The sequence below is a fragment of the Dromiciops gliroides genome, chromosome 1 (genome assembly GCF_019393635.1).
Source record: "Dromiciops gliroides isolate mDroGli1 chromosome 1, mDroGli1.pri, whole genome shotgun sequence".
Lineage (NCBI taxonomy): Eukaryota > Metazoa > Chordata > Mammalia > Microbiotheria > Microbiotheriidae > Dromiciops > Dromiciops gliroides.
Window position 1 is genome coordinate 158,352,691 of NC_057861.1, and position 72,089 is coordinate 158,424,779.

Below are 72,089 nucleotides of genomic sequence, written 5' to 3' on the forward strand. Positions count from 1 at the left end.
GAGGAAGTAAGGATATATAGTTAATAAAATTTGGCATCAATATTCAAAAGAAGATTTTCTCAGTGAAGGACAAACACTCTTCTGCTTTTTCTTTTTTTGTGGGGCAAGGAGGTCTAAGTGACTTGCCCAGGGTCATATAGCTAGTAAGTATCAAGTATTTGAGATCAAATTTGAACTCAGGTCCCCCTGAATCCAGGGTCAGTGTTTTATCCACTGTGCCACCTAGCTGCCCCCCAATTTTTTTCTCTTACACGAGGGGTAATCCCAGCATAAGTTTTTGAAGAACTCAGACAAAATGAAATGATCCCAAACTAATCTCATGTCCCTTGTTGACAGAGGTACTACACTGCTCCACTGCAGGTAATGTTGACATTGATAATTAAAGCAGGAAGATATGGAGGAATTTGCAGTATGGTAGACTAGGCATTTCACCTTTACCTTTAGCTTTCTCCTTCAAAAGCCCATGGTGGAAGTGGAGGGGAGAAACCAAGGGACCACCCAGGATTTGCTGCATCATTACAAAGCTCCAAACTCTTCAGTGCTGAGCCACAACATATATGGCTCATAAGAAGTGACCTAGGGTCCTACATATCAGGTGAGGTTTATGAGTTTACCCCAATTATATAATTATCCTATGATTTGAGGTCAGTGACAGCCAATGATCTAGTTGTGCCAACAAGGGCAGAAAGTTGCTTCCAGGGATAGAACTTTGGGCCAGCTATCAGTACTTCTAATACTACTTAAAGTCTTGAATTTTCTCTATTTGAATGGACCACTGAGTTAAAGAATGATTTCTCTTTTTTATTACTATTGCGGAGAGCTGAGTTTTTTAGGGTTTTTTTAGTTTAGTTTTTTTTACCTTATTTTCTCATTTTCTACTAGGTCAAAGAACAGGGCCTCTGATTACCATAATAGCTTGTGAAGAATAGGGCTCATGATGAGATTGGATTTGACATTTTCCTCAATCTTGTTCAGACCCTACCCAACTGGGGAAGCTTAGTTCTGATTAAAGAGTGAAAAGAATCCAATCTAGGTGAATTCTGCTTATTGTGTTCTACTCAGGCTTTGGATAGATTGCATGAAGCTAGGGGTGGTCTGGAAGTAAGAGTGACATAATCAAAGTCACATCTACATCCCCCAGCTCCTCATTAGAATAGCTGCACCTCTCATTATAACACTCATTCTTTCATTGATTGTTAACTGATCAGAGTTGATTGCCACCTGTTGGGAACACCCACTCTACCAGTAGTCTATAGCATCAAGAAGCCTCCAGGAGAGGTCTTTGGTGTACAAAAAAAGGCCAAATGATCATCCTTTTATTAATTATTTCCTAGCCATATTTTTTTGGGGGGAGGGCAATGAGGCTTAAGTGACTTGCCCAAGGTGGAGAATGACTTCGTGCAAGTACCTGGCTTCTGTCTGGGAACCCCAGGTTTGGGGTATGACTATAGACCAGATATACTACAAGCACATAGTCTGTATGATAGTTGCTTTAAATTTAAGAGATCCTAATTTTATTCCTTTTTTTGTGTCATGGCAATGAGTAATGCAACTGTACATAGATGAATCGTGCTTAGGTGGTCATCTCCACTCTGCTATGATTTCCACTAGAAGGGTCCTTGAAAGGAAATGAATACAGAAGGGAGAATGGTAGAGGTACATGAGCAGAAAGTCAAACTGGATCCATCCACACAAAGCCATCCTGCTTGACTAAGATAAACACTGCCACCAACAATAAGGGTGGATGGGGGTGATAGAGATAGCAGCTCTAGTATGCCTATAAATATGATAAATAATCTAAACCCTTTGCAGCCCTTAACATGCTCTATATTAACTAAGGGAATCTTATAAATCACATAGGCTAGCAGTATATTTCAATTCTTGGTGTTTCAAGTAGTGTTTAAAAGTGGCAATCTGGGGCAGCTAGGTGGCACAGAGGATAAAGCACTGGCCCTGGATTCAGGAGGGCCTGAGTTCAAATCCAACCTCAGACACTTGACACTTACTAGCTATGTGACCCTGGCAAGTCATTTAACCCTCATTGCCCTGCAAAACAATTAAATTAAAATTTTAAAAGTGGCAATCTAAGGTTTAAACTGATTATAGTTTGTCCTATAAGGGGGCAGCCAAGTTCAACTCTTCCATTTCAATTTAAAGAGAAAGGAAGTGAGGTGATTAGGGTATTATTTCAAACAAAGAAAGGAGGAGGTGAGGGTCACTAGCAGAGTAATTTAATGTTAACATTTTTCAAGTATCTATTTTAAGGCCTGGTATTAGGAATTGGGGGTACAGAGATGAAAAGTGACACTGCTCCTCTCTTCAAGAAGTTTACGGGGCAGCTAGGTGGCGCAGTGGATAGAGCACCGGCCCTGGATTCAGGAGTACCTGAGTTCAAATCCAGCCTCAGACACTTGACACTTACTAGCTGTGTGACCCTGGGCAAGTCACTTGACCCCAATTGCCTCACTAAAAAGAAAAAAAAAAGAAACAAAAAAAGAAATGTCAAGTCTGTTCCCAGTCTGGGGAAAGATGTGTACAAAAATATGTGGAGACAAGATGAGTAGTTTTGTTTGACTAGAGTACAAGAGGAAGGGAAGTATCATGGAATGAGGCTGAAAAGGCAGGTTGCAGCCAGATTGTGGAGGCCTTTGATGTTTGTATTTTATTTGTTGGATAATGGTAAACCACTAAAATCCTTTGGGCAAATCTGTAAAAACAGAGTGAGATGTTTCTGCCTTATGCCCCTAAATTCATCTATTGAGAGCAGGAAAAATCTTTTATTTATTTCTAGATGATGGAAATTTTGTTTACTCTTATGGAATCATAGCATATTAGAGCTGGAAGGGGTATTGCAGGTTATCTAGTCCAAAACTTCCAACCCCTTTATAAACATTTTATAGGTGCTCTTTTCTTTATTTTAATACCACCTTCAAGGTAATTTTCCAAAGGCTCTCCATCCCCAGTGTGACTCTCCTGAGTAATAAGCACAAGCAAACAAAACAAATCAACATATTGTTCATGGCTGGAAATGGCTGTCTTAAAGTGCACTACATTAATAAAGAGAATCTTATAGACACAGACCACATAGACTAGCAGTATATTTCACTTCTTGGTGTTTCAGGTAGATTTTTTTCCATATAAATATTTTATTATTTTCCAGTTACATTTAAAGATAGTTTTCAACATTTGTTTTTACAAGATTTCTAGTTTCAAATTTTTCTCCCTCCTTCCCCTCCCTCCCCCATTCCCAAGACAGCAAGTAATTTGATATAGGTTATATATGTACAATCACATTAAACATATTTCTGCATTAGTCGTGTTATAAGAGAAGAATCAGAGCAAAAAGGAAAAACCTCAAAAAAGAAAAACAACAACAAAAAAACAATAGAAATAGTATGGTTCGATCTGCATCTAGATTCCACAGTTCTTTTTTTTTTCCTGAATTTGGAGAACATTTTCCATCATGAGTTCAGGTAGATTTTTAAGAATTGTAATCTAAGGCTTAAACAGTTATAGTTTGTCCTACAAGGGGGCAGCCAAGTTAAACTCTCTCATTTCAATTTAAAGAGAAAGGAAGTGAAGTGATTGGGGTGTTTTTTCGATTAGATAAAGGAGCTCTCCCCCTCAGCCATCTCTTTGCTGATAGGTGGGAGGTAGGATCTGTCATTGGGTGCCCTGAAGTCACAAATGGTCATCTCATTTATCAGAACTGCACAATCTTTGTTTTCATTTTGTGGATTGTTCTGGCTCTGCTGCTTTCTGTTTGTATCATCTCACCATGTTTCCCCTTTAAAATAATTACAATAATTATATTCTCTACATTTTGCAGAGGAGGAAGCAAATCGGAGAAAAGTAAAGTAGCTTGTCTAACATCATACACTAGTACTAGAACCCAGCTGATCTGACTTTGAGTCCAGGGCTATTTTATGAAACCATTAGATCACAGGGACGTCAGAAGTGCTGATTTTGCTGCTTAAGCTGATAGTATCAAAGATCTGAATCAGAACTTGTGGTGGATAGGGCAATGGGACTTGAGTAAGGAAGACCTGAGTTCAAATTCTGCTATGTGACACTGGACAACTCACTTAAACTTTCTCTGCCTCAGATTATTCATTTATAAAATGATAGGTTTGGACTTTATGGTCTCTAAGGTACCTTCCAGCTTTAAATCTATGATTCTATGAACTGCCCTAAAGTAATTTTTTCTCAAGTGTTGGTTAATTATAAATATTTCCCTGCTTTGCTTGTATAACAAAGAGAATGTTTAAAAGTTAAAATGCACCATAAGGTTCTTTAATTTACCTTATAGAAGGTAAGCATAGCTATTTCTCTCCCCCCTCCCCTTTTTTTGGTAGGGCAGTGAGGGTTAAGTGACTTGCCCAGGGTCACACAGCTAGTAAGTGTTAAATTCTGAGGTCGGATTTGAACTCAGGTCCTCCTGAATCCAGGACCAGTACTTTATCCACTGCACCACCTAGCTGCCTCCCCTCCCCTTTTTTGAACAATTTGGGGTTAAGTGAGTTGCCCAGGGTCACACAGCTCCTAAGTGTCTGAGGCTGGATTTGAACTCAGGTCCTCCTGACTCTCAGGTCCTTCTGACTCTCTATTCGCTACACTATCCAGATGCCCCGTTTTTATATTTTTGAGGCAATCAGAGTTAAGTGACTTGCCCAGGGTCACACAATTAGTAAGCATAGCTATTTTATAAATATGTTAGACCCAAACAAACTAATTTTCCATTAGCTCTGAAAAGCCATTCAAGATTTTTTTCTTGAGCCACTGCAACTGCTTGTCCTCAATCAGAGATTGCAGTCTGGATCGAAATAGTCCTTTCTATGGGCTAGTGATGAAAAGGACAAAGTATTCAGCATTTTCCTTTCACATAGAGATGCCCTATTTCAAGCTTCATCATTATTTGTTTACAGGGGGAAAGCACAGGGAAGCTCTTTGGTCTCCTCTGTCAACACGTCCTGTGGCTTGTGAGATGAGTTTAAAGGAAGAAGCCCCATGCCACTTGTCATTGCAAACCCTCCGTCTGCACCTTGGGGAGAGGGAAGCTGATAAGATGAACACCTTCAAACTAATGTTTCAGTGGTAGGATTGCTTTAAAGAAAATTAATCTCAGCAGGAGGCTTTTCAAACTAAAGAAGATGTGACAGAAAAAGCAAACTCCCAGCTGCTCCAAGGGGAAATCAGCCTAAATGGAGCTAATGCCTCATTTTATCTACAACAAACCCTCCCTTTTGGTCTGCTTTCTTTGTTTATTGTGAAAATGTAGTCATGATTCAGAAGCAGAGGGGTGTCAGAAATGGAGTTTCCTATAGATTCTACAATCACCACAGGTCTTTTTCTTCACTCCTACTGCCAGATATGTCTAAACCCTACAACAGACAAGGTTGAAAGTAAAACCAAATACTTTTAAAACATATATTCCTCAAATATAGTGTTGTGTGTCACTCTATAAAAGTTTGCAAATTCCTTCTCATGCACTATTGTTTTGATTCTTGTAACAATTCTGTGGGGAAGGCCTTCCTGGTACTATTATTCCCATTTTACAGATGGGAAAACAGGATCAGAAAGGTAGAGTGATTTATCTTTATTCCACATCCAGCACTCTAGCCATTAGGTCATGTTACCTCTCATTCCTTATCATCCTTTCCATTGTAATGATTGGAATGACGCCACCTGCTGGAGATTTACTGTAGGAAAGCTCCAACATGAGGAGAGGGCCTCTGAGGGCAGGACCATTCGGTTTTTCTTGGGCGTCAGGAAGTGACGTTGGCTTGTGGGAGGAAGAAGGGGGAGGCTGGCGCGCTGGCTTGCTCTCTTTCCTGAGGACTCTGGTGGAGAAGGGAGCTAGAAATGTGCTCTCCCTTTAATAGATAGATGAATCTAGGCCTTTCTCTCTCTCTTTACCAAATTCTTATTCTCCTTAATAAATGCTTAAAAGTCTAACTCTTGGTAAAGCTTATAATTTATTGGCGACCACTCATTAGATATTTTAGACAGTATAGCTAGAATTTTAGCCCTTGTACCATTAATGTTTACATCAAGAGCAACTGTTTTTTCCCCCCTTTCAGTCTTTAGCCAATGTTCGATCTGGGATGATTTCAGTGAACCAATCAATTAACAAGTACTTATTAAGCCTCTACTGTGTAAGATGCAAGGTAACAAAGTGAGTTGTCAGGTGGCCCTAGAGTTAAGAGAATGGTCCAACTTCTCCCTCTGTACATACCATCATAATCACTTAGTTTCTCAGTTCCTCGGGCAACTCATTACGAGGATAAATTGCTGAAAAGCTGCTGATCAATCAGTCAACAGGCATTATTTGAGTGCCTACAATGTGCTAGGTTCTGTGCTAGTCAGCTGGGGACACAAGTACATTATTTACAGCATAAAAAATAAAGTGAATAAATATAAATGGTAACTCCATTTTCCATCAGGAGCTCTTCTGGGTTTAGTATCCAAGGAACATCACTTATGTTCCTGATCACTCACCTGAACTCCTCGGAAAGTCTTCCTTTACTGAGGACTCATGGCAGAACTTTCCAGGTAACTCCATTTTCCAATCAGCAGCTCTGCTTGGGTTTCAACTCAATTGTTACAAGGAAGAGCAGGTGGGGGATCAGAAAAGGCTTTATGCTAAAGATGGTACATGAGTAACATGTAGAAAGAGAGGGACTCCATGGGCAGAAGTGAGAAGGATGTGCCTTCCAGACTTGTGGGATGGTGAGTCCAAAGGCATGGAGACAGGAGAGGCTGGTTGAGGCATATGGTCAGATCTGCGCTTAAGGAAAATTCCTTTGCCTGTTGCTAAATTACAGTGTTGTATGTATTTTAGAGTAAGGAGAGCCTTGAGTCAAGAAGATCAATTAGAAAGCTGCTGTAATCATCTAGGTGAGGTGATGAGGGATAGTTCTGACTTGAACTAAGGTGGTAGATATATGAATGGAGAGATGAGTTGGAGGAAAGGGACGTGGAGGGAGGAATGATGAGATTTGGCAACTGACTTGATTTGTGGGATGAAAGAGAAAAAGAAGTCAAAGATAATGCCAAGATTGTAAACCTAGGAGACTACAAAAGTAGTGGGAAGCTCCTCCTCAGGCATTCCCTATGCCAGTGAAATCTCAGGTCTGGTAAGGAAAAAAAATGGGCAAGATGCTAGTTATTGGGAATTCAAAGTTAAAAATGAAACAGGAGGGTCAGCTAGGTGGCGGAGTACATAAAACACTGGATCTGAGTTCAAAACTGGCCTCAGACATTTGACACTTACTATCTGTGTGATCCTGGGCAAGTCATTTAACCCTCATTGCCCCGCAAAAAAGCAAGAAAGAAAGAAACAGGAGCTGCCCTCAAGGAGCTTACTTTTTATTAAAAAGAACGATATGTATACATATGGATAAAGTAATGGGGGCACAATCAACTGGAGGAATCATGAAAGACTTCCTGTAGAAGGTGGCTCTGGAACCAAGCTTTGAAGGAAACTAGGGATTTGGGGAAGTGAAAATAAGAAGGGATAGCATTGTAGGTATAGGAGGCCAGAATGAGAGGAGATAGAATGTCTTATGTGAACAGCAAGAAGGCTAGTTTTTTTTTGGGGGGGGGGAAGGAGGCAATCAAGGTTAAGTTACTTGTCCAGGGTCACACAGCTAGTAAATGTCTGAGGTCAAATTTGAACCCAGGTCCTCCTGACTGTAGGGTCAGTACTATATACACTACAACACCTATTTACCTGTAAGAAGACTATTAAAAAGAACCCCAAAACTATTTATATAAGGTTACCCTTTAGAAGTTTGAGTTATCTTTTATGAAGGGAGCCTCTTACTTAAAAAACCTTGGGGACTTGGCCTGGAGAAGCTCTGGGATCAGTCTTTGTGTTTCCAGAACATTTATTCTAGGATTTGCTCAGCTGTGTTGATTCCCTGCTCTGGTGCCAGAGTGAATTGGGGAGGTTATGTAGGGAGAAGCATTGCATCTGCATTGAATAATTCAATAGAAAGCTAAATTGCATGTTGTTATAAATGGTAACATGCTAATAGCAAGGAACTCTCAGCAAAGTCTTTGATAGTTTTGGGAAATGAGTAGGCATTGAGCATGGGGGAGATTTTTTTGTTTAGGGGTGGCAAGTTGACTTCAATTTATTCAATTAATATTTACCAAGCACCACTGAGGGGGCAGGGCGGGTAGGACACTATACAAAGGGCTAGGCACAGCTTCCATTTATTCAGCTGGCTCAAATCTACTTGTAGCATATGTGCTAAATGCATTGATTCAGGGTGACAAGGTGAGTGAAAAATTGGTTGTAATTCTATAGTTAATTTACCATTTGGGTTAAAACATACTATATACATAAAGAAATTTGACAAATCTCTTTATTAGTAGAAAGTGTGTGAATGATATACAGACATGCATGCATAATTCAGAGAAGTACATGCATGATATCATCAGACCATTTATTGTCTTTATTTTTAATTCCAAATCCTAGAAACTGTATTATAATGTTTATACATATTATAGTTTCACTATCTCAGGACATAGGAGGGACTTTTAGAAAGTGTATTTCTTCAGTGTTTTCAGTAGGATTTGACAATAGGAATGTAACATTCAAGGTGAGTATAGTTTTATTCATTAAGAGGGTAGATGAATTCCATTTTTAGCTTTGAAAAAAATGGAACTGATATAGATGATTGTGTATAATTTCCTTTGGAGAAAAAAGGAAGTGGAATGGTTTGTCAATAGTTCAATTCAATTCCACAGACATTTGTTACATACTTCCCTAGGTACTGGGATTCAAATGTGTAAAACATATAAGAGGAAGGGGATATTGGGAACAGTTCCTGGTTACATTTAGTTGTCAGGACTTTGGACTTGTTACTGCTACTGAAAATGGTGGTTATCTGCCAAGCTTCCTGTGCCTCTCTCAGCCTCTTGGAATAACTAGCTGCAAGCCATCCTCTCCGTTCCACATCTCTGTGGGTATTGTATGTCTTTTTTTTTTTTTTTGGTGAGGCAATTGGGGTTAAGTGACTTGCCCAGGGTCACATAGCTAGTAAGTGTTAAGTGTCTGAGGCCGGATTTGAACTCAGGTCCTCCTGAATCCAGGGCCGTTACTCTATCCACTGTACGACCTAGCTGCCCCCCCTTTTTTTGGGGGGGGTATTGTATGTCCATGTGCACATGCCAGGGATGATATTTGGATTTTCCAATCAATCAATAAACATCTTAAGCACCAACTATCTGACAGAAACTGTACTAAATTTGACTCCCATTATTCTGCTTAGAAAAAACCCTCAGGGAAGGAGGGAGAGAATTTGGAACTCAAAAATTAAAAAAAAAACCCACAAAAATGTTAAACACTTTGTTTACATGTAGTTGAGAAAAAATTTTAAAAATTAAATGTCAAAAAAAAGAAAAAAACTCCCCACTTGATCTTTACCCATTGCTTCATTAAAGGTTGCTTAGAAGGACATAACAGTGTAAACATAATTCAAAATGATAGTGTAGGCCCATCTCAGCCTGGGAAAAATAGTTGTCATGTGGCAATATGGGTAGACAGTACCAATAAATCAAAGTAGCATGCACCTTTCCAGCCTGTAAACCATTTAGTTCCTACGTGAACATCCCTTTCCTTTCCCTTCACCCTTCTTCCGCGGCTGGACAGGTCAAAATTCTGGAAGTTCAGACCCTGTAATTCCCATCTAGGAGCAGCCAAGGACCCTGACCCATGACTTTTCACTTACAGCCCCTCCCCTACCATGTTATCCTCCCTCTTCCATTGTTTCTTCAGACTGGCTATCCATTCAACTGCATCTCTGTACTTTTATTAGGCAAATTAGTCCAACACATATTTCTCCTTGTCAGAAGATGGAAGCTGCCTGGATATTTCAATCGTGCCAAGTCAGCCAGACAGAGAAAAGACAGAGAATTCTTCAAGCAAGACACTTCCTTCCCCCTTCTCCTTCCTCCTTCCTCTTTTCCTTTTCCCCTCCCCCTCCTTTCCAAAAAGCTCTACCTAGATATAGCATGGAAAGATGCTAAGCAAGGTAAAGCGCTGGCTCAGCTGAATGCATCTTCCTTGCTTCTGTATTGGTCATGGTGATAAACTAGTCTGAGGGCAAGCAACTACTGCATCCTCCTGGGCTGGCATTTGTAACAAGGCCCCCTGGAAGCTGAATTAGCAGCCTGAGGTAGGCCGCTATTTCCCAGATTCAATGTATCCGGAACATATCCTTGATTTTCTTTTTGACATAAATTGGTTTTTTTTTTTTTTTTTTTAGTGAGGCAATTGGGGTTAAGTGACTTGCCCAGGGTCACACAGCTGGTAAGTGTTAAGTGTCTGAGGCTGGATTTGAACTCAGGTACTCCTGACTCCAGGGCCGGTGCTCTATTCACTGCGCCACCTAGCTGCCCCGGAACCTCTATTTCTTAATCTGTAAAAGGATTACAGGATAATTATATTTTTTTCACCTGCCTCAGTGTTATTTATTTTATTTTTTAATTAAAAAAAATTTTTATTTTTATTTATTTATTTTGCGGGGCATTGAGGGTTAAGTAACTTGTCCAGGGCCACACAGCTAGTAAGTGTGTCAAGTGTCTGAGGCCGGATTCAAACTCAGGTCCTCCTGAATCTAAGGCCAGTGCTTTATCCACTATGCCACCTAGCTGCCCCCTGCCTCAGTGTTATGAAGAAAACACTTTGCAAACCTTATCACATTCATTTTTATTACCTGCCTCGGTGTTTGAAGAACATTCTTTGCAAACTTTATGGTACTACCATTTTTATTATGCTCAGACTCAGAGCAATATAGAACTCATAACAGCTGAATTAGTTATCAGAGGTGTGATGCTCTTAACCCCTGTTCTTTGAGATCATCAAATGCCAGAATTGGAAGAAACCTTAGGCCACACCCCTCTTTTTTCCCCCCAAACAGATGAAGAACTATTGAGTTGCTAGTTCTAGTAACAGATTTCAATTCAAGTCTTCTGATTCCTCATTACTCTAGTTGTGCTGCCAACTTGCAATAATAGGGTAATATTTCTGTGGGCATTTACAAATGAGAAAGATTGTGGACTATGTTTTTGGAACAAAACCTTGCCCTGGTAGGTGCCAAAGTTGTCCCTGTCCTTGCCCTTAGCCAGAAAGTGAAGTCGCAGAGGGGGATGTGTGTGAGTGTGTGTGTGTATGTGTGTGTGTGTGTGTGTTTGTGTGTGAAAGAGAGAGAGAGAGAGAGAGAGAGAGAGAGAGAGAGAGAGAGAGAGAGAGAGAGAGAGAGAGACCAAGTGGGTCAATGCCTTGGCCTCTGCTCCAGGCCTAACTCAATGGGAGTGGGGGAGGGAGAGAAAAGGGGGAGGAGAGCAGGGGCTAACAACCAGTGACAGAACTCATCCTCTTGTGCCCTCCCCCTCTCCCACTTGTATAAGGGGAGAGAAAGTTCCCCTGGATGGATAACACTCAAAAGTGTTAGCCCGTTTTCTCTCCTATTCAGTTGCTGCTCCTGGAGGGGCTCTGCCCCTGCAGGTGGACTATGGGCTGTGGGACCAGTAGCAAAGTGGTCAGAGAGCTGCCGGGGTCTTCCTTTCCCCTGAGCTGGGGAAAGGGATTGGGAAGAGGAAGCTGTGGTCCACTGCAGACAGGGGAAGGGAAGGCTGAGCAAAGGGGGCATTGGGGAACCCACGAAGCAGTGGCAGAGGCGGCTCAGAAAATACAGGTGGCCAGATATCGGGCCAAGTTCGACCCCCGAGTCACAGCCAGGTAAAGTGCCTTAGGGCTCCCCTGAGCACGGGTGACATGGTGTGGTGGGCAGAGGGCTGACTTTTTTCTCTGCAGGGATGGAGGGGATGACTGGCAGATGTTAAAGGCCCCTCTGAAAAAGAAGGTATGGAACATCACAGTACTTAAGAGATGTAAAATAATGAGTTTAGAACTAGACATGGATCTTAGAGATTGTCTTGCACAATCTTTTAATTTTATTAATGAAGAAACTAAGGTCAGCACCAGAGTGGACCTGATGTCTCTTGAGGTTTTGACTGGCTGCAAATCATTTCTAGTGCTAAAAAGACTGGGAGATTAGGTACAATGTATTCTGCATCTCTTTATTTATCATCAGCTTCCTGTATTTAAGCTAACTCAAGCCCTCCTGTTCTACCTTGAGTAGATCAGAGAATAGAATGTTGAACCTTAGAATCAAAAGTGATTCTACAGGGCATAGAGTCAGAGATTATTAGAGTTGGAAGGTTAAATTAGAAGATCATTAAATCCAAGGCCCACAACATCTAGTCCAATCTTTTCATTTTACATGTGAGGAAACAGAGTAATTAAGTGATTTTCCAGAGTAAGTCTAATTTTTGGTCCAGACATTCTTCCATTATGTCACAGACAATCTGAATTCCTCCTCCTCCTCTTCCTCCTCCTCAATGAACATTTAAATATCACTTTAAGGTTTAGGGGCAGCTAGTAGCATGGATAAAGTGCTGGACATGGAGTCAGAAAGACCTCAGTTCAAATTCTGTGACAGATATTAGTTGTGGGACCCTGGGCAAATAACTTGACTTTAACCTCTGTCTCAGTTTCCTCAGCTTTAAAATACGGACAGTAAAATAGCACCTACCTCACTGAGTTATTGTGAGGATCAAATGATATTTGTAAAAAGGGCCTAGTACAGTGCCTGGCACATAGTAGCTGCTGTAGAAATGCTTCTTTCCTTCCCTTTCCCTCCAACACTTTAATGTATTATCTCCTTTGAGTCTCTTTTGGGTTCTTACACTTCCAGTATGTTCTAAAGTCCTAACTGGCTATATTAGTTTCTTTGTGATGTTTCTATTATAATATTACTTACTCTACAATTTGTATTAATTTTTTTCTCCTGTCTCACCTTTGACTTTAGGTTCAGAAAACCCAAATTTGTAGCATGCAGCTAACTTGAATTGTGTGTAAAATTTACTACATTTTGAATTTGGAAAATTGCAGTTGGTTACTTTTGCTATAGAGGAGCTGTGGCCTTTTTTTTTAGTTCTGGCTAAAGGTGGGAGAAGAACAGAGACCACTGAGAAATTCTCACTTGGTCAATCCAATTTAAATTTTTAAAAAATTATTCTGGCTTTGTATTTCTACTAAAATGCAACCCCCCTCCCCCTTTCTCTCCTCCCCCCATAGACCTCATCTTGGGGAAATGACCCTGGGCTCTCTGAAGTCACAGCAGCTAAGTATGTGGCAGATTCTACCAGGTTCAGAACTTTGGACCCAGTGACAGAATGTTATTCAAAGAGCAGAACAGCACAGTTAGGAGAAGCTCATCACCAGAAGCTGGGCCACCAACTAGTGAATTGTTTTGGTCACATCTGGAGTCAGAGAGCCTGGGTTCAAATCCTATCTCTTCACCTTCCTGAGACTCAGTTTCCTCATCTGTTAAAAAAAAGGGAGGTTGGATAATAATCATACCTACCTGACAGAATTGTTTTGAGGATCAAATGGGATAACATATATACTCTGCAAAATTTAAAGTTCTAAATAAAGGCTGGTTATTATTATTAGCTAGCCTCTGAGGTCCCAGCCCCTAAATCTATGATTCTATCATCTATTCAGGCATGAAGGAATTAGAATTCAGGGAAAGAGTGAAGTCAAGTTTTATAATGTAGTAGTAAGACCTGGCATACTGTGACTGAACATTTTTCATTCCTCTTGAGCCAATTTCATTTCAACCACTTGAAAGCTTGACTCAAAACCTTGCCCTTTCCTTGAATGCCAATGACAGAGCCTTCTCTAAAATACTTGCTGAATAAATGCAGTTTATCTTTATTGACTAAAGCATTCTTTATCTTAGCAAATGAAGTTGGACCCTCAGAAATGGTATTGTCTGATAACTGATGATTAATTTAGTGAGCAAATGGGTCTGTCTTTCAATTCAAGGGGAAAAGCAATAAATTAGTGTTTGCAAAATGCTTTCATCTATTTTAGAGCAAAGTAAAACATGCATTTGAGATGTCTTCTTAGTCCACCAAGTGTTAGAAATGAAAATGACTGTGACTCTGTTCAAGGAACACAATGAATATTTGTGTGAAAATAACCAGAAGAAAGGGAAGAGGAGAAAGAATCTTTTGAAGATGGCCAAATTACTACCTATTTTGATAAACTAATTGACCAGAAAATTAAAAAGCATTTCCTAGAACAAAGATGTTTTCAGTAAGTCAGTAGAAATGTCATTTTTGTTACTCAGTAAGCCGTACAAAATATGGAACAAATAAATTGGAAGAGAGATAATAAAAATGCAAAATTTGAGGGAATCCCCCATATTTAAAGCACAAAGTTGAATTTAAAATAGGAATCTTCAGCATGATTTAAAATATGCCATGTTTTTTATTTACTGGTTTGTATGTTTCCTCTCAATTCTTTCTCTTTTTCTTTTTTCCCCTCTCTCTCTTCCTTTCTTTCCTCCTTTCTTTCTTCCTCCCTTCTTCCCTATTTCTTCATTCCTTCCCTCCTTCCCTCCTTCCTTCCTTCCTTCCTTTTAATATGACACCTTTAAATGGAAGACAGTTTACTGTGGTGGAAAAGAGCAGTGAAGTGGGTTTTTAAATTCTGAGCCTAGCATTGCCTGTCTCCATGTTCTAAATGTTTAATTTCCCAAGGTCACACAATAAATCCAGGTCGGGAGGGGAGCTCTTGAACTATTTTCAGTTGCTGTTGTTCTACCTGACTAGGTTGCTTTCTTTGTGAGAGAGTAGTCCATATATTATTGATAATGATTTTACATTATCCCAAAACTCATGTTTACTGCTTAGAAACAGCAAGTGTCAGCAACATTTTTCCTTCAGAGAGTTTTCTCAAACAGGGGGTTGGGGACTGTCTTTTCCTCACCAAGGGAGTTTGTCAGGAGCTTGTGAAAAGCTACTCCTTTCAATCTTTACTCTTTGATAGTAAGGCAGTTTCTGAGTCCTGAAGAATCCACATGAGGTTTGTTGCCACAGCTCAATTTTCTTCCTTCCTTGAGTCATTCAACAAATATTTATTGATTAACTGGTTCTCTCCTATATAGCTCACTGCATATAGCAAAGATGAATCATATGCAATTCTTGTCCTCAAGAGAAATCAATTAAACAACATGTGTCTGGCACTGTGCTAATTGGTGGGGCTATAAAGATAAAAGTGAGACAGTCCCTGTCCTCATGGAGCTTACTTTGAGAGCAAAGCTAGTTATTAATAACAAGAAGCTGTTTACAGCCAGCCCTCTGGACTGATACCCTCTTCCCCTTCTACTGAAGGCAAATAATCATACTACTTCTGGGCCTTTTCCTTTCCTTTCCCTTTCCCTTTCCCTTTCCCTTTCCCTTTCCCTTTCCCTTTCCCTTTTTCCTTTCCTTTCCTTTCCTTTCCTTTCCTTTCCTTTCCTTTCCTTTCCTTTCCTTTCCTTTCCTTTCCTTTCCTTTCCTTTCCTTTCCTTTCCTTTCCTTTCCTTTCCTTTCCTTTCCTTTCCTTTCCTTTCCTTTCCTTTCCTTTCCTTTCCTTTCCTTTCCTTTCCTTTCCTTTCCTTTCCTTTCCTTTCCTTTCCTTTCCTTTCCTTTCCTTTCCTTTCCTGGGGCAGTGAGGGTTAAGTGACTTGCCCAAGGTCACACAGCTAGTGTCTAGTAGCTGAGGTCAAATTTGAACTCAGGTCCTCCTGAATCCAAGGCCAGTGCTTTAAGACTGTGCCACCTAGTTTCCTCCTGGGCACATTCTTTTCATTTAATTATGTTTCGAACTCAAAATAAAAATGAGAATTTCCTTATACTGAATAGAACAGAAAAAGATGTACAACCTGTCCCCTTCCTACCTTTCCAGTCTTTTTGCACTTCCCTTCACATACTGTACTATCCAGCAGCACTAATGTCTTGCTTTTACCTAGCACAAGACACTCCATCTCCCCATTCCATATCTCTTTACTGGTATCTCCATTCCTGAAGTGCTTTCCCTCCTCACCTCTGATTCCTGGCTTCCTTTCTTTTTTGTTTTGTTTTGTTTGGTTTGGTGAGGCAATTGGGGTTAAGTGACTTGCCCAGGGTCACACAGCTAGTGATTGTTAATTGTCTAACTGCCCCCCTTGGCTTTCTTTCAAGGCTCAGATCAAATCCCACCTCTTGCAGGAGACCTCTCCTAGTTCCTTCCCTCCCTCTCCTTTTGCTAGTGCCTTCCTTCTGAAATAACCTTTCATTTATACTGTATACATCTTATATGTACATAGTTGTTTGTATCTCTCTCTCTTTCTCCACCCTTCTATTGAGAATATGACCTCCTTAAGGATGGGGATCGTGTTTTTGCTTTAATTCCTGCCTCATCACTTAGCACAGTGACCGGCACATAATAAGTGCTTAATAAATGACTAAATGCTTATTAAATTCAAGATGTCATTTTCAAAGCTATCCTGATTGTTTCCTTCTTACCTTGTGTTCTCTTCTGTGCATTTTAAAAATTAAAAGATTAGAGACAGGGCAGCTAGGTGGTGCAGTGGCTCTGGATTCAGGAGAACCTGGGTTCAAAGCTGGTCTCAGACACTTGACATTTACTAGCTGTGTGACCCTGGACAAGTCAGTTAACCCTCATTGCCCAGAAAAAAAAAGATTAGAGATGATTTTTAAAGTGGGGGAGGGGAAGCAGTTCAGCAAAACCAACCAGCACATCAACTGAGTCTCATAGTATGGCTAATATCAGGTTTGGGTTTTAGCAATAGTCCAGAAACCTTGGGTTAAAGGCCTGGCTATCACATACCAGACATGTGACCCTTGCAAATCAATTTGTTTCTCTGAGTCTCAATTTCCTTATCTGTTAAATGGGCACAACAAAAACAACAATACCTATTTCACAGGGTTGAATGGAAAATATTTTATAACTCTCGAATTACCATAGAAAATGAACTATTTAAAAAAATTTAATTTCCTTTTTGTAGAGGTATATGTTACAGGATGAAAGCTAGGGTGAAAGTCCCTCCAGGGATCCTGGGTATGTTTGAGAACAATTATTTTAGATGGATAACAGGTCTATTTGTTTTTCATTAGATATGACATCCAGGCTCTTATTGGAAGAGGCAGTTTCAGCAAGGTTGTGAGAGTGGAGCAGAGAGTCACAAAGAAGCCCTTTGCAATAAAAATGGTGGAAACCAGAGTGAAGGAAGGCAGAGAAGCATGTGAATCAGAGCTAAGTGTCCTCCGGCGAGTCAGTCACTGCAATATTATCCAGCTCATAGAGATCTTTGAAACCAAGGATCGAGTTTACATAGTGATGGAACTGGCTACAGGAGGAGAACTCTTTGATCGAATTATTTCCCAGGGAACATTCACAGAGAGGGATGCCATAATAATCCTCAAGATGGTTGTTGATGGAGTAAGGTATCTGCACAGTTTGCAAATAACTCACAGGGACCTGAAGCCAGAAAATCTCTTATACTATCACCCAGGGGCAGAGTCAAAGATCTTAATCACAGATTTTGGGTTGGCAAACTCTGGTAACAAAAATGGTGACTGGTCCATGAATACTATCTGTGGGACACCAGAGTACATAGCACCTGAGATCCTGTCCCGCAAACCGTACACAAACGCAGTGGATATGTGGGCCCTTGGAGTAATAACGTACATTTTACTGAGTGGCTTCCTGCCATTTCAAGATGAAAACCACATGAGACTTTATAGGAAGATCCTAAAGGGCAAATACAGCTACAAGGGAGAAGTGAGTAAAATGTTTTATGTGTGTATTAACTTAGCCTATTGGATACTATTTGATTGGATTACTGAGTTGTTACTAAATTGCTTAACACCTTCATTCTTTTTCCCTAGTCAGTATCTAGAGCCACAGCCCTGAATAGCTGGGTGTGCTGCTGACACGTACTCTCAGTATGATCTTTTTAAGTGTTTGCTGAGAATGTGTATACATTCTGGAAGGACCTTAGTTACACAGAGCAGCTTCAGGGCCCCATTGTGTGAAACTTTTCATCTTTTATGGGGACTTTTCATTTTAATGGATGTATAACTAACGAAGTCATTGTGGCATAAAAGAAACAACAATGGATTTAGAATCAGAGGTCCTGGCTCTACTACTTACTATACACATATTTCTTATACATTTGCCTCACTGTTATTATGGTTGAAGTTTAAGCTTCCTCCTCCCATGGATGCTGTGTGTATTTGTGGGAAGGAATAAACCAGGTTTTAGGAGAACTTTTTGTATTAACTGTCCTTAACATGTTATCTGAGTATAGTAGTAGCTGTCTTTTGGGGATCCAACCTGACATTTCAAGTGGTAGGTTGTGTCCCTTCTCCTCTTCTTCCTCCTTCTTTTCTTTTCCCCCTCACCAAATGTGAAGGTCTTCCTTATGTGTTGGTGTTCTGTCCATAGGAATATAATTTTTGGTTGCTTATATTTTGTAAGGCATTTTGGAATTTAGAGCCTAGATTTTAAAAAATTCTTTTATTATTATTATTTTCTTTAAAAAATCTGGGACAATTTGCTTTTTGTCCTGTGCAGTTTTCATTTATGATTTATTCAACTATAGCTCTGAAAAAACAGACTTTTAAAAAGCCCATTGTGTTCCAAATGGAACTACTGGACTAGTCTTTATACCCAAATCACCCTGGCTCTCATTGAATGGTCAATAATAGCCTCCAACGCAAACCTTTGTGGTTTTGATGGCTTAGAATGAGGGTAAATAGCATTTTTTTTTCCTGTTCTGGCCAGAAATTCTAAGGGTCTTTCCCTTTCAGACTGATATTTTTGCGATGGTAAATTGGGTCATCTTTTGTCTCATTTTTACCGAGCCCTTAGTCGTTGAATAGGCATCGACTTAGACAAACTGAGACCTGAGGAAGACCTTAATATAGAAAGGCCAGTCACCCACTGCATCCTGGGCCACTGCCAGTCATCTTGATTTTTTTCTTGCCAATGGACTTTGATGACTCCTGAGGAGAGAGTGAGGCTAGTGACTTTTTTTTTTTTTTTAGTTTTCAACATTTGTTTTTATAAGATTTCTAGTTCCAAATTTTTCTCCTTTCTTCTCTTCCCTCCTTTCTCTCCAAGACAGAAAGTAATTTGATATAGGTTATATATGTACAATCACATTAAATATATTTCTGCATTGGTCATGTTGTGAAAGAAGAATCAGATCAAAAGGGGAAAACCTCAAAAAAGAAAAAAAAATCCAAAAAAGTAGAAACAGTATGGTTCAATCTGCATTCTGATTCCACAATTCTTTTTTTCTGGATATGGAGATCATTTTCCATCATGAGTCCTTTGGAATTGTCTTGGATCCTTGTATTGCTGAGAAGAGCTAAGTCAATTACAGTTGATCATCACACAATGTTATTGATACTGTGTACAATGTTCTCCTGGTTCTGCTCATTTCACTTAGTATCAATTCATGTAAGTCTTTCCAGGTTTTTCTGAAATCCACCTGTTTCTTACAGCACAATAATATTCCATTACATTCACATACCACAACTTGTTTAGCCATTCCCCAGTTGATGGGCATCCCCTCAATTTCCAATTCTTTGCCACCACAAAAAGAGCATGTGGGTCCTTTTCCCTTTTTAATGATCTCCTTGGGATATAGACCTAATATTGGTATTGCTGGGTCAAAGGGTATGCACAGCTTTATAGGCCTTTGGGCATAGTTCCAAATTGTTCTCCAGAATGTTAGATCAGTTCACAACTCCATCAACAATGCAATAGTGTTCCATTTTTTCCACAGCTTCTCCAACATTTATTATTTTCCTTTTTTGTCATATTAGAGGCTGATAACTTTTTTTTTGGTGAGGCAATTGGGGTTAAGTGACTTGCCCAGGGTCACACAGCTAGTAAGTGTCAAATGTCTGAGGTCGGATTTGAACTCAGGTACTCCTGACTCTGGAGCTGGTGTTCTATCCACTGCGCGCCACCTAGATGCCCCCAGGCTGATAACTTTTTTTTTTTTTTTAGTGAGGCAATTGGGGTTAAGTGACTTGCCCATGGTCACACAGCTAGTAAGTGTCAAGTGTCTGAGGCCGGATTTGAACTCAGGTACTCCTGAATCCAGGGCCGGTGCTTTATCCCCTGCGCCACCTAGCTGCCCCCAGGCTGATAACTTTTTGAAGCTCTGCCTCACTTAAATCCAATTCATGCTCATGTCAAGAAATCACCCTCATGATGTCACTGGTCCTCTTCAAGAATGAAGGATGAATAACAATTTACTACCTGTTTGATATTGGACAAGTCACTTAAACTACTTGGGTTTCTTCCTCATGTAAAAGGAAAGGGGACAGCTATGTGGTAGAGGAGATAGAGAATTGACTTGGAGTCAGGAAGACTTGAGTTCAAATGCAGCTTCATTTACTTACTAGCTGTTTGTCTCAGGACAAGTCAGTCAATGTGTTTGCCTTCAGTTTCCTCTTCTCAGGGCTGTTAGGAAGATAACATGAAATATTTGTAAAGTGCTTTGTAAATCTTAAAGTGCCATATAAGTGGTACCTATTATTAAAAACAACAAGGTTGGACTTGATAATTCCATAATCTCTTTCATTTTTAAATCCTTGAAATTTTTATGTTAATGAGCCCCTCTCCAAATAGAAGGTAGACAAAGATCTATGGTGTATGTGTATCAGATAAAAACATCTTTTTGACCATATATGAATCCAAAACTCAAGTGCATTTTTGGGTGCATGCTTTTGTTTGCCCTTCTCTGTGGAACTTGAGTATATAAGATATCCACACATAGGGATAAATTTTAATTTCCTACTGTTAGTTGAGACTGTATCGGGATTATTTACATGGGAAAAGGAATGAGAATAATATGTGCGCTGTTTTTTACAACAAAGTGAGGAGAAATATTTGTTATGAATATTAAATATTTTAGTAAGTTCCTTTTATATGTAATATGATTCCATTTCCTCATTCCGCACCAATACTATATCAGTGAATAAGTTTTTGTTTGTTTGTTTGTTGTTTTGGGGGGTTTTTTGTGGGGCAATGGGGGTCAAGTGACTTGCCCAGGGTCACACAGCTAGTAAGTACCAAGTGTCTGAGGCCAGATTTGAACTCAGGTACTCTTGATTCCAGGACTAGTGCTTTATCCGCTGCGCCATCTAGCTGCCCCCATATCAGTTAATAGTTGAAGATTAATTATAAGATTAACTACTTCATTTGGGGAAATTGATGACTTGTATGAGTCACTTCAATGTTTCTCTGTTGCTTAAATGTCCTCTCCTTCTTCCACACTCCCCAAATTCCTACAAATTCAAGATCATTCTTGCTAGCCTTTGAAGTCCTATGGCATTTACTATTTGCATTGCTTATTTTATCATTTACCATCATAATAAAAAAGGTGATGTAGGATTATCTAATTGCTTCATGTCTATATGTCTCTGTAAGGGGTGTGTGTGTGTGTGTGTGTGTGTGAGTGTCTAAATATTTAGACATAGCCTTCTGGTGGTATTGATGTGGTCTGGTCCACCTTTTTGGAAAGAAGGAGAAAAACTGTGCTGATGTGATGCCATCAGCATACAGCATATATATACTATCATCTCCAAGAATGGTTACTAGTTAAACAGATCTCTCTGTCACTTCTCAAATATCTCATTTATTTATTTATTTAGAATTTCCCCCACTTTAAATGTAAAAACAAATTGTAATATCGATTTAAAAAATTTTGTGTTCCAAATTCTCATCCTTCCTCCCTATTTCCCCCTTAAGAACTCAAGCAATTCAATATAAGTTATACATGTTCAGTCATGCAAAACATAGCAGACAAAGAACTATAGAAAAAGGAACTAACAACACCACAAAAAATATACTTCCATCTGTATTCAGATATCATCAGTTACTTCTCTGTAGATGGATTGCATTTTTCATAAGTTCTTCAGAGTTGTCTTGGATAATTACATTGTTGAAAATAACTAAGTCATTAGTAGCAGATCATCTTACAATATTGCTGTTATTTTGTATACAGTACATTTCACTTTGCATCAGCTCATGTAAGTCTTTCCAGGTTTTTCTGATAACATTCTGCTCATCTTTTTTTTTTTTTATAGTAAACTACATGTATATAGTACTTTAAAGGGAGATTTCCTTACAGAACACCCATGAGGTTGATTATTGCAACAACAATAATATCTAACATTTATATAGTACCTTATACCTGACACATAATTTTCTTCACAATAGCCCAGCAAAGTAAGTCCCACTGCCACCATCATCATATCTTCATCTTACATTGCTCTTGCCTCTGATTCAATTTTTTCCCCATTTACTATTGCTAACTGTGTTTCCCTCTATCCTATTTGCTCCCCATGATATTTACTATATTTTCTATCTTCTTTTACCCTATCCCTCCTCAAAAATGTTTTGCTTCTGACTGCCTCTCCCCAAATCTGTCCTCCCTTCTTTTACCCCACCCCCCTTATCCCCTCCCTCTCCTACTTCCCCCCAGGGCAAGATATATTGCTATATCCATTTGAGTGTGTATGTTATTCCCTCTTTGAATCAATTCTGATGAGAGTAAGGCTCCTTCACTCCCCTGCTCCTCCCCTATCTTCCCCTGTACTCCAAAAGCTTTTTTTTGCTTCTTTTATGTGAGATACTTTGCCCTATTCCACCTCTCTTTCCCTTTCTTCCAGTGCAATCTTCTCACTCATCTTTTAAAAATATCATCATGGGGCAGCTAGGTGGCACAGTGGACAAAGCACCAGCCCTGGACCCAGTAGCGCCCGAGCCCAAGTGCAGCCCCAGACATAAGCTACCCCACCCTGCCTGCCCCACAAAAGGGATAAACAGAAAATAATGCTTTACAGATATCATCCCTTCGTATTCAATTCACACCTGTGTCCTCTAAGTATATTCCTTTCAGCTGCCCTTATACTGAGAAAGTTCTTATGAGTTAGAAGTATCATCTTCCCATGTAGGAATGTAAACAGTCTAACCTTTTAACATCTCTAATGATTTATTTCTCTTGTTTACCTTTTTATGTTTCTCTAGGGTCTTGTATTTGAAAGTCCAATTTTCTATTAAGTTCATGTCTTTTCATCACGAATGCCTGAAAGTCCTCTTTTTCATTGAAGTCCCATTTTTCCCTCCTGAAAGATTATACTAAGTTTTTCTAGGTTGTAATCCCAGTTCCTTTGCCCTCCAGAATATCATATTCCATGCCCTCTGATTCTTTCATGTAGAAGTTGCTAGATATTTTGTTATCCTGACTGTGGCTCCACAGTACTTGAATTATTTCTTTCTGGCTGCTTGCAATATTTTCTCCTTGACCTGGGAGCTCTGAAATTTGGCTATAATATTCCTGGGAGTTTTCATTTTGGGATCTTTTTCAGGAGGTGATCAGTGGATTCTTTCAATTTTTATTCTACCTTCTGCTTCTAGAATATCTGGGCAATTTTCCCTGACAATTTCTTGAAAGATGATTGTCTAAGCTCAATTAAAATACATGACAAAACTTATCTTTGCATCTCATATATTTCTCATTGTTCTAAGTATTTTATTTTAGTAGTTTCAGTAAAGTACAAGTTTTTGATTTATGAGAGCTAACCTGAATTTAATCAGTTTCACAGATAATAAAATCTGAAGACTGAATAAGATCTTAGAGATCATTTAATCCAGTCTTATTTTACAGATGAAGTAAGTAAAACTTACTTTACTACCTATGTTACCTTAGGCAAGTTATAAAACTTCTGTTGGACTCAAAATTAGATTAAGGCCATTTAAAATACTTTACCCATTCCATGCCTCTAATCCCCACCTCCCATACCACTCCCATTATTACATGCTAAAATTTACTGAAATTAATTGCATTATCTCTAGAAAATTAAGAAAGGTAGGAAAAGATATATCTACTCACTGAAATGGAGAACTTGAAATGGGGGACAAATAGGCACAGTAAGAGTTGACTTAGAAAAAAATTATTTATAGAGGAAGGACCCTGGGTCAGGCCAAGGAGTAATTTCTCTTTGGTCACATTAAATGGTCATTGTATTGGCTTGTATTCCTCATGTTGTGTCAGAAAGTTCATGTCAGGGTAGGAGAAACAATCTCTTGAATACTTCCAACAGAAGCCTTGACTGTCTCTGAAACCCCGAAGGCTCTACTTCTTAATCACTTGGAAGAGAAACATGGAAGTTGCATTTTGGTCCAAAGCACTATTAGTTATGTCTCTGGTTATGGTGTCTTCCTTGTGAATGAAGCATAGATATAAAACAGAGTATTGTAATGCTATCTAATGATAGTTCTTCCTTTAAGTCTTTTGATAATGTCTTTATTAAGATTTCATGATTAAGGAATATGAACAAAATTAGGTTAAAGTTTCTGAATTTATTTATTCTAGTAGAATATGGGAACTCCTCGAGGGCAGGGTCTTTATGGGGGGGGTGCTTTGTTTTTGTATTTCTAATGCAGGGCACATAGTAGGCACTTAACTGTTATTGAGCCTGATGTTAACTGAAATTTCAATGTCTGTCCTATTGCTAGGTTACTATATGGTATTTTACAGTACAAATATTTTAATGGTGCATAGTCTTGATCAACTAATAGTGTCACCTTTTTATCTTTAAAATGGAGTTGTCAAGGAAGTCTAGTTTAATATTAATCTTGGGGGCATCTAAATGATGAATTGTCACTATTATTGCTGATGAAGGGAAGAATAATACTTCATGACAATGTTATAAGCTACTTGAATGCAGAAGTTGCTAATGGAATGGGCACAACAACCAAGCTAACTGGTCAAACAGAATTGATTGAATAGAAACTCTTACAATCTTAAGAACTAGCATTAAGCTATTTGGAAGAAATGTATATTTGCCAATGATTCTTTTACTAAATGGACAAAAGTAAAATTTGCTCACAGTGCTGCATTTACACACTAGAATACAGCCCTGTAATGAACAGGTCTGATTGATGATATTAATTTTCTCCTTTCACAGCTCCAGTGTCTTACCATCTTCTCTCATCTCCCATAATTTCTTTTACATTTTCTTTCTTTCACCTTTCCTCTTTGAGATGATTAAATAGGTAGAAGAGTAGAGGTTGGACTAGAGAAAGATTATACACTTCAATTTCCTCCCAGTCTCTTTCCTTCAGGGCTAAAATTTCAGTAATAATTATTATATATTTCAGGTTGCCTGCCAAGTCATAATTTTTATAATTTGCTTCAGTTTTCAGTTCCTATGGCTTATTTTCCATGTCATTATGTTCATTAAAATTGTGATGCTCAAGAATTTATCATTAGTAAAAACATATTGCTTTGAAGGAAGTTAATTAGAAAGTCTTTTGTTGTTATTTGGCAAGATGGACTTAATTCCATTTTCTGATATTAACTTCTCTCTTTCTTCATTCCTGTCTTGCTTCACTTAATTTGAGAGGCTGAGTTCCCTCTCTCTAATATACGAGTCATTAACAATGATCAATTTTCCAAGGATCAAAATGGCAAGAATGCATTTTACTTTGACTGTACAGACCCCACCCTGTTAGAGCTGAGGACAAATGGGGCCAAAATGATGGAAGGCAGCAGGTATATTGTTTTTATTACAGTCAGAGGGTGGGCTTAAATGGAGTTGGAAGAACATTGAAAGAAACCTACTGGAAGTTCTTGGAAGCTGGAAAATGAGAGTCATACTTGCTTTGTTCTCCCTATGAATTATGCATCTTATTGATGGTAAAGTTTTTCTGTTCCCAGATGAAATTGTACTGATTGCATTGACTCAATTAAATTCAAAATTTATTAATCACCTACTGGGTTCAGGGAATTGTAACAGGCACTGGAAATACAAAAACACAGACAAAACAGATCTTGTCCTCAAGGAGTTCATATTCAACTGGGGTGAAAAAGGGAGAGGAGAGAGAGCATTAACACAAACAGGAATATTTCAAGTGTAACACATGTTTTGGAGGGACTCTCAACTCCTACTCATACTCATGAGTAGTCCCTAAAGTGTGTATACTATGTCATGTGAGGGCTTGTAAGGATTATCCCAGATGGTTTGGGAAGTGTCTCGGCCAATATGCTTCCCTAGTCTTCTTTCCCTATCCCCAAGAATATTAGTTAAAACTCCTTCAGTCAGTCAGACAAGTCATTTTTAGAAAGGGGTATTTACTAAGGTGGTACTATATGAATAGTTGCTACAAAACATATCACCAAAAATATGTGACACCTTCTCCTAGGTGAGTGTAAACTCAAATTTAGAGAATAAATGTCATTGAGGTGACTCACAGATCTTGATTTCTGGAAGTCCTTTTCTCCCTTTATGGGGTACACAAGAAGTTCTTCTTAGGTGTGGTGTAGGTTCTTTGCTAGTCTTTATTAAAGCTTTGAATATGCATCCATTCTTTTCTTGACTCCCAGTGAAGATCCTGCCACCAGATGCTACTGTCTTGTGTAATGATGTTACTTCACCAATGGCAATATGAGATATCCAAAATCATAAGAGCAATTCCCAAAATGATAAATGGCCATGGGATATGAATAGGCAGTTTTCAGAGGATGAAATCTTTTTTTGTTTGTTTGTTTGTTTTTGTGGGGCAATGGGGGTTAAGTGACTTGCCCAGGGTCACACAGCTAGTAAGTGTCAAGTGTTTGAGGCCGGATTTGAACTCAGGTACTCCTGAATCCAGGGCTGGTGCTTTATCCACTGCACCACCTAGCCACCCCCAGAGGATGAAATCTAAGCTACTAATAGTCATATGAAAAAAATGTTCTGAATCACCAATAATTAGAGAATTGCAAATTAGAACAACTCTGATGAACCTCATGCCCATAAGGTTGGTTAAGATAAAGGAAAATGAAAATGGTAAGTGCTGGAGGGGATGTGGGAAAATAGGTACATTAATGCACTATTGGTGGCATTGTGAACTAGTTCAACCATTCTGGAAAGTAAATTTGAACTATGCTAAAAAAAAACCCAGCTATTGATCTATGCATAACATTTGATCTAGCAATTCTACTACTAGGTCTATACTCCAAAATCAAAGAAAAAGGAAAAGGACCCATATGTAAAAAATATTTTTATAGCAGCTCTTTTTGTTGTGGCAAAGAACTGGAAACTGAGGGGATGACCATTGATTGGGGAATGGCTGAACAAGCTGAGGCTTGTGAGATTGTGATAGAATACTGTTGTGCTTTATGAAATGATGGAGGGGATGGTTTCAAAGCAAACAAACAAACATGGGAAGATCTGTATGAATTGACGTGAACTGAAGGGAACAGAACCAGGAGAACAGTTTACAGAGTAACAGCAATATTGTAAAGATAACCAACTGTGAAATAATAACTCTGATCAACAAAATGACCCACCACAATTATGAAGGTCTCATGATGAAAAATTATATCCATTTTCAGATAGAGAATTGATCGACTCAGTGTCAATTGAAGTATATTTTTTCTTTTTTGTTGTTGTCGTTTTTCTTTTTTTTCTGGGGGAAGGGAGAAATGACTAAGGCAGAAATTTGTTTGCATGATTTCATATTTATAATGGGTTTTGTATTTCTCTCCTTCTCAATGGGTGGGGGAGGGAGAGAATTTGGAAATGAAAATAAAATCAAACTGAACAACAGCAAAAAAGAAATTGAGATTCCTCTAAATCCTTTGACACTCAAAATGTCCTCCCTTCTGGCCCAAAGAAGGAAGAGATATTAAGACTAAAACCAAAGCACTTCTATTCTCTCCCACCCCAAAGTTATTCCTCTGGATAAAGGTTACTTGTAGGGCTCTCCTTGTTCATGTTCAATGTTTACTGGAACTTGAATCTCTCAAATACCTTTGGTTGTTGGTTTGATTTTTGAAAGTCTTATGCTTAAAGATCATACTGGAACCTGTGGGAGCCGAGGAGAATTTGAAGTGTGTATATAGGAAGAAAAGAAAAGCCTGTCTAAGACAGAGCCTTTGGAGACTATACAGGGATAGCAGGAACAGGAACTGATGAGCCAGCAAAGGAGACAAAGAAGAAACAGACAGAGAATTAGGAGGAGAACCAGGAGAGGGCCATGGTATGGTATATCCCCAAGGGGAAGGGAGCAGAGGGACAGAGAGCTAGGAAAGAAAAGGATTATAGGTAAAGAGGGTAGAGGAGTTGGCTTTGGTAAGAAGAAAGTTAGCTAGTCAGGGAAAACAGGAAGATTGAGGAAGCATTAGGGGTTTGAGGAAAAGTTTTGAAACAGCATAGAGCAGGTTTCCAAACGTTTTTGTTCACACACTCCTTCAGAAAAAAATATTGAGCATGTACCTACAATAAGTGAATATTTACTTATTTATAAATAGTATATATGTGCTACTATATTTTTTTTAAAGAAGTATTTTATTATTTTTTTTATTATTTTTTCAGGGCAATGGGGGTTAAGTGACTTGCCCAGGGTCACACAGTATGTGCTACTATATTAATAATTGCATACATTATAAAATTCATAAAAAGCTAAGATAAAGAGAAAATATTTCATTCGTGGTACAAAAATACTTTTGTTCTCACTAAAATATTATTAGTGAGAGCCATATGATTGAATATGCTTAATTATTTTTTTAAATAATAAAAATTTTAATTTATAGCTTTGAATTTCAAATTTTATCCCTCCTTCCCCTCCCCCTTCTCCAAGGCAGTAAGCATTCAGATATGGGTTATACATGCACAGTTATGGAAAACATTACCATATTGGTCACTTTGTACAAGAAAACTTGAATTAAAAAATGAAAGAAAGTGAAAAATAGCATGCTTCAGTCTGTGTTCAATCAATATCAGTTCTTTCTTTGGAGGCGGATAGTATGTTTCTTCTTTAGTCCTTTGGGATTATTTTAGATCACTGTATTGCTGAGAATAGTTAAGTCATTCACAGTTTTTCATCAAACAGTATTGCAGTCACTGTGCACAACGTTCTCTTGGTTCTGCTCACTTCATTATACATCATTTCATACAAATCTTTCCAATGCCTAATTATTTTTAAGTAATCTTGCATAATGGGGGTCCAGTGTATGTGCAACCTCACGAGTTTGCTAAGATGGTACCTGTATATGGTAGATGGTTTTTTGCTGTTGTTTTTGTTTTTGTTTTTAGTGAGGCAATTGGGGTTAAGTGACTTGCTCAGGGTCACACAGCTAGTAAGTGTTAAGTGTCTGAGGCTGGATTTGAACTCAGGTACTCCTGACTCCAGGGCCAGTGCTCTATCCACTGCGCCATCTAGCTGCCCCTGTATATGGTAGATGATGGGGTGTTGTTACATCTCAGGGAGCAGTGATAACATGTAAGGGAAGTGCTTTGGAGAGACAGACTGTGGAGCATGGGTAGATATTCTGTAAATGCTCTGGTCAGTTAACCATGTGTTGAAGAGGAGGCCCTTTGACTGACTGAGGAAGCATTTGAAAAGTCCTATCCACTTCAGTTATGGTCTCTTACTTTGCTTCATTTGCATCTGGGAGATCTTGGTGATTTCTTCATTGGTGGTGTCCTATAAAAGGAGCAGAGCCTCCCTTGATATCCTGACATTCCAGAGTCATAGTTTCACAGGCAGTACAGGATTAATAGCCTGAATATCACAGAGTGACCTTTAGTAGTAAGCTGTTGTTCCCCATCTGGTAGTTATGTTGCATCTAGGTATGAACTTAGTGAGACCCATACTATGTAGGGAGCTAGAGGCAGCTAGATGGCTCAGTGAATAGAACACAGAGCCTGGCAGGAAGACCAAGTTTAAGTCTGACTTCAGACCCTAACTAACTCTGTGACCTTGGGCAAGTCACTTTACCTCTGTTTGCCTAATCTACTGGAGAAGGAAATGGCAAAAAACTTTACTATTTTAGCCAAGAAAACCCCACAAAGAAGCAGACACAACTGAAGGATTGAATAACAACAGCATTATATAAGAAATGAAATAAGTTTCCAGTCTGTTCCACCAGAAACTGGGGTAGGGTAGGGAAGTGTTGGGGTGGGGAGGGGGATATTTGGATACTGGTTCTTGCTTTATCTTCGGATTTAAAAAAAAATAATGTTTGTCTTATCCTTTTTATTTCCTTTTGGAGGGGCATATTTTAAAGTGTATATAATATATTGAGTAATACATTTGTATGTATTATAAATACAGAAATATACATCTATTAGGGTTGCTCAATTTTTTCTTACCTATTAAATATTTGATCAAAATGATGTAGAGAGCACTGTTCTAGTCTAATTACCCATCTTACATGGGAGGAAACTGAGGCAGAGATAAATTATGTAGCATGTATAAGAAGTGTCTGAGGCAGAATTTGAATTCAGGGCCTCTGATTCCAAATCCAATTCTCTTGCCACTACATTATTCTCTCTTTTTTTTTTCTTTTTTTTTAAGTGAGGCAATTGGGGTTAAGTGACTTGCCCAGGGTCACACAGCTAGTAAGTGTTAAGTGTCTGAGGCCAGATTTGAACTCAGGTACTCCTGAATCCAGGGCCAGTGCTTTATCCACTGTGCCACCTAGCTGCCCCCCACTACATGATTCTCATCTTCAACTCATCTTCAGATCTTTTCATCTCCACCTCTCAGTCCAATAAGTTGTCAAGTCTTACTGATTGTGTCTTCAGATCTCACATATCAAATGCCTTTCCATTCACATAGCTACCATGTAAGCGCATGCCATTATCTCTTTTATTTATCTATTTATTTATCTATTTATTTATTTATCTATTTACTTATCTATCTATCTATCTATCCATTTATTTATTTATTTATTTATTTTTAGTGAGGCAATTGGGGTTAAGTGACTTGCCCAGGGTCACACAGCTAGTAAGTGTTAAGTGTCTGAGGCCGGATTTGAACTCAGGTACTCCTGACTCCAGGGCCAGTGCTCTATCCGCCATTATCTCTTATCTGCAAGACTACAAAAACCTCTTTTTTAAAAAAAAATCAATTTTCTCTTACTTCCAGGTCTGTAATCTCTACCTCCCAGTCTTTCACCTCCTTTGAGAAGGAAAGAAAAATAAAATCTGTTATAAATATGTATAGTTAAGCAAAACAAATTCCCATTTGTCATATAAAAAAAAATCTTGGGGCAGCTAGGTGGCGCAGTGGATAGAGCACTGGCCCTGGAGTCAGGAGTACCTGAGTTCAAGTCTGGCCTCAGACACTTAACACTTACTAGCTGTGTGACTCTGGGCAAGTCACTTAACCCCAATTGCCTCACTAAAAAAAAATAAAAAAATAAAAAAATCTCAAGCTGCATTCTGAGTCTATCACCTCTCTATCTGGACATATTTCTTTGTGAATCCTCTGGAATTGTGGGTTAGTCATTATATTGATCAGAATTCCTAAATCCTTCAAAGTTGTTTGTTTCTATGATATTGTTGTATAAATTGTTCTAGTTCTGCTCACTTTGTTGTTGTTCAGTTGTTTCAGTTGGGTCTGACTTTTTGTGACCCCATTTGGGGGTTTTCTTGGCAAAGATAGTGGAATGGTTTGCCTTTTCCTTTTCTAGCTCATTTAGATGAGGAAACTAAGGTAAACAGGGTTAAGTGACTTGCTCAGGGTCACACAGCTACTAAATATCTGAGATCAGATTTGAACTAAGGTCTTTCTGATTCCAGACCAAGTGCTCTATCCACTGTGTCACCTAGCTGCCCTTCTGCTCACTTTACTTTGAATTAGTTCATACAAGTCTTGAGTTTTTTTGAAATCATCTCCATCATTTCTTCTTGCTCAATAGTATTCCATTACATTTATATACTGTATCTTGTTTAACTCTTCTCTGAATGATGAGTACCCCTTCAGTTTCCAATTTTTTACACATTACATAAAGGGCTGTTATAAATATTTATGCATAAGTCAGTCCTTTTCCTCTTTGATCTCTTTGGAGTATAGACCTAGTAGTGCTATCACTTGGGTCAAAAGTTATACACAGTTTATTATCTTGCTATATCTTTGAAGTCAATATCCTTTTGTAGTAAATATTCTACCTACTAGCCTCCACAGTTTTCTTCAAGTCTCAGTTAAAGTCTCACTTGCTACAAGAGACCTTTCCCAAGCCCCCTTATTGATAGTTTCTTTCCTCTGTTTATTATCTCCAATTTATTCTGTATATGTTTGTACACAGTCATTTGCATGTTGTCTCTTCCATTTGACTATGAGCTCCTTGAGAACAGGGGTTATTTTTTGTCTTTCTTTGTATCTCCAGGACTTAGCACAGTGTCTGATACATAGTAGGTTTCTATTAAATGCTAGTTGGCTATCTGCTTGTTCTCTGTGTGACCTTGGACAAGTTAATCTCTCAGTGACATCATCAGTTTCCTCAATTTTCAAATCTGCACAGATATTTCTCAGATCTCTATAAGCAGTCTAATGAACTCTTCTGAGTTCGTGTCACATTACCTTATGAACATTTCTAACTAAATATCTCAAAGGCATATCAAAGTCAACATATGCAAAACAAAACTTATTATCTTCCTTCCGCAAAGCTTCTTCTCTTCCAGATGTCCTTATTATTGTCCAGGGTACCATCATCCTTAAAACCACCCAGATTTACAACCTAAGTGTCATTCTTGATTCCTCATTCTTATTCACTCTCTATATATCTAAGCAGCTGCCAAATTTCTTGTTTCTACACCCACCTCATATGTCTCCTCCTCAACTCTGTGATGAATGAAAAATCCTTAGAGATAGAGTTTCTGGGTAACTAATAATCAATTTATTAATTAGGCTAGCTGGCAATCAACAAATTGATGGTCAGTAGTTTCTCTTGGTAACCAAAGACAAAAACAAGGAGAGCCTGAAAGCCTTAAATATTTTTTGAAGGGGTATGCCCCTGACAAGAGAAAATCAACCCTCATTGGTGGACATTTAATGAGGAGGTGGGCTGGAAGTCTTCAGTTCCTCCTGCTGAGAAAGTGTCTTGATCATGAGACTCAGCTACCTCTAGTAATCTGGACAGGGGAATCCATCTCCATCTGGACCATGCTGGGTGGTTTTCTCCTTCATGAGCTGGGTCACCCTAAACTCTAATGGAGGGCTACAAGAACAGGGGCTCATTTCCTTGGGGGCAAGAACTCACCTAGACTGGATTCTGTTTACACTCTAAACAGAAGTAAGGTCTCCTCATTGGGTGGGGTCTGGCCCAAGATTGAAGAGCATGTTTCTCTCGGGTTGGGGGTACTTTCTTTTTCTTTTTTTTTTTTTTTTGGTGAGGCAATTGGGTGAGGCAATTGCCCAGGGTCACACAGCTAGTAAGGGTCAAGTGTCTGAGGTCAGATTTGAACTCAGGTACTCCTGAATCCAGGGCCAGTGCTCTATTCACTGCGCCACCTAGCTGTCCTTTGGGGGTACTTTTTTTTTTTTTTTTTTTTAGTGAGGTAGTTGGGGTTAAGTGACTTGCCCAGGGTCACACAGCTAGTAAGTGTTAAGTGTCTAAGGCCAGATTTGAACTCAGGTACTCCTAACTTCAGGGCCGGTGCTCTATCCACTGTGCCATCTAGCTGCCCCCTTTGGGGATACTTTCAATTGGTTATGTCCTTCAGAGGTTTGACCTACAGGAGTTGATAGACTCCTTCATCGACACAATGAAGAAAAAGATAAGAAAAGCCTGTATTCCATTTTAATACTTTTTTGGGGGGAAGAATATATGTGCATGTTATATTCCTCATTAGAATATAAGAATATAGAATATTAGAATATAAGTTCCTTGAGGGCAGGAGGAACATTATCTTCATGCCCCCATTACTTAGCACAATGCCTCATAGTTTATTGGTGTTTAATAAATGCTTGTTGGTTGATAGAGGGACAAGATCTCTCTGTCTCTGTGTTTCTTCCCTTTGACCTTTCTGGACCTTTTTTTTCCCAATGACCATCCTATTCTCTGGACACTTTCTTTTTCTCTAATTTCCATAACATTGCCCTCTCCTGGTTGTCCTCATATTTGCCTTTTGGTTCCCTCTGTGTTTCCTTCATATTTATAGATTCAAGACAAACTGGGCTCAACTCTTGTGTGTCTGATATATATTGACCTTGTGGCCCTGGGCAAATCATTTCATTTCTCAGTGCCTCAGGAAATTTTTTAAGACTATGAGTTGAAAAACAGTTCTTGATATGCATTAACCAAGGGAATTTCCTTATTAGGACTTCCCTACATTGCTATATATGCACATATTATACATACATACATGTACACATACATACATATACACATGCACACATATATTTATGTATTTCAGTCATTCTTCAGTGTTCATTTAGACAATAGACATCACAAATGAAATATGTTGTCATGAAAATCTTTATAATACTACCTTCAGGAAACTTGCTGCATGACCAAATAACACAATGAAAATTGTAGCTATTCCCTGTTAACATTTTAATTCAAAGTTAACCAAAGCAAGTAGCTTGTAGTAAAGAATGGGTGAAAATATTTGAACTCAAATTCACTACCTAAACATTATTTCTAGAGTTATTTATCACCCAACAAAGGTGAATGATTTTTATCCAGTCTACTTTTAGAGGTTTTGGGATAACATGCTCTTTATGTGCTCAAGTGTGCTGTTAATTTACTTCCAATAAAGCCAGAGAAAATGAGTTCCCAGAGTTGTGATACACAGAGGTATAATTTAGTTGCACAACTTGAAGGTAAATTCAGCAATGGCCAGGCATTGTGAGATGTGTTAAGATGGTGCTAATTTAAGAGGGTGATCACCAGTAGCAGTTTTGCTTAAAGTTGCCACTATTTTTCAAGGAAAATGTTAATTTTTTATTTGGCGCTAAGCCTAATGCATTGAATTACAGCCTCCCCATCTACTTAAATTTTTAAGAGGTTGTTAGTTTTTCCAACACTCTGAAAACTCTGTAATTAAATCTACCGTTAATTACTTAGACTTGAGCAAGCAGCATATTCAGCAAGTTGATCACAGTTTAAAAAATTTAAGATCAAGCTGAAAGAATGCAGTCTCCTGGCTGGTTGTTTTGTAGAATATATAACTATACCAACCACTTTGTAAGAAGTGCCTTTTGATCGCGATTAGCCCTGGTACTTAGAAATCTGAAGGGGATGAACATGTGACAGATCCAATCCATCTATTTTTAAGCTATAGAGTGAACTTGGAAGTTAAATTCTGAATAACTTAAAAACCAAGAATTATCTCTAAGAGTTCACTTAGCCCCATCAACATTAAAATAAAGATGTATTCACCTACAAATATCCAGAAGGAAAGGTGTAGTTATATATAACCTTACAAACCACCAAATTAGTGCATTTATATGGCTTAGAAAATGAAAAATGATAAAACTGCTAACAGGTAACCATGAAATTAGGAGGCATAACACTGTGGAATGGAAATAGTCTGGACAAGAACAAGGTGGGATGTCCACAGGTTACACAAAACATTCAATGAACTAATCTTTTGAGCTTCTGAAAAGAAAAACAACAATGAAGGGTTCCTTTTCTGGATATCTCTTACATTTAGCCTTGTTTTCTATTAAGTAGGATTTAAAAATCAGTATGCTTTGGAATGTTCTTTAATCTTATAAAGGTCTGCTTTTTTGCTAGGATCAGATTTGTTTTTGTTTTGTAGAGGTACATAAGAGTAATAGAATTGATTGGCTTGAGTTTTGGCTTTCATTTAGAAAAATATGGGCAGCTAGATGGCGCAGTGGATAGAGCACTGGCCCTGGAGTCAGGAGTACCTGAGTTCAAATCCGGCCTCAGACACTTAACACTTACTAGCTGTGTGACCCTGGGCAAGTCACTTAACCCCAATTGCCTCACTAAAAAAAAAAAAAGAAAAAAGAAAAATTAAATTCTAACAATTTTGCTAATGATGCTGAAAGAAAGAGAAAACTAGGCAGAGACCTGGAGGGGAAAAAATAGGAGGAAAAACAAAAGTATTGAATAATCCAGAAACAATAAGAAATAAATAAATAATGGTAGAGGCAGAATGATCTGGTGGAAAGGCTCTGACACTTAATTAGCTATGTGACCATGGGCAAAATATTTAACCCAACAACTACAATCCAACAAACTTTTTAGGGAAATACATTTTTTTCCCTTAAGGACGCAACTTCTCATTTTCTTGAATTGAATGTTAACTATATTTGCATTTGGCATAAACTTAATTCAGATCAGTTCAACTTTGATTCAATGCCAATTAAATGCCAGTACTATACTTAGCACTGAGGATACAAAGGGGGGAAAAAGAAAGTTTCTGTCTTTAATAAGCTTATGTTCTACTGGAATTTAATGAGTGCCTCAGAATCAGCTGCATTGCACATACTTTATTCTCTTTAGAGAAAGATTTAGTTTATTGTCTCAACCAATCTCAGCATTTTTTTGGCTTGTTTTTCTGGTTCAGATCTATGATTTCATATGTGAGGAATACCTGGGATGGAAATTCCTTACATCACTGTAGATTCAAAACTTTCGTAATTTATAATCTTAGAGAGTTGTCTGGGGGCACCAAATGGTTAAATGCCTTGCCCTCTAGTAACAGTATGTGTCAGAGGCACATTAAACCCGTATCTGCTATTCCAATTCTCTCCTTTTGTCATCAGCTACCTCACACTGCTTCTCAAGTTTAAGATATAGGCAATTTAACCTTCATTTAAATAGAACTGGGTCCAGATAAAACTATAGGAATTCAAAGCCAAGTTTGGGCAAAATAAAAGTGCATACTACTGTATCTGATGTCCACTGAAATGCATTGTCTAGACTTCAGGGTAGTTATTTCATAATAGATAGTACTTGAAACCTTCTATTACTTTGATAGATATTGCTAATTATCTCTAAAGGAATAGAAGTGACTTTCTGATTTGTTCATATTCTCTTTAAAAAGAAAAAAAAAGCCAGAGTTTAAATGTCTTTTTAAAAATTAATTTTTGATCATTTACTTTTTACAACATGGTCATTTCCAGATATCCCCAATATTACCCTGCCTGAACACATATTGAACTTTCCCTGGTAACAAAAAATAGTTAAAGCCAAGAGACAGAGCATCTATATAGGATGGCTCATGCAGCATTCTATACAGCCCTTCACCTTTCCAAAGAAGAGAAGTTCATTTCCTCACCTCTTCTCTGGGTCCAAGATTACAATTATGAATGCAGTATTTGGTTTCATTTTAGTGTTCTTTTTATTTACATGATCATAGATCAATGTGTATATTGCTTTCCTGGTTTTGTTTACATCTCTCTGTCTCACTTTGGGGCAATAACATTTCACTTTTCATGGTCCTCAATTTGTTCAGTCATTCCCTAATCTATGAACCAGTATCCATTTGGATTCTAAATTTTTGTTTGTTTGTTTGTTTTTGCTTTTTGTTTTGTTTTGGTCACCATAGAAAGAGCTCCTGTCAATCTTTTATTATAGGCCAAGGAGGTAAGAAGACAGGAAGGTCTCATATATATGCCCAACAGTGAAATCAGTTTTTCTCAATTCACAATCTGAATGTTATTGTAAAGGGTTACATTTTTAAACATTGTAGAAGGTCTATGTATGAAGCCAGATCCCATTCTCTACCCCCTCCACCACCCCCTGCCCCCCTTACCCAGAGGGAACATGAGTGATTAATTTCAGTAGGAGGCCTTTCATTGTTTCCTCCAGGGCATTCTGACCTTGCATTTATAATTGAGCAAAATTTCAAAACCCAGAAACTGTGTCTGAGACAAACCAAAGGAATCATTGCGTCTTTCATAGATTTCTAATATGTATAGTAAGAAGGAGGCAGGCGGAGTACCCATTTTCCTTAGGTGCTCTGGGTCATTGGATAATATAGACTGCTTGACTGTAAGGGAACACTACTTCCATCTCCCATGTGAATTGCTACTGTTGTATTTATGATGTATTTTAAATACTGTAAACATAGCCAGATTAAACTATTCAAATGTCAGATAGAGCTAGTAGCTGTTACTGAGCCATGTCCTATCTCCTCTGCACACTGAATTCCTGTGCTGGTCTGCTGATTGAAGACAATGAGAACTCTGTATTCAGGAGAATCCCTTCATTGAAATGCAACAATTATTTCCCTCTCCCTCCCTTTTCCCTACATAGTTGTGGAGATGGAACTGTAATAAGCCCATAGAGTGATGCCCTCTGTGGGATTATAGAGCTCAGTGGACCCAAAAGTAATTGGTCATGGTAATCACAGAACTAGATATTTTCCCAATTGTATATATAAGGGAAAGGGGTAGGGGACCAAGTATTAATTAAACCCTACTATGTGCCAAGTACTATGGTAAGTACTTTACAAATATTATCTCCACTTATTAGCTGTGTGACCCTGGGCAAGTCACTTAACCCCAATTGCCTCACTAAATTAAAAATATATATATATCGTCTCATTTGATCCTCACGACAACCTAAGATTTGCTTCTGTATTCCCATTTAAGACACACACACACACACACACACACACATATCCACATGGCTCAACTAAATGTAGTTCATGTGAGGCACTGATAAATATCTCTGGGATGTCCTGTGTTCCCCCCTCCTTTCTAAGGGGCACTGTCATTCTTGCCTTGAGGGGAGTAGGGGAAAGGCCACAAGATTGGGTGCTCTTTCCTCCAGTCTCTGAAAAGGGGAGTGGAGCAGAATTATATCTATCTGCTCTCCTAAATATTGCTGGTTTAAGGGCATAATTTTTGCTTCAAAACAAAAAGCTTCTTTCCTGGCTGATCTAGAGAGTAAACCCATTAGCCTAAGCAAATAGCCAGCAAAAAATCAAAGAATTTATACAATTTAGAATATAACAGAAAATAAATAAGAGTAAATTATTTATTTTCTGGAAGTGAGAGAATATCAGCTCAAATCAAGAGGGAGAGCCCAATTTTATCCAAGGGTTCATAGCTAGAAACCAGGAATATAATGGGTAGCTGGCTTCCTATACATATCTACAGCTTCCCAAGCCTTTCTTCCTCTCTTCACATGTCTAAAGTTGTCCCAAAGAGTCTGCTTCTACATGTGATGAAAAAACATTCTTTAATTGAATATTTCTTCTCTCCAAAGCTCTTACACTAACTCTCTACAGCAGCATTGTCTCTGTCAATTAGGAATTCTCTTGCATGTGTAACAGATGTCCCAGTGTTTACTGAAAACCTGGGTTCCATATAACTAGTGTTTTTGCCCCTTCTAAATCTCTAATGTAGTAATTATTAAGTCTGCTAGCTTCTGGGGGAAAATTCCCCATAAAGAGACAATGTAGGGGCAGCTACGTGGCAAAGTGGCTAGAGCACTGGCCCTGGAGTCAGGAGGACCTGAGTTCAAATCCGGCCTCAGACACTTAACACTTACTGGTTGTGTGACCTTGGGCAAGTCACTTAACCCCAACTACCTCACCAAGAAAAAAGAAAAGAAAAAAAGAGACAATGTAGTATTATGGAAAGAGCACCGATCTTAGAATCACACTACCTGAGCATTCAGCCTCTCTGGGCCCGAGTTTCCTCACCTGTTAAAATGAGGTTGGACTAGATGAGCTCTAAAATTCCTTCCAGCTCTACAACAAACTTATGAATTCTCTCTTGTTAAATGGAGAATTAGTCAGTAAATAAGATGTATTGTTTGATTCTCTTAAGATTGATGGGGAACATTTTGTTCACTCTATGTTAATAGTCATATATTCTTCCTTCCTTCCTTCCTTCCTTCCTTCCTTCCTTTCTTTCTTTCTTTCTTTCTTTCTTTCTTTCTTTCTTTCTTTCTTTCTTTCTTTCTTTCTTTCTTTCTTTCTTTCTTTCTTTCTTTTTGAGGCAATTGGGGTTAAGTGACTTGCCCAGGGTCACACAGCTAGCAAGTGTTAAGTGTCTGAGGCAGGATTTGAACTCAGGTACTCCTGACTCCAGGACCGGTACTCTATCGACTGCACCACCTAGCTGCTCCAATAGTCATATATTCTTATTGCAAAAAAGCTTTTGAATTAGATATGCTTTGATCTTAATGATGATGATCGTGTTGGTGGTGGTGATGATACCTGATTTTATATAGGAACAATCACATAGCACTTTAAAAATATACATTAAAAACAAACAAAAAACCCAGCCTCAGAGCAACTCTGTGAGGTAGAGTTATCACTATCCCATTTTGCAAATCATAAGTGACTTGCCCACAGTCAAATTGCTATAAAGTACAAGAGGCAGGTTTTGAATCCAAACCTTCCTGAGTCCAAGATCAGCATTCTAAATGGTCCCTCTGAATAGACTAATATCCAAATTCCATTTTTCTTTTTCCATTTCAGCCATGGCCAAATGTTTCCAATTTGGCAAAGGACTTTATAGATAGACTATTGACATTGGATTCCAATCATCGCATGTCAGCTGTGCAGGCTCTGAATCACCCTTGGGTAATAACTATGGCCATAAAATCTCCCATGAAGAATCTTCAAAGATCCATCTCCTGGAACTTGATGCTCAGGAAATCACCCCATTCTCGGTGTTCCAGATCAGCACAGGCCTCTGAGTCTGGTCATTCTAGTGGATCGATACACACTTGGGGAAATAAACTGGTGAATAAAACTGGTACCTTTGGGTGAAGAACAAGGACCTCTGTGAGAGATATTTTCTCATGTATTACTTCACATTTTAGTCAAATAGACTAACTCTACACACTTGGGGCTCATTTGGAGCATTATAATAAATATCCATTACATGTGCTTAGTGGAAATATGACTTGTTATATCTTCTTCCCTATCACAGAGAGATGGAAAATGACTAGGACTGAATCAATCAGTAGATGTCAGGAGGTGTTGAAGTGACTGATGTCATTACAAATGGTATCAATAAAACATGTTTTAAAAGAAATGGATGGTTAGTCATCATTAAATTTTTCACTCCCCTTCTACCCATTCTTTTCCTCATATTGAATGTTATGATAAGTATGTGTAAATATACACACACGTATGTATATATGCATGCATACTCTATATATGTCTTCATAGCATTCACTATGAGGGAATATATAGATAGATACATATATACATATACATAGTCATATATACATATATATAAACACAGACATACATATATTTATGTGTGTGTTTGTATATATACACAGATGAATGAAGGCACCTTAAAAAATACTATTTTAGGGGCAGCTAGGTGGCACAGTGGATAGAGCACCGGCCCTGGAGTCAGGAGTACCTGAGTTCAAATCTGGCCTCAGACACTTAACATTTACTAGCTGTGTGACCCTGGGCAAGTCACTTAACCCCAATTGCCTCACTAAAAAAAACCCAAAATTACTATTTTATATGATCTACCTTATAGAATAGAGATAATAAAGCTGATTATTAGGTAATAAGTTTTACTTTCACCTTTCTTGGATCTGATTTCTTTCATATCTGCAAAGCATTTAATTCCTAAATGGTATTGTTCTAAAACATTTACATTGTAGAGAATATTGGATTAACTCAAGTTAGCAGAAAATATATTCAGATAGATAACCCTTGTCATAAATTGGATTGGTTAAACAAAATATTTATAGGAATAATAAAGAAGAGAGGAGTCAATGGAATGTAGTATTCCCTATGTACTTTTTGTTCTATTAACACTTGTTTCCTTGTGGTTACCTGAACAAGACACTCATCTTTCTGCTCTGAGCATTTTCTCTGGCTGACCTCCTCTTCCTCCTTATCTCTACCTCCTGGCTACCCTGCCTTCCTTCAAGTCCCAGTTAAAATTCCACCTTCTACAGGAAGCCTTTACCAACCCCTCTTTGTTCTAGTGCTTTTCTGCTACTGTGTATTTTCTGTTTATCCTGTACATAGCTGTTGGTATTTTTTTAATGTGACTTTGGACTACTGAATGGTAACAATTTAACTGTCATTCCCTAAAGAGTCAGCTAGGAGGCCACAGTGGGTAGCCGGACATGTCAAGAGTCTGGAAGACATCTTCCTGAGTTCAAATCTGGCTTTAGACACTAGGTATGTGATGCTAGGTAAGTCACCTAACTCTGTTTGCATCAATTTCCTTATCTGTAAACTGGGCTGGAGAATGAAATAGCAAACTGCTTCAGTATATTTACCAAGCAACCTCAAATGGGATCATGAAGAGTCAGAAATAACTGAAAACTCCTGGACAGCCAGTGTCACCACCATCAGAAAGAGTCAATGGAGGCAGTGTAAGTAGCACCTTTGATTCATGACAGACTATGGTGACAGAGAGTTCTGCTTTTTGTAAAGAGGTTAAATGTTAAATAATTGCAAAGTTTAAAATATTTGTAAATAGTTTAAGTTTCAACTTACCTGTAAAGAGATTGAGTTTAATGATCATTAAAGAGAGATTATTCACATGATGATTTAAGAGAAATATGGGAAAGGAATGGGAAAAAAAGTTATTTCCTAAAAAAATTGACTAAACGTTCTCTAAGAGCTATCCTCATTCTGACATTCTATAATTATTTGTAAATCTATAGGGTAAAACAAACCTAATATGTTCAACACTGTGTGATAAGGAAAAAAAGTCAACAGTAGTGGAACTAGAATAGAGTAGAGAAAACCGTGTAGAGAACAGGTCTAGTCCATAATATCCTGCTGCAAAATTGGGGGAATGGCAGGAAATGAGAGGAGTTGCAGTGGAGAGAGATACAAAAGAGGCAAATAACATTTTCCAGATTTGGACTGGAAATGGAAAAACACCTAGAAACCTCATTTCTGTCCCATACTATTTTCATGGGATAGGTATTTGGAATATGATGGTCTATTTAATCATAATAACAATAACTTTCTGGTGATAAATGCAGAGACAAGTGATATTGCCAGAAGAAATGCAGATACCATCCCAAGAGGTTATGACACCTTGGGAAACAAAGTAGGGCAAAATAGTTAATAACTATTAGTAATTTAAGATAGAGGTTTCATATTAGAAAGGTATTAATAGGGGGTAGCTAGGAGGCACAGTGGATAGAGCAATGACCCTAGAGTCTGGAGGACCTGAGTTCAAATCTAACCTCAGACATTTCAGCTATGTGACCCTGGGCTTAATCTCAATTGCCTCCAAAGGAAAAATAAAAGGCATAAATGGGAAGTGAATAGCAGGATAAGAAGATGGTGAGAATGAGATTTGCATTTTTGGATTTGGGTTTACTATTTTAAAATATGATGGACTCTTTGCTAGGCATGGAGTAGGTATACTTATCAAGGACTAGGAAGAAGATATTTGCTTATGAAGAATTGTAGATCTGACCAAGGGGGAATTAATTGGAAATGGAGAGAGAGGGAGAAAATTGCACATCCATATTTGTTAGTCCAGAAACCACAAGGAATAGTAGGTAGGGCACAGGAAGAATAATATCAGTTAATAGGCCCAGTAATTTATTAACATCTGGAAAAGAGGAAGTAATATAGTAATAGCCTCAGATGTCTATACTATATAGATAGTATGATTGAGAAACAGATCAAACTGGTAAGAGAAGGAAAGCTAAGACTAATAGAAATTGTAGCAATAGAAAGTTAAACATTACTTTTTACCCCCTTTTTTTGCGGGGCAATGAGGGTTAAGTGACTTGCCCAGGGTCACACAGCTAGACCCCATTTCTTTAAAAAATAAGTCTTGGGGCGGCTAGGTGGTGCAGTGGATAAAGCACCGGCCCTGGATTCAGGAGTACCTGAGTTCAAATCCGGCCTCAGACACTTAACACTTACTAGCTGTGTGACCCTGGGCAAGTCACTTAACCCCAATTGCCTCACTTAAAAAAAAAAAAGTCTTATTGAAGCCTTTTATTTTATATCACTGTCATTTCTGTGTATAGTTCTACTTTCCCAGGAATTGAACCTCAAGAAGAGTTCACTATGTTATCACAAAGAAAAATAGTTAAACAAAAACAGCCAGTACATTATGTCTGGCAATGTATGCCACATTCTGCTGCTGTAGTCCCTCCCCTCCAACTCTCTGCTAAGAGGAGAAAGGCATATTTCATAATCTGTTCTCTGGAACCAAGATTAGCCATTGCAGTCATTTCGAGTTTGGTTCAAAGGGGATACTTGATTCAAAAAAGAAGTGTATATCCATAGAGCTTATTACTGTAGGGAAATCTGTGAACCAGATGGAGAAAGCATAATGGAAAGCATTTGATTGAAGATTAATGGAAGGAGAAACAGAAGCAATATTGTGGTAGGAGTATACTAGACTTCCCAGCTGGGAGGAGACAATGGATGATTCATTCTGGAAGCAGATCACACAAGATCTGTGTGGCAGTAGATCCCATAAGCACAACGTAGAAACATGTTGTTGTTATAATGGGAAATTTCAACCACCTCACAACATCTGCTCAAACTATTTCTTTACAAGAAAACAGAGACATCTATAAAATTTTGACTAGCCTTAGTGACAGTTTTGTTCTTTAGAAGGAGAGGCATGATGAGAATAACCATTCTTCTGCCATTTAATTTAAATGATAGAGATAGCAGATATGTATGAGGAAGTTGATAAATGCAAATCAAAAAGAGCTGCTGTACATTTACATGGGAAATAGCTGTGCTGGTGCTAACAATAGGCACTTGGGGATTGATTTTCAAGATATATCAAAGAGTGGAAGATCCTAAAAGAAAAGAAAAGCTCATAGATGATATTATTGCAAAAAAGAAAAAAAGCAGCTACCATTCCCTATGACTACTTTCTCATCACTATAAAAGTTTTATAAAATGGTTAAGGCACACAACATAGGTATTCTTTAGGAAAATATGAGAAGGGCTAAGTTCTTTAACAAATAAAAAATATCAGTTAAAAAGTTAACAAAAGAATATGCATGCACACAATATGAAGGGAAATAAAAACCTTTTGCACATGATTTCCCGCAAAGCCAACCCCATCTTCACAGTCACTCAAATGATGGAAAAGAAGAAGTCTCACTTTGGGGTAATTGACTTGGTAGAACAAACCTTTAAAGCTTCTTGCCTCAAGATGGGCCTCCTAAGATTTGTTAAGATCACAAAAATGCCTTGATAGAGGCTGCCACAGATTGACAATATCAATCTAGAAACAGAAAAGGGAAAGATAAATTCAATAGAGAGCTTTGCCAGGGTCATGGAAGATATCCTGTATGGAATCCAAATGAAAACACTTTTCCAGGTAGGTGGCGAAGTTCTCCAGATAGTCATGCCTACAGATGTCATTGTGCTTATTTTGTCAAACCCTGAAATACTATAGTTATATAGTATATAGGAAGTTTCCTCAATGAAATCTGTTACCATTCAGAAGAGATTCATTAAAAAAAGACCCATGGGAAAAAAGCCAATTAGATGAAAAATGCCAGATTATGGTCTGAAGTTACGTGGAGAGACTATTGGGTTAATAATAGCACCTATGTTTTGCACAGGTACTGTAAATGGACAATGAACTAGGTCTGGAATTAAAGAGGAGGAAGAGAGTGGTGTGAACTTTGAGAAATTGTATAGTATTCTCAGTGATCTCAAGGGTATCTCTGACACAAAAACACATCATTAACATCAACCTATGATGACTTCTGAATAAGAAGAATCATAAAAGAGATCACTGAAGGAATGTGTGATCAGAAAAGGATATGTATCAGTTATGTAGAAGGAGAAAGAGAAAACAGCTTGAGTTCTACATAGGTTCATATGAAATGTTAAAAAGACATAGAGAAAAGTCACCAGTGCATTGAACTCCTCCACATAAGGTTAATGAGAAGAGGTAGACAAGGATTGTGTAGAATGAAAAGACATTAATGGGTTATGATCTGGTAGAGCCACATGATTGTGGGGAGAGGGAAGAATCTATTTTGATGACATTACTTGTGTCCTGATGTATTGCATTACTGAAATATAGATCAGAAAAACTTGTGAGTCACAAGTCCCTAAGTTACAAATAACTGACCCATGTCCACTTCTCAGATAAGCAGCCTCTGTAATGAAGTACTCTAGCCTTCAGAGTCATTAAAAAATAGGAGCTTTTAGAGATTCTGTAGGTTCATAGTGAAAGAAGTAAAGAAAATAATGTAAAGAAGACCATTATGGGAGCATATAAGAGTTGTCCTTATGGTGATCTTGCTAGATAAAATATTCATTTAAAAATGAAAATACTGGAATTTTAACATTACAGAATTAACAGAATGAGGATGTTGCATCTGTCTCCCACTCCAAAGTCATTATTTTATAGAGACAGTTTCATAGAAATAGTGCCAAGGCAAGTAAGAACCAGATGCATATTAGTTGATGGTGCCAAGCTCTAAGCATAAAATAATTATAAAATGGATTAAGGTGACTTTAGGACCCTAGATTTAGGTCTGGAAAGTACCTTAGCAACCATCTAGTCCAATACTTCCATTCTAAATATGGAGTACCTGAAACCCAAAAGGGATTGCCTAAGGTTACATAGGTATAATTTGTACACAGATTTTCTGCCTAATAGGTAAAACTTTTTTTTTTTTTGTAGTGTGAGTACTGAAGACCCAGTCCTTGAACCATTAGCAGACATTCATAAATGTCTGAGATTGGACTAGGAGATTTGGAGCTGGTGGTTAGTTTACATTGTTGTTTGTTCTTTATTCCTGAACTGGACTGTTACAGCAGGGTGATATCAGGACTTGCACCGAATTGGCTTTTAGCAAAGGACTGTGCAAGGTCACCAACCTCACTATCTCTTCCAGAGCCTTATGGGTTCAGGGGCAAGATAGATATCAGGACGACTGGAGATGGCCCTGGATGTTTAAGGCAATTGGGGCTAAGTGGCTTGCCCAGGGTCACACAACTAGTCAGTTTCTGAGGTGAGATTTGAACTCATATCCTTCCAACTTCAGGGGCAGTGCTCTATCCACTGTGCCACCTAGCTGCCCAGCTGAATTCATATGCAAGAGATCAATATACCTCTCTTTTGGCCCTTTTTGTGTTTTTCCTTCTTCTTTGTTATTGTTGTTTGTCCTTCATTCTTGAAGAGAACCATGATAGATATCATGACTTGCAATGAATTGGATTTAAGTGAGGTAGGGCTATGCAAGGTCACCAACCTCACTCCTCTCTTCTCTCTCTCTTTCAGAACCATCTAGGTCTAGTGGCAAGATAGATATCAGGGTGACTGGAGATGGCCCTGGATGTTTAAGGCAACTGGAGCTAAGTGACTTGCCCAGAGTCACACAGCTAGTGTCGGAGGCCATATTTGAACTTAGGTACTCCTGACTCCAGGGCCAGTGCTTTATCCGCTGTATCACCTAGCTTCTTTGTAGTGAGTGAGGCAAGAACTGCTGTCACCTGCTGAGTAAACGAAGGGCATTGGCTGTCCTGTCTGTCACTCTGCCACCAGGTGTCTATGACTGAATGGTACCTCCATTTTCCTGGTGTTTATTTTCCTTAGGTGAATACTTATTCTGAGAGGGAAGCATGTAAGCAATTTCTGAGACTGGGAAATCTGTCAGAAAGGTCTCGCCAGCCAGCCATGAAGGCCAATAACAGTAGCAGCCAAATACAGAGAGAAACCAGTGCAGGAATTGAACAAATTTCTTGTTCTGGGCCATCAGAGAATAAATTACCCATTTCTGACACAACAAACTGGCTGGGGTCTCCTTACATGGAGTCATGAGGTATCCTTCAGTCCTATGTATTCTCTCTGACTACTTTTGTCCTTTAAGTTTGACTCATTATCCCTAGAGATCTTGTATTTATGTACATGGTGAGAGGATACCCTTACTTTGGGATTATTCTTAAAGCTATGCCTTCTCAGCAAATACCCTTCTATAAAAATTATTGATGTCAACTGGTTAGTCAATACTCAAAACACACCAGATAGGAGCTCATGTATGACAGAATTAGAAACCCCAGCCCCATCTTGGTTACCCTTGGAACCCTGAGGAGAGGAGTCATCAGCCATTGTCCTACGAGAACACAGTGTGCTAATCCAGCACAAGTTGGGAGAATGAACAGAAGATACCACATTTTCTTGTCCTTTTTTCTTTTTTTTGGTGTAAAATACCTAGAAGAGCACAAGAAATTCCCCAATACCTCAATGAACTTCTATCTGCTAAACAGAAAGGAAAATTTGAGAGCATATGAGAAATTGGCAATGTTTGTTATGAAGGAGAAATGAAAACCATGTAGAGGGCATGTTCATGGTGGAACTTCATTTCCCACAATCCTTTAAGCTTGGAGATACATGCCCATTTGGGAAAATTCTCATCTATATTTTCCAGAAGGCTAAGCATGGGATGCAATATGGTGACATCATCCAGGGTATACTTTGATTGGGTGAGGAGTCGCCTAACAGAGGACATATAAGAAATGCTAAAGGATTCTTTTTATTAAAATGGCAGAATGACTTGTAAAGAATTAGGGCAAATAGATAAGAGAAACAATAAAGTAGACAGGAGTGAGTGCAAGAGTCACAAGTAAATTGGGGGTGGTGGTGCTGAACTCCCACCTCCTCTCCAGATTCTGAAGGTGGCTGTGGGGCCTCTGATCACTCAGCTTCTTTGCCACCCATGCATTTTCTACTATTCATTACACTTTATTTTCTCCCTGGTAGAACCTTCTCATCTCATTGGCATCTGCTCTGCATGACATTGCTATGTTCCAGGCTCAGTCATAGCCCTCTGAGGAGTTTAATCCAGAAACATTACACTGATAAATGAAGATCTCTTGTCCTTAAGCATACTGTGAAATGTCCTTCCATAGCTATTCACTGAATCACTAGATTCCATCCATCAGAGAATCAAAATAACTGTAAGAATCCCAATGTGTCTCAAAGGTCTTCTTTGGCTTTGTTCTTGTTTCATTCTGACCATCCTCCAAATTTCTAAGCAAAGTATGCTTGTCTTTTGATCAAAGATATGATAAAGGAACTAGGAGAAATATAAAATGATACTGTTGCAGTGACAAGCAACTTTATGAAAAGAAGGCAGCTAGCCAAAGGAAAAATATTTAAAGGTCACTGTGACATATTGGGTTGAAGGAAAACCTCATTTAAGAAAAAACAGCTGTTAAAGCTGAGAAGAGCAAAAATAAACAATTCAGAAAATCAAGGTGATAAAAAAATTAGTTTCTAGATTTTTGTCTATAAAACTATCAACTCATCCTGTATACAAATCATTTCTTTCTTTTTTTTTTTTTTTGCAGGACAATGGGAGTTAAGTGACTTGCCCAGGGTCACACAGCTATTAAGTGTCAAGGGTCTGAGACCAGATTTGAACTCAGGTACTCCTGAATCCAGGGCCAGTGCTTTATCCACTGCGCCACCTAGCTGCCCCCACAAATCATTTCTTTTTTTTTTTTTTTTTTTAGTGAGGCAATTGGGGCTAAGTGACTTGCCCAGGGTCACACAGCTAGTAAGTGTTAAGTGTCTGAGGTCAGACCTGAACTCAGATCCTCCTGAATCCAGGGTCAGTGCTCTATCCACTGCGCCACCTAGCTGCCCCAAATCATTTCTTTTAAAGAAAAAAATTAAATGAGATTTGACTTTTGAATTTGCAGAATCTTTTAAAAATTGGTTAATGCGGGGGCAGCTAGGTGGCACAGTGGATAAAACACTGGCCCTGGATTCAGGAGGACCTGAGTTCAAATCAGGTCTCAGACATTTGACACTTACTAGCTGTGTGACCCTGGGCAAATCACTTAACCTTCATTGCCCCGCAAAAATAAATAAATGAATGAATGAATGAATAAATAAATAAATTAGTTAATGCACTACTTACTATGTCTTTAGCCCTGTCCTGAAGTAATATTTCTATTTAGCTTTTAACGTTGTCTGGTCCTGTAGGGGAGTTGTAAATTGCTACAGAAATGCAAAACAGAACCCCATTGGTGCACAGCCCAGATGAGTTATCTATAGTGAGGCAATTCATTCTCATCAGTTGTCTTTGAAGCAGCACAGAAAATAAATGTTCTAGTAACTAATACTAATCTGTAATTATAAAAAAAGGGGAAAAATTCAAAGTCACTTTGTTCTTTCATACTTTTGAAAGCCATAACTTTAGGCTCACCTTTTCATAATTAACTGATAAAAAGTTGTGATCTTCATGCCCTGTATACTTGTTATTGGGTAGTAAAAGTAACATGGAAACAATTTTCTTCTATTAACAGAAATTTTTTAAAAATCTTATCTACCTATGACTCAAATTTCATATGGTACAATTATTCTATCTAGTCAAGGCAGTTACTAAATGAAGAGCATAGAAATAAATCTGTAGCATGGAATTATTTGAGTGAAGAAAACTTTTATTCTTGAAGAACCAAGAGAAGGGTAACATCTAATCTTTCTATGATAATTCTGCCTTCATAACACCTATTACCATGTAATTGAAATTATATTTGAAATTTATATGTTTTAGAAGAGTTTGAAATGCAAGGCTGCCTATTAATCCTTTGTGGCTGTGGACTTCCTGAAGATAGTAGGCTCTCCTAACAAGAGTAAACTGGGCAGTTAGGTGGTGCAGTAGATAAAGCACCAGCCCTGGATTCAGGAGCACCTGAGTTCAAATCCAGACTCAGACACTTGACACTTACTAGCTGTGTGACCCTGGGCAAGTCAATTAACCCTCATTGCCACCCCCCCCCCAAATTTTGAGATTCTACAATACCATGTAAATGAAGATTTGATCTGATTAACTTGGTCCTATAGATACAATTATAAAGTGGTCCTGTTCAAAATGAAATACATTTCACAAACAAGGTTTATATTAGTCTTGATTTTTGCTCCTTTACAAATTAGTTTATGAAAAACATATCTCACCTTTTCAATAAAGAGATAAAATGTTTCTGTTAGTAGCCTAATTTGATCAAGTACGATTTCTCCATTTCCAAATCAAATCTACCTGTGTATTCATTAAAACTAGTCACATGTATTTATCAGTTTAGCAGTTAAGGGGACAGTTTGACTATTTTATGGTTATGAATTTATGATTCTTTTAGATGACTGTGTTTTAAATCAGGACTGTAAATATTTTGATTGTTAGATTGTTTGAGGGATAGATTACTATATGACTATAGCTTTTAGATTTTAATTTTAGTTTGTATTTGTTTATAATTTAAGGAGGAATATAATCTATATTCATAATAATAACTTTGACACAGAATTTTTAGTTTTGCAAAGTTTTACATATATTACCTAATTTATATTATATTAATATAGAATACATGACACACATAATATATTACAATATGATATAACACAAACAGAATACAGGAATATGTTATATGTTAATATTAATAAATGTATGAATATGTATATATATAATATTATATATGGAGTTTTACATATATTACCTTATTTGACCTGCAAAACAACCCTGCAGAATGGATGCTATTATTAACCTCATTTGACAGATGAAGAAACTGAGACTAAAAGCTGTTAAGGGACTTTTTTAAAAGTCATGCTCATGGCTAGGTAGTCCAGTGGATAAAGTGCTGGGCCTGGAGTCAGGAACACTCCTCTTACTGAGTCCAAATCTGGCCTTAGACACTTACTCACTTTGTTACTCTGGGCAAGTCACTTAACTTTGTTTGCCATTTACTCCTCCAGCTCATTTTACAGATGAGAAAACTGAGGCAAACTACTCCAGTATCTTTGCCAAGAAAAGTGCAAATGGGATCATGAAGTATCAGAAATTACTAAAAAAAAAAAAAGTGACTGAACATATATAAAGCTAATTATTGTCTAAGGCAGAATTTGAACAAAGGTCTTCATGACCTTTATTTCTCACCTGGACTTCTCCATCATACTATTAAGATCATCAGCATCCTGCAAGATCATATCAGCCTTGGTACTCATATCTCATCAGTACTCTCTAGCCTGGTACCACTCTGACTGGAAGGTGGAGAGGAGAGCTCTTCTAATACCTCTGTTTAAGAAGCGTTTTTTATTTCCTACCAGGCTGTACTCTTTTGGACTTCTCTATCTGCCCCTTTCACAGGATACCTTTCCTCTCTCCTCATCCTCTGCAGCTTTCTTTTATGCACTGTATTCCATTGTTAGATTGAAAACAAGGACTGGTTTTTTTTTTTCATATCTACTATTAGCTTAATAAATGTTGATTGAGGGGCAGCTAGGTGGCACAGTGGAGAAAGTACCAGACCTGCATTCAGGAGGACCTGAGTTCAAATCCAACCTCAGACACTTGACACTTACTAGCTGTGTGACCCTGGGCAAGTCATTTAACCCTCATTGCCCTGCAAAAAAAAAAAAAGAAAGAAAGAAAGAAAGAAAAGAAAAAAGAAATCTAGGGGCAGCTATGTGGCATAGTGGATAAAGTACCAGACCTGGACTAAGGAGGACCTGAGTTCAAATCTGGCCTCAGACACTTAACACTAACTAGCTGTGTGACCCTAGACAAGTCACTTAACTTCAATTGCCTCACCCCGCCCCCCCCCAAAAGTGTTGATTGACTGACGAGCCTAATTATATAGTAGCTTCTGAGTTAGGAAGACCAGGTGGTTCAATAGGTTCTCTGACCCACTCACTCATCTCTGACTATCCGTGTAACCATAGGCAAAGTCACTTTAACCTCTGAGGGCCTCAAAAAGAACTGCTGATCTATGGAAGTGAAAGTAGTTTCTACTCTGAATTCCTCACAATGAAATCCCATATATATATATATATACACACATACACACACACACACACATACACATATTTTGGTCTATATTCTTTTACCCAAAAAACACCTCTGCAAACCAGGGATGGATTATACTAACATTTAATAATTTTATAAGTTTAAACAAGTAAGCAATAAAAATGACAACAACTCTGGGCAGATTCAAAGGATCTCCAACATATCTTAGTGAATGTATTTAAGTACATTGCTTCCCCTCCCCTCCCCTCCCCCCAGCATCTAGCTAAGAACAGCTAGATCTGTAAAGAACAAATAGGATCTTTTATGGGGTAAGGTGGAGAGGACAAAGGGAGGGAGGTATAGGGGAAAATGGAGGTTATTCTACCCTAGCTCTGAACGTCAGCACTGAATAGGGGTGACTAAAGAATTGTCTGGACAATAGAGAAAGGAAAGAAAGGCGGTACCAAGATATGGGAAATAAAGTAGGAGGGTTACAGAGAAAAATCTTACCTTCTGCCAGTTTTCTTTCTTTACCAGCTGCTTGTGCAACAGGAAAGAAAGGGAGAAGTTCCTTTTTTCTTTTAGCTCCATGATCTTACAGTAGGATCAATTTATAAAACTACCCCAGAAATATATGACACAGGACACAGGAAAACATAAGCATAGAAATACAGGGAACACTGTCCAGGTAACCAGGTTCTCTAGAACCATTCTCTTCTGCCATGAAGAAGTCTCACCTGGCTCTCTTACTTTCCCACCTATCCAGACACAAAACTATGCACCTAAACAATAACTTGATGGTGTGAGGCTCTCCTTGATTTTATCTAGTGCCTCAAAGTAATAGAAATGTAGATTCCACCCTCCCCCATCTTCTTGCCAACAGCATCTCAAATGATTAGACCTTCCCATTCACCCTGCCAATGTGCCCTCCTGGGGAATGTCATCCTCTTACCTCTGCAATACCTACTGTTTATCTAGCCCACTATAGTCATGCTTCATATTTCACCCTAGTCATGTTGTCATACACTTTGTTAACACTCTGTGTATTCTCCTCTACCTCAATCTCCTGTTTTACAGGTCTTTAACTGGAAATATGAACAAATTAATATAATATGTTGCTACTGGAAAGAATGTGCCAGTCAACTTCTCCATAGCTCCAGTCACCCTCCCTGCAAAATCCTGAATCTCCCTGACCACCACTCCCCTCAATGTGCTGTCTTTACCTATTAGAATATAAACTTCTGGAGGACAGAGATTGTCTGGATTTTGTATTTGTTTCCCCTTAACATGATTCTTTGCACATGGCACTTAAGAAACACTTTTTTGGGGGCAGCTAGATGGCGCAGTGGATAGAGCACCAGCCCTGGATTCAGATGTACCTGAGTTCAAATCGGGCCTCAGACACTTAACACTTACCAGCTGTGTGACCCTGGGCATCACTTAACCCCAATTGCCTCACCAAAAAAAAAAAAAAAAGAAAGAAACACTTTTTTATTCTTGACCATGTAAATGCCATTGGCAGTAGTTCCTGTCTCTCTCCCTGCACCACTTCCCACTCCCATCCCCCATTGCTTGTTTCTTTTGTTTGATTATAGGATATTCAATGCTTGTTACTAGCTCTTAATTATGTATGGAATTGTTAAGATGAACTTTGCATCCTAGGATACTGAAAGACTTTGCAGGGGGCAGCTAGATGGTGCAGTGGTTAAAGCACCGGCCTTGGATTCAGGAGTACCTGAGTTCAAATCGGGCCTCAGACACTTGACACTTACTAGCTGTGTGACCCTGGGCAAGTCACTTAACCCCAATTGCCTCACTAAAAACAAAACAAAAAATGAAAGACTTTGCAGTTGTGATTTCTGAGTCCCGGACAATGATCTTTGAAAGATCATCTTGACAAAGAGGCCATGAATCAGAAGAAAGCCCCCCTTTTTTACACCAAAATATTTATAGCATTGCTTTTTAAGATAACAAAAAAATTAGAAACAAGAGATATACTTTGATTGGGGAATAGTGAAACAAATTGTGATACATGAATGCAATAGAATATTACTGTACTATAAGAAGTGGTATCTGATAAATACAGAGAAGCATGGAATGATCTACTTGAACTGATCCAGAATGAAGTAAGCAGAGCCAGGATGACAACATACACAAAGACTACAATAATGTAAACAAAAAAGAACTACTCAAAAAATCAAAAATGAATGTTACAGAATCACAAAGAACAAGTCTGACTCAAAAAGAGATATAAGAAGACATTCCACCCCATGTGCAAAGGCACAAGTGACATGGGAAAGGAATAAGAGGGCAGAGAATAAGCATTTATATAACACCTGTTGTGTGCCAGGCATTATGCTAACCACTTTACAAATATTACCTCATTTGATTATAGCAACAACCCTGGGTGGTAGGTGCTGTTACTATTGTCACTTTACAGTTGAGGAAGCCAAGGCAGGCAGGAGTTAAGTGACTTGCCCTGGGACACACATCTAGCAAATATCTGAGGCTGCATTTGAACTCGGGTCTTCCTGACTCCAGGCCCAGTGTTCTATCTACTGTGCTACCTAACTGTCCATTGAGTGTGGCAATTCATTGCATATATTTTTTCAGACTTTTTGATATACTGATCATTTTCTGATATATTTCCTCTTCTGATTTTCCCGTTTTTCATATTAAACTATTATTTTTATATTCGATGGCTTTCTGGGAAGAGGAAGGGGAAAGACATTGGGGGAAATTATAGAGATTTTTAAAAAGGCCTTTTTTTTGGAAAAAATAAAACCTTTTTTTTGAAAAAAGAAAGATCATAGACAATGAAAGAGGTATCACAGAATTATCAATGAATTGATTAGTAAAGATCTATAAGATGGAGCTTGGATCACAAAGAGCCACCATGGCTTCATAAAGAACATATTGTGCCAGGCTAATTCCATTTTCTTTTCTGACAGGGTTGCCAAAGTGGTAGATCAGAGAAATGATGGTGAAGTTGTTTACCTAGATTTTAGTCAGCATCTGATAAATGTTCTCATGCTATTCTTATGGAAAATTTGACAGATGTGGGCTAGATGATAGGTGAATTCAGAACTGATTAAATGGCCAGATCCAAAATGTAGTTATTAATAATTCAATGGTAACTTGGAAAGAGATCGTGAGTGGAGTGTATCAGAGATTTGCATTGTCTAACATTTTAATAAATGACTTGGATAAAGACACAGATGGTGGGCTTGTGAAAGGTACAGGTGAAGCAAAGCAGGAGAGATTAACACATTGTATGGCAAAGTCAGAATCCAAGGAGATCTTGACAAGCTGCAATGTTAAATTGAATCTAACAAGGTGAAATTAAAGATCATCATTAAAATCTTGCACTTGCGTTCAAAAAAATTTCACAAGTAGAAGAGAAAGATAGCTAAACAACAATTCACCTAAAAACCTGTCTGAGTACTGCAAGTGCACTTGGGTCAATAATATGAAACAGAAGCCAAGGAAACAAATGTGTTTGTAAGTTGCAATTAAAGAGTCATAATGCTCAGGACTAGGGAAGGGAGGGACAGCTAGGTGGCACAGTAGATAGATCACCAGGCCTGGACTAGTCTCTGACATAACTAGCTATGTGACTCTGGGCAAGTCACTTAACCCTGTTTACCTCAGTTTCCTCATCTATAAAATGAGTTGGTGAAGGAAATGGCACACCACTCCAGTATCTTTGCCAAGAAAACCCCAAAAGGGGTCAGGGAGAGTTAGACACTACTGAAAAATGACTAAACAACAGGGAAGGGATAATCCCATTGTATTTTACCATAATCAGATCACATCTGTTGCTGAAATATCCACCCCCCCATCTCCTGAAAAGATATCCTACATATACTTTAACACCTAGCTCAAATGTTTCCCTATAAAGTCCCTCCCCTTAGATGGTAATGGCTCTCTTCAATCTTTTGTGGTACAGACACTTCTTCCATATACTTACCATGAATTACTTTGTAAGCCTACTTAAAAATATACCTTTGGAATGCAATTGGTTTGCAAATCTGGAATTGACTGTAATGAGGAGTATTAATATTTGGTCATTTCCAGGATTGTTTGCTTCCCACCATCTTAAACCTCAGATTTTGTTTTAAACATCCGTGGCTTTTGAATGGGAGCTTTTTGATCCTTACAAACTAGACATTGCCATCTTGGTTAACTGTTTAAAGAAAAAGATGAACTTACAATTTTTCCCTATTCTACCAGTGTTTGCCCTGTTCTACCATCTTCTGGTGGAATTTAGGTAATACAACTTTGTTAGTTGCAAATATTGGGATGTTCTTTTGGTTCTTGAACTTGACTGTATAGGCCTATGTGTATGGGGGTGGGGTGGGGCATACCAGGAGTTATTATTATTATTTTTTTTGGTGAGGCAATTGGGGTTAAGTGACTTGCCCAGGGTCACACAGCTAGTAAGTGTCAAGTGTCTGAGGCTGGATTTGAACTCAGGTCCTCCTGAATCCAGGGCTGAATCCACTATGCCACCTAGTTGCCCCCAAGATTTATTTTAAAACCTTGATATTGTCTTCCTTTTTATCTTTCCATTCCTCCTTTTTTGTCTTCCTTTCCTTCCTTTTAATATTTGTTCCTTTTCCATTCACTTCTTCTCATATAAAAGTTTTTTTTCTGAAAAATATTAATTTTTAATTTATCCCTTCTTTATCTCTATTCAGGCTCTGTTCTTTATAATATCTATCCTTTCAGTGTTTTTTCATCTTGGCTTTCTTTCCAAATCCATCCTTCTGTTCCTTTCACCAGCATGGCTGCAAAATGGAGTTTAAAGTAACTTTACCTAAAGCCAAAATGGAGGTTCTTAGGTTCAATCAAAAGAATATTGTAGTTTGCTGGAAAAGCAACAAGTATAATTCCCTGTGTTGTGTTTGAAATAATTTTTCTTCCTATAGTTAATTGTACCATATATCACCTATATCTTGTTTTTGTTTGTTTGTTTTTTGTTTGTTTGTTTTCAGGGCACAAGGGTTAAGTGACTTGCCCAGAGTCACACAGCTAGTAAGTGTCAAATGTCTGAGGTCATATTTGAATTCAGGTCCTCCTGAATCAAGGGCTGGTGCTCTATCCACTGTGCCACCTAGCTGCCCTTCCTATATTTTGTTAAAGCAGATGTTTCTTCACTGTATTTTGTTTTCTATACTCCCATGAATTCCAATCCTTGTAGCCAGTTGGAATAGAGTGTACACTTCCTTTGATTTTGTGGTTTTCTTTATAAAAGAAGCCTTATTGAAAAAATATAGTTGAGTTTGCCCTCAGATCTCTCTCTCTCCTCTCTTCCTCTCTTTCCTGCAACCATCTCCCCCTTACATTGCAAGTAAAACATTTGTTGACAAGCTTATAGCATCTCAATTTTTCTTTAAGATACTTGTCATACCTTCAGTATCTGATAAAATAAGATCAGAATCATTGTCTTTGAGGAGCACAAAATATTTGGCTGACAACATATAATAAAAGCAATAATAATATATTATTTTATTCATTGCTTTTCTCGTGATAACCCATTTAGGCAGATAGCATAAATATTACAATTGAAACATGAGGAAATCAAGATTTCAAGGGGTTAAATTACTTGACTAAGTTCATACAGATAGTAAATGAGTCAGGACTTGAACCCATTGTTCTGATGACAAATATAGTGCTACTTCCTCAACATTGTACACTTTGCCCCTATATTTTGATAGTTCAGTGAACCTACAATCTCACTGATGTAGGTATTCCTTCTCCTACTGGCGGAGATCATAACCAATTCATGCATTGTCATTCTATACAATTCTGTCCATGTGTTCAAGCTGGTGGCCTGACTTTGGACCTTTTTTATATGCTATGGGGGCCAGTGAAGAATTCAGATTGTCCATCTGCAATCATTTGCTCTCAATACATGACTAGTTTAGCACCATTTCCTGTACTACATTTTCTCAATTAAATCCCTCATACAACTTCTTGTGTATAGAGCATCACAAGAAATATGCTGTAGCCCAGTTTCATCAGTCTATTATGGGAATCCTATGACACCAGTGTGTGGTATTCCATTCCATTCCATTGTATTCCATCAACCATACAATAAAGAGGGAGACATGTGATCATCTTAGAGACACAACTAGCAGTGTGGAGAGAGTATTGTAAACTCTATCTGGTTGAGTGAGAATCCCCTCAATAGACATTATCCCTTCTTTTAACACCCCCCCCCAAGAGAAAGTATCAGTGAACTGTTCCTTTCCAGTGTCTAAGCAGAAATCTCTTCTTGTTCCTTGTAGTCATTGTCTACCATACTTTACTGTATTGATCATTCTTACCTGTCATTTTTTCTTTTTCTTTCATTGATCTTTCCATCTCACTATACCCCCCACTGAACAAACAAACAAACAAAAAGCTCTCATATATAACCCCATAGTCTAGCAAGACAAATTCTCATTTTGGTCATGTCTGAAAATAATGTGTGTCTCTTTCTACATTATAAGTTCATTACTTCTGTCAGGAGGTGAGTGGCATATTTCACTTCATTCTTTTGAGCTTATGGCTTGTAGCATTGATCAGAATTCCAAAGTCTTCCAAAGTTGTTTTTTGCTATAGTGTCATTATCAATGTATACACTATTCTCTTAGTTCTATTAATTTTAGATACATATAGATGGCTACATACATATATTGATGCAAGCTCTAAGGTTTTATAATCCATACTCAGACTAGAAGGTTGGGTCTCCAAATGTGGATACCTACTGTTTCCCCCTCAGGGTTCTATATTTCCCCTTGGTGTGTTGGGGTTGCCTAATAGTGTTACTCATGTATTCCCATCCATTGAGTCCTTCCCTCCCCCCATCTCTCCAATATCATGTAACCAATTGATATTTCCTAAATAACAATTAGCCAATTAATTTCCACAAAATGATATTTACTGAGAAGTTATAGCAATAGCAAGAACCATTGGCATGGTGGTAGGACATCACTTTCTTCTGGGGATGGTAGAGAGTAGGATATTTTGGTGTGGGAGAGTTCAAAATGGACTTGGAGAATTGTCCACAATAAAATAGCTCAGAAAGTTTAAATATGTGACTAGGTAGATTTATTTTCATTGTACTGCTAATTACTTTACTTTGGTACATGAGTTCTAAATTCATCCTCTGGTAAATAAAACACAGAGAATGCATTTTTGTAATTTTGAATGGTGGTAGCTTGTGTAAGAGAAAGAGGGAAGTAGTCACTAATATTGGGCCACCCATGAATAGGTAAATGTGGTAGCAACAGCAGCAGCAAGAAGCAGTAATTAGGAACTAGGTTCAAGAGGATTAGTAATAAATATAGGCTTAGAAAATAGCATATAGGGGCAGCTAGGTGGCGCAGTGGATAGAGCACTGGCCCTGGAGTCAGGAGTACCTGAGTTCAAATCAGGCCTCAGACACTTAACACTTACTAGCTGTGTGACCCTGGGCAAATCACTTAATCCCAATTGCGTCACTAAAAAAAAAAGAAAGAAAGAAAGAAAGAAAAAGACAATAGCATATAGTGAGAGTCCCAGAAGCCAAAGGCAAAGTCCATTGGAACAAAGTACACCGTATCAGTTCCAAAACCAGAAGATCTGTGAGTTAAGGGGTGGGGAGGAGGAAGAGGGCAAAGGCTTTGGCCAAATCCTTTACATTCCTCACCCCAGACAAAATTTAGCTACTTTGATAAAATAGGCTAATGAAATCTCCATTTCACCCTGAGTAGTTCTACCCAGCCCCACCTCAAGTTTTACGTACTTTTTTTTTAAGTCCAAGTCATGACATCTAGAGGAAAGGAAGAATTTAGGCTTCCCCTTTAAGGTTAAGTAAAATAAGGTTATTTCCTCCTTATACTGAGACAGGATTGCATTTAAGACATAGCTTCTAATTTACAACTACCCAATCTTTAAATAGTGGACCATATTGTCTTTTGCTTTTGTTTCTATTTTTTTTTGTGTGTGTATATTAGTTAAAACAGAGCTTCTTAAACTTTTCCCACTCATGATCCCTTTCTGCCTGAGAAATTTTTATGCAACCCTGGGTATACAGGTATATAAAATAGATATACATAACCTTATACAGTTGCCAAATTTTTCATGACCCATATTCAGTTACGTAATCCTATATGGGGTCACAACCAGCAGTTTAAGAAGCTAGGAGTAAAAGTACCTTATAAGAGGACAGAATCATTAATTCTGGTTTTTGGTAACTCTGAGCCTCATCTAGAGGAATGATGGGAGACCAAGTCACAATCTGGAGCATTCATGCATGTCAGAAACAGAGTGTTAAGGCATCTTCAACACTAGATGGAGCCACATGTCAACATTTTGACCATCTGCAATGCCAAAAGATTCAACATTAGTTGGATAACAGTTTTAGGATAATTATTACACAAAAGATGTAACATCTTGAGACACATTTTTCAAGTCTTTCCAAATCCTCATATGTCTATATTTTAAAAAACCTTAAATTGATTGGAGAACTTAATTCTAGAACTGTAGGATTTCTCTTTTGTATGTGATTTCCTTCTATTCATAAATGTTTCCAGTTTATTTCTCTAATTTTTTAAGGCTCCAAACAAAAGCTTGAGTGTCCACTTATTTCTTTTATGCATGGTGGAATATTATGAGATCAGGATAGGAAAGTACTAATGAAGAGGATCAAAGCTATAACCTCAGAGTTAGTAGTAGGGTTGGGAGACAGTTATAGGGAAACTATTAGAGTTCATAAATAAGGATGATTTAAGAGTAAATGTATAGGGGCAGCTAGATGGTGCAGTAGATAAAGCATTGGCCCTGGATTCAGGAGGACCTGAGTTCAAATCCGACCTTAGATACTTAATACTTACTAGCTGTGTGACCCGGGGCAAGTCACTTAACCCTCATTGCCCTGTAAAAAAAAAAAAGAGTAAATGTATAGAGATTTAAGATTAGTAATGGGAATGATAATTTTAATATCCTCATATTAGATTTTAATCTGAAACTGGCTCTTACCTAGTGACATCAGATGAGGAAGAGATTGGTCTACAAAATTATATAGTGAATTTTATCTTGGCTATAAATTTTAGGTGTCAAGAGATGTGACCCACTCTCAAAGTTCTGTATGGAGCATGAAAGCCTATCAAAGTCTGTCATAAAATCCCAGATTGGAGTTAATTTTTGATATATAGAGGGCTAGGTAATATATGTCACTATTGAAGAGCAGAAGAAGCATCAACAAAGACTGTCCCTTTTTAAAACAATCGATGGGGGCAGCTAGGTGGCGCAGTGGATAGAGCACCGGCCCTGGAGTCAGGAGTACCTGGGTTCAAATCCGGCCTGAGACACTTAACACTTACTATCTGTGTGACCCTGGGCAAGTCACTTAACCCCAATTGCCTCACTAAAAAAAAAAAAAATTAAAAAAAATAAATAAAACAATCGATGTACTATATTCAGTACTCTCAACAATACCAGCTCTTATTAAGAGGCTTTACTCTGCAAAGGTTTCACATACCTCTGTCTATGCAAACAGAATGTGTTCTGTCTTCTTCCATGCCTTTTGGGAAGGCCATCCACATAGTCAGAGAGGGTCAGCAGTCAAGAGCCATTGTTTCTGACTGTACTGAGAAAACAAAAAGCTTATTAACAGGTCTATTTAAAAAGCAATCTGAATAAGTCCCATTAGGAGAATTGAAAATAGTAAAGAAATGAACCTGAATAGAATTGACTTGGCAAAGGACAAGTCCCTCAGAAAACATAAGGACCCAATAAAATTAATGATGAATTTAATTGATTTGGATGCTCTTCACATATTTTAACTGAGGTAGTAGAGATACTACTAAAAAGGGAAGCTGTTAACAGAACTTTAAACAACAGAGCACCACTAAATAATTTTAGCGATCCACATTTATTGAGTTTTAAAAAAGAATGGATTACACATTTTAGCAACTGCAGAAATAGAACAGATTTCCAGGTAAGAATAACAGATTTTATTAAAAAATGCATGAGTATTTTAAATGCAATGGTATTTGGAAGAATTTTAATAATGTCTATAATATCAAATCCTAAAAAAGGAGCAGTTTGGATTCAAAGACAGTCTAGGACTAACCATTCTCAAACTTTCCTCAATATATTCAGAGAAGTTTCCCCTTTGTCAGATGTCAATATTAATTTTTTATTTTAAAGAGGTAGTTGGTCCTAGGATCAATTTCCTCATAGTTTTACATCTACTGGTATCTAACTTTAAAGCTTTGACTGATGTAGAAAACCTATACATACATACACACATATCTATATCTATATCTATATCCACAAAACTGGATGGTGTGTGTGTGTGTGTGTGTGTGTGTGTGTGTGTGTGTGTGTATAAGATCATATGCAGACACACAAACAACATCTTGAGGAGTGACAGGAGACCAGATCAGTCTGGAGCAATCTGGACCAGGTATGCCAGATACAGAATAATGAGTCTTGGAGACTTGCTAGAGTCACATTTCTGGGTCCATTTATGCATATTGAGATTTGGGTTCATATGAGACACTGTAAGAATGAATCTCCTAGACCATATGGCATTATGTACTAGATATGAAAAAGGATTGGTTTAGAGGGAACGTATTTTAGTAATTATTATTTTTTAAACACTTTGCACTTTGTCCCAAAGGAGTGATAGATTTCTAGTGTCATTTTAATCTACAAGAAAGGAGATAATAATCTTTCCATCTGAAGACCCATATCTAGGTAACACCATGGTTGAGATCTATGCCTCAGTTTTAGCAAGAAGGTTAGGACACAAGCATTAGTAATGAATGCATTAGCAGGGATCAGAAGAGCTTCAACATCAATCAATGGATGCTATGAAAATAATTTCTCAGTGAAGTCCATCACTGATGATGCCAAAACATAAGAATGTGTGGGGTGGTCCAGTTGGATGTGACAAATGCACTTGACTCAGTGTCATACAACACCATCCAGTTGGCACTAAAGTAGACAGGCTTGCATGATAAGGGCATTAATGTTAAACAAAGACTATCAGGTGTAAGGTCTAAAATTCTAGCTTTGATGTCTAAAATCTAATGAGTGGTCACCTTAAATTTAAAAAGTATAGCACCAATCTTTGGGCATTAAGTATTTATTAAAGTATATTAGGGGTTAGTAGAAAGAAACACGTGGATAAAGAATGAGATTTGCTTGCTCTCCCTATCCTGCCTGCCCCTCCCACCAAGCCAAAGTCCAGAGCTGAAAAGACCCTTGCTTCTCCCCCACTTCTCCCAGAAGCCCCCTGTCAAACAGGAAACTGGGCTGGTCATTGCATACAGCTCCAAGCTAACTGGGTGGTAGCACCGATTGACACAACCCACAGGTGGCAGACATGACTTCCTGATGCCAATCTGACCTTTGAAACCTCCAGAGGTCACCTCACGATTTCTCCTCATGGCAGAGCTTCCCTGCAATATCTTTCTCAGCAGGTTGGTAGTGCTCTGATTCTCACACAGGGTAGAAGAATTTCTCTTCATTCCAAGGATGTGTTTTTTTTTTCCTTCAGAATCTCGTTATTTATACAGGGGTAAGACAAAGTTGTCTTCTTTGTCCTGTAGTTTTAAATTTAATTTTGAACCTGTTAATCCAAACTGGAATGAGGACACATTTGGGCCATGAACTGTACAACAGGAAAACCAATGTCTCTATGTGTATATACAGATAGTCTCGGCCATGGTGGCTGGCTGACACTTCAGACTCTCTTTTTAAGATGCTGGACAATATGAGCAAAGTTGCCACACAGATAGCCCCAAATCTTTTGGGCACAAACTGTGTGTCATTATTGATTGATAACCAAAATGAGGCTATTCCTCATTTTATATGAAATCTGATTTGGATCCAGCAGATATGTTAAATTTAGGAATTTGACAAAAATTAGACATAGTGAACACTTATCTTGTCCTGTGTCTCTTTTCATTTTAAAAATGGCGGAGCCCCCAAGAGTACCCTCAACCTCTTGTATTGAACAATTAAAAAGAATGACAAGAGATGGTTCTACATCCTTTATTTTTAAAATTTTTTTAAATTTTGAATGTAAATACAAAACGAGAAAAGAAAAAAAGTTGCTATGCACATACCAGATCATAGACGGTTCAATATAATTTAATTTTTTTTTTTTTTAGTGAGGCAGTTGGGGTTAAGTGACTTGCCCAGAGTCACACAGCTAGTAAGTGTTAAGTGTCTGAGGCCTGATTTGAACTCAGGTCCTCCTGACTCCAGGGCTGGTGCTCTATCCACTACGCCACCTAGCTGCCCCAGACGATTCAATATAAAACCATAAATTTAAATTTCAAGAAAACCTATATAATAAATACCACACACTGTTTTCAAATCTGCGGGTGAAGTAAGCTACTGACTAAGGTTTACCTCATCCCAAATGAGACAAATGATGAGTATTTGACTATAATACAAAGACAGAGAGTACAAGTTGATCCTTCACCATGAATACCACTGGAACTCAACAGGGCCTTTTTCATATGGAAATATAGATCCCTGGCAAAGGGAAGCTGAGGTTCCTTCTTATGAGTGATGACTGTCTTTATTTCATAGTTCAGTTTAACATTGAACCCTCTTTCAAGATCAATCAATCATAACCCTGTATTAGATGACAACTAGATGCCAAGAACTGTGCTAAGAACCAGTAATGATCTCACCAAATAAGAAGTGATGTATGTGCTACTCCTTGTCATGCATGGGCAATGGTTCAAGTCAGGTGACATAAGCATACTGTAAGGGCTAAAATTCTAGCTATACTATCTAAAATCTAATGAGTGGTCGCCAATAAATTAAAGAGAAAACAGACAGAAACATAGAGAAACCAAAGTCGAGATGCTAAGATTTTATTTGGGAAAACAGGCTCCCTAAAACTTGTAATTTGTTTTTGTTTACTTTGGTTTTGAAACTTTATCTAAATGTTCTACTGAGAACAGTTGCAACATGGAGAAGTTGACTCCCATTCTGAATTAAAAGTAAACACAAAGGAGGGCTGCTAGGTAGTCCAGTGGATAAAGCACAGGACCTAGATTCAGGAGGACCTGAATTTAAATCTGGCCTCAGACACTTGAGGCTTACTAGCTGTGTGACCTTGGGCAAGTCACTTAACCCTCATCCCCCCCCCCCAAGTAAACACATACACACACAACCACACACACACACACACACACACACACAATGGGGGCAAACATTCAAGAATCAGTGGATAGCTCCATTATAAGAAGGCCTCCTCCAACTACTCAGCATGTTTGGTGATAAACTTTATGTACAAGGTATAGCTTTAATTTCAGATGTTCCCCGCCCCCCCACAAATAACGTCACTAAAAGTAGAATAGTCTTAAATTGGTATGTTGGGTAGTGTGGAGGTTCTGCTAAATGGTAATGGGGTGGGAAAAGGTGGGCTAAGTGAGGGGGAAGCAAAAGCCTTGCACTGAGAATATGGTCCAGTCTCTTTAAAAAGAAAGGGTGTTTTAAAGTATGCCGCCCTTTCTGGCAGGCCCAGCAATAAAAAGGAGTGAGATGTACAATCCCAGATTGGGTTTCCCTCCTGGCCATTGACCTAGAATTCCCCAATGACCACAGTCATCTGAGGGAAAGATAATAATTGTGCAATGTCTTTGAGGGGCTAGCCTAGTCACTCCTTCCTCCTCCTTTAGGCTTCCTTTTTCCTGGTCCTCAGGGAGGCTGTTCTGTGAGGGCCGTTGTAAAAGAAGCTGCTTCTTCTTTATGAAAATAAACTCGCTTAAGAAACGCAACAAAAATATGTGAGCACTTGTTTAGCACAATTTTAAAGCCACGACTCCTGGTGTGAGGCATTTATTGGCAAGGAATAAAGAAAGTCAATTGGTGATGACTCTCTCCACTCGTTTCTGACCTCAAAAGGGATTCTTCAGATTTTATGTTTCTTCCACTCTGGTTTCCTCTTTGTTTCTTCATCTTCAGATTCTACCTCTGCAAAGAGAGTCTTAGGCTGAGTCTTGGAATATGCTGGAGCAACCCAGTATGGGTTATCCTCAGCTTCCTTTGCATGCCGTAAAATGGCTTCCCTGGGGTTGCTGTCGTCATTCTTATCCAGAGCAATGTTTTTGACGATGTATGATGACAAGGTTCCTCTGTGGGTTCCAACTCTGCCACCACGACCTGGGCCTGACACAGGGGGTTCAGGCTTGTGAGACTTCAGAGGATCTAATCTGTCCTTTTCCAGCTGTTTCCTTGTACTTTGTTGGCGTGGCTCACAGAACATAGGCAGTGCATGAGGAGTTATTATGTAGTCCTGGGTTAAAGTCTCAGCTTGTCTAGCTTTCTGTCTGTTTTTAACGATGCATGATTTTGCTCCCCTCTGACTCTTGTTGGGATCATAATACACTTTAGCCAATCCATTTCCGGTCCCAACCATGATCTGGTTTAACTTGGGATGCCACAGGCATCGTACCACACTGGCATCGGTGACACTGATTTCATGCACTTTTTGGAAGGTCTGGCACTCAAAGAAAACAAGCCTGCCATGGCCACCTCCCTTCTTGACAGATGTTCCAGTGACCAGAAGCTTATCATCTGGACTGAAGCAGCAATCTGTCATTGAGAAGAAGGTAGGGAGATCCGAAGCAGAAAAAAGTGGTTTTTTAAACTGCCGGATGTCCCACAGTTTTACAGTATTGTCCCCTCCCCAAGAGGCAAGGACAGTGCCATCATAGGAAAAGGTCACACAGGAAATATCTGTGACAGGATCATGGGCCTGCCTGCAGTGGACTTTTGTATGAACGCTCATATTTCTGTCCCACATCTGGAGGCTTCCATCCTGGCAGCCAGCTGCAATAAGCTTTCCATCTCTACTGTATGTACAAGTGGTTGCAATTGCCCTTTTCCCTTGAACAGTTCTTGGTTTAAACACACTTTTGTGCTTCTTCTCATTGTCCACATCCCAGGTTCGCAGGGTCCCATCGTTTGAACAAGTCAAAAATTCTTCCTTAATTTTGGGATGCCAGCAGCCAGCATTAAGCATTGCCGTGTGATCCTTCGTGTTGGCCATGTCCACAAGGTACTGGTCTCCTTTCACACATTCCAGCACCAGGAAGCCATCTCTGTCCAGCACTTTGGCCTGAGAGTTTCCAGATACCACAAGAATCACCTCTCCCGTACTCCAGCGACTTAATTTGGTGACAGTCACAGGGTTGAAGAGATCGGAAAGCTTGAAGGGAAGCATCCATCCCTGCAAAATCCCAAAATTTAACATCATAATCAAATCCTCCTGTTACCAAACAGGCACCTGAAGGGTCCAGACCCAAGGCAGAAACTGTTTTCCTGCCATGCGGAAGAGTGATTTCATGGGAGTCAGGAATTTTTTTTGACAGGATTAATTTAATCTTCTCTGTCCTCATCGTCGTCATCGTCTGTCTCCTCCTCTTCTCCTTGTTCATCATCACCACAACTGTCCTGGGATCTGGGTGGGAGTGGGGGACCTATGAGTTCTTCTGTATCTTCAAATTGTTTTTGAGTGGTTGGGGATGGCCAAGGAGGCCCAATTAGCTCTTCATCAGAGCTATCTTCACTTCCACTGGTCTCTGAGTCACCGGAAGCTGACGGAAAAGGATGTTTGGTCAAACGTGAGCCAGAAGGCACTGATTCATGATCTTCGTGTTGCTTTCTTAATTCTCTCTCCTTCTGCATTTCTTCCTCTTTCTCTCTGGCTTCCAAAACTTTTCTACTTTTTTCCACAGCTGTGCTTCGGGTTTGCTCAAACATGCTTCCAAGTCAAACGTCCTGGCTGTCTTTCCAAAGGCGGTGAAGCCCATGGTGGAAGCCAGCTCCGCATAGGTTGCTGGCGCGTCTGTGCCATCACCGCCTCGAGAGTTTTCCATGCCGGCTCCCGGGACCAGTACACACCCGAACCACAACACGCTCGCCCAGCTCTGCGCAGCTGTGCGGTAGCTCACACGCGCTTGTCTTTCCAGTCCGGCAGAAGCGTCTATACACGCCAGAAAATGGCGCCCCAGACAAGGAGACAGGCGCTTGACTAGAGAAGACCGGAGGCTCTGGACGCAGCTCCGCCCTGGCGGAACCTGGGAGATTCTCTTCTTGAGGAGACCAACGCAGTCCGCCTTGATCTCTGCGATCCTGCCCTTGCCTCAGCCTCAAGCTGGTCCCGAGAAAGCTGGGTTGGAGCGGGTCAAAAGCTGGACAGAGCCACCTTCTTCCCCAGCTTCCAGTACTCTCTCCCTGGCTCCAGGCGCGCCTGAGCTGGGAGCTCTTTACTAGGCAACTCGGGAGTAGTGTTCTGATCAGAGTTGGCAGCCTCCTTAGGAGAGGGGCACTGTCTGCATCAATCCCGCAGGAGTGTCTGGCCTCGGGTAGGGCTGCGTCGGGGCTGTGCAGGGAACTCCAAGACTACAGCTGCCAAACAGTCCAGGGCTTCGGGCTCCGCCCCCTCGCCTTCTGATGCCCCTCTTCCCTGCCCTGCTCAGCCTCCCCCACCATGCTGGGGCCTGACATTGACACCTACCTCACCCTAGTGAGTTTAAGCCTTGGTTCTGGGGAGGGACCTGTGAATCCAGCCCTTACCTCCAGAGACCACCCAAGTCCTGCCCTCCTCAAATTTCCTTTTTATCGCCCTTTACCTCTGCTTAGTGCGTGCCATGAGCAGCACTCTGTAGCCACTCATTAGCTTATGGAAATCTTCATATTTTCTCCTACTGTGTTGTTGTTGTTATTCTTGATGTTTTATTTTGTCACTGCTTCGTTATTTCTAGGTGTCTCATGAAATCATGAGCTCCTATTACATCAATTCTAACTTTCAACCAGGTAAGGGTTTTAATCTCTTCTTCCCAGACATTCAATCTCTTTTCATTTCTCTCTATTCTAACTCTCTCTCTCTCTCTCTCTCTCTCTCTCTCTCTCTCTCTCTCTCTCTCTCTCTCTCTCTCTCTCTCTCTCTCTCTCTCGCTTGGGGTTTTTGGTTTGTTAAATCCTTTGAAAGCTCCTTTCCTAACTCTAGCTGGAACTTTGCTAGGAATCCTTGTGAGAGGAGTGGCGTCAGAATTCTTTCTATGAGAAAGCCTTTTCTTTTTTTCCCCCCGTTTTCCCTGTTGTTTTGTGTATGCATTCGTTTTATTCCTCTCTGGGTTTCTGTCTTGATCTTCCCTGTTGCCATTTTACGATTGGAATCTTTAGTTCTTTGTTTTTTGCTTGTGAGTGAGTGTGAGTGAGTGAGTGAGTGAGTGTGTGTGTGTGTGTGTGTGTGTGTTGTCAACAGGCAATCATCCATAATATATTTATTTTAGACTTTTAGCAATTCAATCCATGACACAAAAGAATTAATGAAGGGCTCACATTCCTTTTTCTTTCTTTTCTTAAATAATAAATGTGTTTTAGCCCTTTCCAATTGCATGTAAAGATAGTTTTCAGGGGCAGCTAGGTGGAGCAGTGGATAAAGCACCGGCCCTGGATTCAGGAGTACCTGAGTTCAAATCCAGCCTCAGACACTTGACACTTACTAGCTGTGTGACCCTGGGCAAGTCACTTAACCCTCATTGCCCCACAAAAACCAAAACAAAACCAAAAAAAGATAGTTTTCAACATATGTTTTTGTAAGATTTTGTGGTCCAAATGTTTCTCCCTTCCTCCCTTCCCTCCTGCCCCCAAAGACAAAAAGCAATCTGATATAGATTGTATATGTACAATCACATTAAACATATTTCTGCATGTCATGTTGTGAAAGAAGAATCAGAACAAAAGGGAAAAGCCTTAATAAAGAAACATACTCATGGGTGTGGGCACAGGCACACACACACACACACACACACACACACACACACACACACACACACCCAGAGGGGCACCCAAAGTAGAAGCTGTGTGGTTCAATCTGCATTCAGATTCCATAGTTCTTTTTTCTGGATATGGAGAGCATTTTCCACCCGGAGTCCTTTGGAATTGTCTTGGATCCAATGTACTGCTGAGAAGAGCTAAGTCTATCCCTGTTGATCATCACACAATGCTGCCCTTACTGTGTCCAACAATCTCCTGGTCCTGCTCACCTCACTCAGCATCAGTGCACCTAAGTCTTTCCAGGTTTTTCTGAAATTGGCCTGCTCATCATTTCTCATGGGACAATACTATGCCATTACTTTCCTACACCACTACTTGTTCAGTCATTCCCCAATTGATGGGCATCCTCTTGTTTCCAATTCTTGGTCGCCACAAAGAGAGCGGCTATAAATATGTTGGTACATGTGGGACCTTTCCCCCTTTTGATGCTCTTTTTGGGATAGAGACCTGGTAGTGGTATTGTTGGGTCCAAGGGTATACACAGCACCATACGGGCTCCCATTTCTGATAAAATTTCTAATACAAGAGCTTATCAAATTAGTCTTGGGCACTTTTCTTCAACAACTTACAAATTGCATAACGGGCATCCCTTGGGTTACTAATCAGCTTCCTGCCCCCTATAGTATAATGGTCACGATCAATAATGACAATGAAAACAACTGCCCCTAAGGCATTGATGATAATGAATGGTAATGGTAATTAATGGTAATGTAGATAATATTACCTTGTCATGAGACCAGGAAAAATTCTTTCACATCTGCATCTATTGTCCATATCATATCATATCATATCACATCATATCATATCATAAAGAATCTCAATGTATCATTTCAATGATTTCATGTTGTATTTGACAGAAGGGCTATTCATTTCATGCATTTCACCTTGTGGGATTCACTATGGCTAACTGTTCTACTGCCAAAGATTTTAAAAGTGACAGGATATAAGAGATTTTCATTATGACACTTAGGAACACCTTGCTCATCAGATTTCTCCAAACCCCTTCTATTCCAGCATCTGGCTTTACCTATCTTGTGGAACCAAGAGGGGCTTGGAAAATGTGACTGGTGTCCTTCCTTTTGCTTTTCAAGTCTGTTAACAGCTTCCAAAAGGCTTGACTGCCTACTTAACAGGAAAAAGTTTTCCAAATTAAAAGTGGTCTCACCCTGCTTTCTTTCCTGCTACTCTTCACCCTTTAGAACCAGGAGAGAGTAAAGACTTAATGATTTACAGATCAAGAGAGTCCCATTGTTTTCTCACACCTTTCACCAACATTACTTCTATTAAAAGCTTTTACACTTGTAATATAAATTTTAAATGTCAATTACTGAAATCCCAAAGTGATTGCATTTAAGGGTATGCCAGAAAAGTCCTCATCAAAGTTTCTTAAGTGACAAAAAATGCATTCTGCCCATTGGAAACACAATGAGCTAATGTCAGATATAGTGGTGGTGTATGGGAGGCAAAGACTGTCCCCTCCATGTTATCTAGACATACTCCACTTTAGCTTTGGCATCCAGTTACACCTGAGTTCATCTAACTTTGGAGGGACCCAAAAATTCCTCGGTCCAAGTGGGTACTTAACTCAATGAGCCTCACTTGCTTCAAGCACTTGTTAAAGCTGCCACCAAAGAGGAAAAGACAACTTGACCTTTTCCACTGAAGAGAAATCCCTTATCTGATTCCAGCTTGAACTGTCAACTCACTCTCCAAAGACAGAAAGAAACTTTTTAAGATTGCAATCTGGGAGAGACACGCCCTACTGCATCTGCCACCAAACACCCACCTCCACACCCCATATCCCCCACCCCTTCGCCTTCGCCTTCACCCACACCCACCACCCACCCCACATCCACCCTC

General features: G+C 38.8%; 2 protein-coding genes across 2 annotated transcripts; one reads left to right on the plus strand and one right to left on the minus strand.

Annotated features, from left to right (window-relative positions):
- Nucleotides 1–11,476: 11,476 nt before the first annotated feature.
- On the plus strand, nt 11,477–40,422 carry PSKH2 (protein serine kinase H2). Its single transcript, XM_043992640.1, has 3 exons — nt 11,477–11,752; nt 17,026–17,692; nt 40,129–40,422. Exons 1-3 carry the CDS (start codon nt 11,526–11,528, stop codon nt 40,420–40,422), a joined length of 1,188 nt encoding a protein of 395 aa, XP_043848575.1. The 5' UTR covers nt 11,477–11,525.
- A 25,872-nt stretch (nt 40,423–66,294) lies between these two features.
- On the minus strand, nt 66,295–68,263 carry LOC122737140 (WD repeat-containing protein 70-like). Its single transcript, XM_043979603.1, is given in 4 exon segments — nt 66,295–67,546; nt 67,548–67,750; nt 67,752–68,149; nt 68,152–68,263. Coding segments are annotated over 4 exon segments (1,965 nt in total).
- Nucleotides 68,264–72,089: the final 3,826 nt, after the last annotated feature.

Bases quoted from the DNA above. Each gene is read 5' to 3' on its own strand.
- PSKH2 (XM_043992640.1), top strand. From the start codon at position 11,526: ATGGGCTGTGGGACCAGTAGCAAAGTGGTCAGAGAGCTGCCGGGGTCT. The intron at 11,753-17,025 runs GTAAAGTGCCTT...GTTTTTCATTAG, and splicing joins GACCCCCGAGTCACAGCCAG to ATATGACATCCAGGCTCTTA. The intron at 17,693-40,128 runs GTGAGTAAAATG...TTTCCATTTCAG, and splicing joins AATACAGCTACAAGGGAGAA to CCATGGCCAAATGTTTCCAA.